Genomic DNA, 72,089 nt, shown 5'->3' with positions numbered 1-72,089 from the left:
CTGTCACTACCTCCGTTTCTTCCCCATCTATTTGCCAGGAATTGAAAGGGCTGGATGCCATGATCTTAGTTTTCTTAATTTTCAGTTTTAAGCCAACTTTTGCACTCTCTTCCTTCACCTGCATCAAGAGGCTCTTTAGTTCCTCTTCGCTTTCTGCCATTAGAGTAGTATCATCTGCATATCTGAGATTGTTGATATCTCTCCCAGCAGTCTTAATTCTAACTTTTGATTCATCTAGCCCCACCTTTCTCATGATGTGCTATATCATGTATGCAGATGATATATATCATATATGCAGATCTTTATATGAATGTACCTTCTAGAAGCTACTTTCCCCAAACAATAACAGAATAAAGACAATATACATGCACACCCACCGCTCTCTCATTCCCACAAGAACACCAAAGGAGAAATTAAAAAGAGGTTAGAGGGAAAGAAGAGCCTTTACTGAGAGAAATTAAAAAAGAGAAAAGGGGAGCAAAACTAGAAGGAGATAAGGTGAGAGGGAGAGGTCAACTGGCCAGGGAGGGAAAGAAAAGATAGTGAAGCCTTGTTTAGGCATTGCAGAAAAGGGATTGAATCCAGCAGTTAAACTATCATTTATTTCAAAGCAATAATGCAGGCTGATCTTCTTAGGGACCCAAGTTTCTCAGCAGGGGGGATCTTGCCCATTTCTTTGTTTACAATATCATCTACTCTATCAGGAAATGTTTCTCCTGTTCACAATTAATTAGATGAGGTCTGACTGCACAGTCAGACTGACTGTCTATATTTAGGAATTTGTATTTATAGTTATCCTTTCAGAAATAGAAAAATAATAAAATCCTGGTATGGGGAAGTTTCATGTAACCTAGCCAGGCCCTTGACTGGTTCTTGAAAGAATCCAGGATCCTGATGTTGTGGTCCATCAGCAGCCTGCAAGCTGGCAATGGACTTGGACAGCGATGAGGCTGAGGAAGAGTGTGATCCAGTCCTGGAGGCTGGAGACGGCCTGGATGAGGGCTCTACATCGGAGGCTGAGTTGGGGCCAGGGCTATCAGGGAGTGAGATGCGGACTCCAGAGCCTCCAGAGACTGACAGTAGTGAGGCAGAGGAACAGGAGGAGCCTGTTCCTAATGCACACATGAGAAGAGCTGCCAGAAGGCAAGAGCAGCTCAAGCAAAGAGGACGACTCAGGAGTAGGACCCCTCCCATAAGGCTTAAAAGACCAGCAACTGTGTTTGGGCTCTTTGCTGGAAAACAATGTTGATAGTTTCATCTTGTTGCATTTGTTTTATATCAGTGTCTTCTGAACTCTTGCCAAGAAAGGCCTTTGGCAGTTTGCCAAATTGGACCAAGGTTGGTGATAGGACTGAGGAATTGTGTTGGGAGGAATTTGCTTTAATTTAGTTGAACTATGCTGAGAATGAAGTAATTCTCAGATGTTCAAATAAAGCTTGTTTGTTTTTACACTGACTGAGTTTCATACTACCTACTTGGGCCTGGGTCACAACACCTGAGATAGCTTTGCCTTCCAGGTATGAAGAGGTTGCAACTCCAAGAATTCCCAGGCAACATGGAAAAAGTATAGTAGTCCTGACATATCTGAAGAACACCAGAGTAGGGAACAATATCTTCACACATGAAGAAAAGTAAAGCTGAGACACAGAGACTTTCCTAATTAGCAATAGTAAGTTGTTCATTGACAAGGTGAAACATATTGCAGAGATCAATGGACCTGTCTGTTCTTCCACTCCTAAGAATTATCTTCAAATAACACTTACAATATTGAATGTAACATGTTAGGACCGTAGCTGTAATGTGAGGTCTATAAGGAATATATTAGCTCTTAATTCTACTTCAGTTGATATCAATCATGCCATCCTAAGATTTCTTAGATAATAACGTGCTCAAGGAAGGGCTGGTAACTTTTGGTTCAATAAAAAAATCACCTTCTTTGTGGATCTTGCTGCATTCTAAGTTCCATTTTAGAAACACATTTTCCCAAAGCGAATAGGAGCTATTTGCGATGATTTACGCAGGGCGGAAGTCGCGTTGGTGGGGAAAATATTGATCAGTACTCTACCAAGTTTTCACAAAGACTGATTCATATCTATCTGGGAAGGGGATTGCATGCTTCACTGTAAAACAGCAAAGCCCATATGAGTGGGCTGCACTAATATGAAAATATAATTTTTCAATTTCATTTCCTGGTCAGGCAAAGTGCCCTGCTCAGAAATGAAACCTGAGACAAAACCCAATAATTTCCTTGTCGCAAGGTGTTAAAAAAACATTAAATGTTTTGTGCACTTATCCTTCAAAAAACCCAGAGTATTTGACGTTTGGCTATTTGAGGTGCCAGCCTGCCAATAGCATAATTCACAAAGGTTTTTAATGAAGTAGGTTCAGGTTGTTATTGCAGAGATATGTTTTAAAACTTATTTCTAGCTTGACAGGGTTGCCCTTTGTGGCATCATTGTAGAAAGCTGCTGTGTTTATCAGTTGTGTCTAATTTACAATTCAGTGTCAATAGTACAATTTTGCCAAAATCTAACAGAAGTATCTAACAACCAACAACATAGTTTGATGTACAGTTTAAATTGTGCCCAAATGTGGAAAGAGAATGATAGTTCTCTATTTACTGAAACGTTCAGAAATTATTGCAAGAGATTTTTCTGGTACTACCTAAAGAAATAAATTTCATGTTCCCCCCCCCCCATGTTATATTTGGGGTTCCCATGTTCAGCTGAAGATTTGTAATACATATGTATATATGTAATTCAAGAACCTACATTATTAACTTCTCTTTAGCTCTTAGGGCTGACTATACAGAGACCTCAGAAAAACAATGGGCAAGGCAGTGAGTGCAATCCCATGAAAAACATAGATTTTATAGAGGGCTCATATAATTTCCTTCAATGAACCAGAATATTCTCATTTGTAATGTCTTCTAAGATTTCTGCAAATATAATTATTTACAGCTTGGTTTTTAAGGAGGATCTGAGTGCTTATAAATATTGCAAAGTAGCAAAAGGAGAAAGTCAGAAATTCATCAGCTTCTGTTTTTCTTTCTTTAAAAAAAGGTCTCTTTTTTGCCTTTTTATTTCACTTTTTTAGTTTCTCAAATTTGTTAAACCTATTTTGTTCCTTTATTTTTTCTTTATTAACATGTATAAATATATATCCATCTACAAATTCTAAGTAACAACATGATGGAGGTTTTAATATCAGGTAACTTACTTTAAGATCAAAACATGTACTTAAAAAATACCTTAATGCATTCTCTTTCTTTATTTTTTTCATTCCATTTCCAATGTTACATTTAATTTTGAAGAAAAAGTCAAAAGATCTTAAATAATCATTGTACATATTGTTCATATAACATTAATATTCAAAACTATAATTAACATTGATAGAATAGCTACTTTTTCTTTCTGTTATCTATGCTCAATACTCTAATGTAAATAACGGAATATTAAGAATCTAAGTATATTATATAAACATAATTGTGGTTAAATAAAATATTGTATCAAAACTGAAAAGTTAATATATATGGCTGGATTTAACAATATGTTAGAGAATTAAGCTAATTTGGATGCACGTTATGATATATTTTTAGTTTCTTTAACAATCACATATTTACTCACTATTCTGTATATTCTTGTGATTTTATTAGCACTGTTATGTTTTTTGGTTGTACATCATATCTTCTGGTTGCGATATTTCACCATAAAATATTTTTTTAAAATAAATGGTTTTCTTTCATCAAATAGGTTAAAATTTCGTCTGTTTACAGAAAAAAAAAGGCAACAAAATTGTCAGATATTTCCTGTAATTGATAATTCCATTTAAAACAAATTTATCTTATAAGACAAATGAAACTTTTGTGCACTTTTTTATAAACAAGAAAATGCTTTGGGTATTGGCACTTATCATTTTAATAGATACATAGCCCATAGAAATAAGCTAGTTTGGCACTTTTCTTCCATTATATGCTACTTTTGTTACAGAAGAGTGTCTAAATAAGCAGACTGATTTGAATACCTAAATAAGTAGAATAACTTAAGGTTGTCACATCAATTCTGTTTGATTTTTATGGTAAGATAGTTACTCAGCAGAATGAAAGTAATGTAGTTTTTGAACCAAAATCCTCTGGAATGCCAAGAGAGCAAATGAGGCCAGGGTTAAGAGTAACGAGTAGCACACCAGGGACAAGAAACATATGGCCTTCAGGTGTTATTCAACTATAGCTCTCAGCATTCCTAATGTTTTGCCCTGTTGGCAAGATTGCTGGGCACTGGAGACTATAAGTTATCTATGCCTAAAGAATGTATTTTTTAAATCTCTTTATTGTTAAAATATTTACTTAATCTTTCTGCTTATAAAAGCACACAGGGAGATTTTAAACAATAAAGCAAGTAGAAAGCACAGGAGAAAATCTCAGACAGTTAAATTCAATTAATGTACCATTAAAAGCTTGGTAAAAGGTTTTTTGGTTTTTACTAAATAGCAAGAGAAGGGATCAAACACATCTCCTTGGAAGAAGCATTCAACATAGGGGAAGACCCCTTCCTGCATAATATAGAATTAAATTTGTGGCAGCAGATGTGTCTCCAAAAGAATACCATGGTCAATGGAAGCAAAAGATACTAAGATGTGACCAAATCAGTCTGAATACCACATCCTGGATGAAAACTCTGTTGAATTAGATCCAGATGTTCACTTTCACTCCAACATCTGAAGTATGGTGGTAAAGTCACCACCTTCGATGTTACTTTATACAAAAGTAAAATATTTGAGAGTGTCCTATAACTAATGAGGTATGTTGGGTTCAGAATGGGCTTTTAATAGAACTCAAGGAGGAACTGACTACCTACCTAGAATGGGGCAAGACCTAGCTTAACCAGTTTAATCAATGAATAAGGAGCATGTGATAATATTTCTCTCTTCATACAGCCCTGTCCTTGAGATCTACAATATGTAAACAGCACAATCAAGTTGCCAATATTACCTCTTTATGACATGCTCCAACACTAGAATCCAGGTGAAGAAACATCTAATTGATTTTCTTCGCAAAGTGTAGTGAAAATTACTCATTGCGAACCTCAGATTATTCTGCTTTCTCTCCTGCAACCATCTAAATAAGAGACAGCACAAAGTTCCAAAAAGCATCCTTGGTCTGTTCTGTGGAGGTGACAGAAGTAAACCTTATTTACTGTATCTACTGCCCCAACAGAATTTTAGATAAGCCTCCACTCTGTGTTTAATCCAGTCTATCCCAGGAGTTTCTTAACTTGTGTTCTAGCTCATTATTTACCCATTTAATTGCTATTAGCTCCGTGATAAACCAAGGGGCCAATTTAGATTTGTTAGGAAAAAGTTAGTGCTTAGGAGTGATAAGGTCAACTCTGAGCCATCTCTGTGTTCCCTAGGTTAGCAAGTTTTCTAACCTGCAGTATTATCAACAAACAGGATAGAAATTACTCTTTCAAAAAGCCAATTTTATTATTATTATTATTTATTAGATTTTTATACCGCCCTTCTCCCGAAGGACTCAGGGCGGTGTACAGCCAAAAATAAAAACAGTAACAAATACAATTAAAATAAACAAATAAAAAACTTATTATAAAATTGGCCAAAAATTTAAAACATATTAAAATTTAAAACCTATTAAAATACATCCCAAAAAATTTAAAATTTAAAATTTAAGCCAACCCCGCGCGAGTAAATAAATACGTCTTCAGCTCACGGCGAAAGGTACGAAGGTCAGGCAATTGGTGCAAGCAGGGGGAAGTTCGTTCCAGAGAGTAGGAGCCCCCACAGAGAAGGCTCTTCCCCTGGGTGCTGCCAGCTGACATTGCTTGGCGGACGGCACCCTGAGAAGTCCCTCTCTGTGTGAGCGTACGGGTCGGTGGGAGGCATGTGGTAACAGCAGGCGGTCCCGTAAGTACCCAGGCCCTAAGCCATGGAGTGCTTTAAAGGTAGTAACCAGCACCTTAAAGTGCACCCGAAAGGCCACAGGCAGCCAGTGCAGTCTGCGCAGGAGTGGTGTTACACGGGCGCCACGTGCGGCTCCCTCTATAACCCGCGCAGCTGCATTCTGGACTAACTGAAGCCTCCGAGTGCACTTCAAGGGGACTCCCATGTAGAGAGCATTGCAATAATCTGTTGTGTCTCGTCCAATCTCACCTCAGCCGGGGTCTTCTTATCTGCTTCCGAACACGGAGGAATGTTCTAGTATGCCTCCCTGCCCTAGCCCTGGCTCCATGCCCAGACAGGCTGAAGAGGAAGAAATACCTCCAGCCCCCAGCTCTGGCTCCATGCCCAGGCAAACGGAGCAACTAGACCCCTCCCCCTCCTCCACAGCATGTGAGCCTGAGGCAGGTCAATTACCAACAGCTGCCGACTGGAGTGACCCTCGCGTCAGAAGACTTGATAGGCGGAGGCAACAGAAGGAAGGGAGGGGCAGGCCTGGATAAGTGCTGAGTCATGGAGCCACACCCCATGGCCTATATAAAGGATCTGCTTTCTGGCATTCTCTGAGTCAGGCAAAGTCTAAACATATCTTGCTGAAGTCACTTTCTGGTCTCCTGCCTGCCCTGAGGACTTTGCTAGAACTTTGGCAGAGCTGCAGAGGCACACCTGATTCGGATTTCCCTGACCCGGCCGTCAGCGGAAGAGTGGGACACGACATAATCCAAGCGAGAGGTAACAAGAGCATGAGTGACTGTGCATAAGGCATCCCGGTCGAGGAAGGGGCGCAACTGGTGTACCAGGCGAACCTGGTGAAAAGCTCTCCTGGAGACAGCCGTCAAATGATCTTCAAACGACAGCCGTCCATCCAGGAGAACACCCAAGTTGTGCACCCTTTCCACTGGGGCCAATGACTCGCCCCCAACAGTCAGCTGGAACTGCAGCTGACTGTACCGGGGTGCCGGCATCCACAGCCACTCCGTCTTGGAGGGATTGAGCTTGAGCCTGTTTCTCCCCATCCAGACCCGTACAGCTTCCAAGCACCGGGACAGCACTTCAACAGCTTCATTGGGGTGGCCTGGGGTGGAAAAGTACAGCTGCGTATCTAGATGTAACTTATCACCTAGACATTTTCCACACAATAGTTTGTAGCAGCCATAGGTCTGAGGAGAGGAGATCTGTCCATATCAATGGACTTTGAGAGCTGCCTCTGATTAGCCAGTCTAGCATGTGCCCTGCTACATGTGTGTCAAATAAAATCTATCATTATGGCATATATGAAATCCTAAATTTAGGTAATCTCTTAACTAGGTACTGTAATCTCAACACAAATACTGAAGTCTTATAGGTTAAGAAGTCTGTCTCGGCTAGTCAATCACAACACAAAGATAATCTTGCCTACAAATCTGTTGTGTACTGTTACACATCTGGATACTAATACTAATAATACTAATCAGCAGACTAATAGTATCCCAACAACTGCCCCAGTTGGTTGGACATAGCAAGAAACACTCAAACTTAGCAAATTGATAATCAGTGAGATAGAATCCCTACAGATCAGTATTTCTGGGACTAGTTTCTCTCAGGACCTCCTTCCCTCTTTAACAGTTTGAAAGATACCCCCAAAGAGCTGTTTTGGACTACATTTATTTATATTAAATATCAAATTTTAAAACACTGTCACTACCATTTCTCACAATTGGATGGTGGGATGTTAATATTGTTAATAATTATGATGTTTACCACTATATGTAGCTAATAGGTCATCCCAGGAAACTTCCTTGTTGTACTTATTTGTTGTCATAATATATACATTTTTGTCTAATGACTGAAACAGAGAACTGGAAAAGCCAAAGAATAACTGTGTCTTATATTGTGTATTAATGAACTATGAATCAGGCAGATATAAAGTCAACACAATTCTTCTGATCCTTATTTCCAAATAAATGTGCATATGACTAGATTGTAAAGTTTTAATAAATTTAAATAAAATGTTATACATAATGAACTCTTTTCCCAGTACAGCAATGGTAACTTACTTCACAGATGATGTAAATCTACACAATTTCCATTTTTAGGCAAAAATCGAAAGCCTGAAATTAGTCATATTATAAGATTATTAAGCAGGATATTGTAATAATATGGCACATTACATATGTAGTAAAATGACACATATGTAGGTTTCTATTAGGAAAATATTAGTAATAAAAGGAAAAACTATGTTTTTAATAACCTGCGCCTTGGTTTCTATTAGCAATTTGTCTCAAATCTGGTTGCTTTCAATTTTTGTCACAACAAGACAAGAATCTCAGCACTTCCATAAGGAAAACATGGGATATATACACTTTCCTTGTGGGTCAAATAAAAATATTCTCCTTAGGCTAGAATGCATATGCCTACGTTTTTAGTTCTTTAACCATACAAAAAATGGTTTTGGGTTGAATATACCTTCATACTTTCATACATCTATTTAGTAATAAAGAAGTACTAAGCATAAAATTATCAGCTTTTTCAAAAAAGCAACCTCATTGAAGGACTTCATTCTAAACTCAATCAGTGAACTTATCTGTAATACATAATAGAGCAGCTATGTATTCTTGCACGAGTTGCGATATACAGAAAACAATTATTGCGAGAAACTGTATTATTGTAAGTTTAGATATATATAATTTACATTACATATTGTTCTATTATTCCAATAAAGCAGAAGGAAGCTGCTCTGCCAAATTTTCAAGATCTACAACATCCTGCACAATCTGAGGATATAAACACCCAACCATTCCCAAGGATTTTCCAACACCAAGAAGCTGCAGGAACCTGGAGTAGGAAATAGGCAAACTGTATTATTTCTTCCTTCTCCATCTCAGGAACAAACACTTTCTCTCCATGTGTGTCTCACACAGAGACACACATGTGTATATGTATGAGAACACTAACAGTAAAGTGATTTGGATAAGTTTCATAAAAATATTGCGTCCATAAAGGCTATAAGAAAAGAAGATAAGGTTTTTGCCCAAGCAAGTGATCTCTTTCTATTCTCTGATACAAATTTCTATTTGTTTGTTTGCATCGCACCTTCGTTAGTTTTACAAATCACTTGTTATGTATCTTTAAATATTTTGGCGGGAAACAAGCACGTTGCTGATTGGTTGAAGCCGCCGGTTAAACAGTATATAAGGAGATGTTTTCCCCCAGCCAGGTTGCTGGGTTCACCCTATATTAAAGAGCTGTTGTCACTACCCTGGTCTCCAGCCTCGTTACTTCCCGAACTTAACACTGGCGACGAAGGTGGGATTTCGAGGCTAAGGAGCACCAGAACCGAGCTGAAGCACAATAGAACCGAACCCAGCAAACCCCGGGCAGAAAACGCGGAGATGGCCAGCTACACTCCGCCCGCACCGTTTGACCCGGCCAGAGAGAAATGGGGAACGTACATGACCCGTTTCGAAAGCTTCCTAGAAGCAAACGAACTGCAAGGAGTTCCAGACAACCGCAAAAGGGCTTATTTCTTGAGCCACTGCGGTCCCGAGGTCATCGACATCGCGGAAGCCCTGGCAGAACCGACGCCGGTACAATCGGTATCGTGGCAAACCCTGCAAACCCTGCTAAAAAACCATTTCGCGCCAACGCCGTCCAAATACGTGCGGCGTTTTGAATTTGGTGAGCGCAGACAGCTAGAGGGCGAATCCCTCAGCAACTACATGGCCGCCCTGAGGAGACCCTCCAAGGACTGTGGGTACCGAGACTTGGACGAGGCGCTGCTAGAGCAACTCATCCGTGGGGTCAGAGACATCCGTTTGCGAAGGCGGCTGCTATCAAAGAGCAACCTAACGCTGGCAAACGCTCTGGACGAAGCCAGAGCCCATGAGATGTCTACCCAAGCGGCGGAGACCCTGCAAAAGCCACTCACACCGAAGGTGAGCACGAAACCGACCCCAGTACACGACGTACGTGAGGAGGCCCAGACCGATTCAGACGGTGAGGATGAGGAAGGGGTTTGTCGTACCGAGAGACGGGGCAAAGAAGACCGGGAGGAATGCGGAAGTTGCGGTGGGCAACACCAGCGCCAACATTGCAAATTTAAGGACGCTACATGTCGGCGATGCGAGAAGAAGGGGCACCTGGCTCAAGTCTGTCGAGCACCTCAACCTTCCCGCCGAAAATTCAAACCAACCAACCAGAGCGCGGGATCGGCAAGGCGACCCGTGATTGGCTCGAACAAGAAAGGCGCGAATTTGAATCGAACGACTGTGATAATAGGCCGCGCCGAAACCAAGGTGGAGAAGAAAATCTTCACCAAACCCAAAATAGAAGGAGTGCCGTGCCGACTAGAAGTAGACACCGGGTCAGCGATCACAATCACATCCCTGTTCGAGGGACCACCTCCGTCCAAGTCGAGTACGGACCACATAAGAAGACCCTACCCATCACAATCGTCGAAGGAACTCTGCCGAGTTTGTTGGGGCTAGACTGGTTCCGCGCGTTGGGCATGGGAGTGACTGGCATCTACCGAAGTGACGTTAACCTTAAAGATGCACTCATGAGTGAATACGAAGATGTGTTCAAGGACTGCCTGGGCAAGTACAAGGGGACCCCTATTTCCTTTAATCTAGACCCCCAGGTAGCCCCTATCCGAATAAAAGCCAGGAGGGTACCCTTCGCTCTGAAACCCAAGATTGATAGGGAGATAGACAAGTTAATAAGGCAGGGGATATTGGTACCAGTCGACCACGCCAAATGGGAGACGCCAATCGTCACCCCTGTAAAACAAGATGGGTCAGTTAGAATCTGCGCTGATTACAAGGCAACGTTAAACAAAGCCTTGCAAAAGAGCGCATACCCAGTTCCTGTGGTGCAACACTTGCTGCACTCGTTGGGACAAGGGCAAGTTTTCGCTAAATTAGATTTAGCACAAGCCTATCAACAGCTACCAGTAGACGTAGCCACAGCAGAAGCTCAAACGATTGTGACGCATAGAGGGGCTTTCAAGTGCACCCGGTTACAGTTTGGGGTGAGTGTGGCACCAGGTCTGTTTCAAAACTTAATGGAGCGACTTCTGCAAGGGCTCCCCGGGGTAGTTCCCTATTTTGATGATGTGTTGGTGTCAGCAGAAAATTTAGAGGAACTGGGGGAGCGGTTGAGAAAAGTTCTGAGCATTTTCCGGTCAGCCGGTCTAAAGCTTAAGGAGAAAAAATGCCAAATAGGGGTAGAATCCGTAGAATTCTTGGGCTACAGAATAGACAAAGAAGGAATTCACCCCACCGAGAGCAAGGTTAAGGCAATCAGAAAGGCTCCAGCGCCCAAAAACAAAACAGAGCTACAGGCTTTCCTGGGTCTAGTAAACTTTTACGCGGTTTTTTAAAAAAATAAGGCAACCGTCGCCGAGCCGCTACATAAGTTGCTGGGAAAGAAGGCTGCTTGGTCTTGGGGGAAGATAGAAGCCAGGGCTTTCGAAGCAGTAAAAAACCTACTCTCGGGCGATAGCTTGCTAATTCAGTACCACAGCAAATTGCCACTGGTTCTGGTTTGTGACGCCTCCCCTTACGGAGTGGGGGCTGTGCTCAGCCACAGGCTCCCAAATGGCACAGAAGCCCCAATAGCATTCTATTCCAGGACGATGTCCTCAACCGAGAGAAACTATAGTCAGTTAGATAAGGAAGCTCTAGCTATAGTGTCAGGGGTAAAGAAGTTTCATGAATATGTTTTTGGCCGGGACTTTGAAATTGTTACGGACCATAGACCACTATTGGGGTTATTGGCTGGCGACCGCCCAACGCCTGTGGCACTTTCGCCCCGTTTGACCAGATGGACTATCTTTATGGCTGCTTACTCCTACAAGCTGCAGCATCGACCAGGAAAAGACTTGGGGCATGCGGACGCATTAAGCAGATGCCCACTACCAGGGACAATCGAGGACCCCACTCCGGGGACACCCGTACTATTAATTGACTCTCTGGACTCTGGCCCGGTCACATCTAAGGAGGTGGCTAGGGCATCCTACCGGGACGTTACCTTAAGGACTGTACTTGGTTGGGTACAAAGAGGGTGGCCCGCTGCGCCGGGCGAGCGTTTCAAGGAATTTGTGAAGAAGCGGGGGGAACTCTCGGCTCAAGGGGGGTGCCTGCTATGGGGCGATCGGGTGGTGATTCCGGAAAAGTTGAGGGAAAAGGTATTGGACCTTCTCCACGAGGGTCACCCAGGGATCGTAAGGATGAAGGGGCTAGCGAGAAGCTATGTTTGGTGGCCATTAATGGACGCAGAAATTGCTGAGAGGGTAGGGAAATGCCTGGCCTGCCAGGAATCCAGACCACTACCCCCAACGGCCCCGGTCAGGGAATGGGAAAAACCCCATTCCAGACCCCAGGAATCCAGACCACTACCCCCAAGGGCCCTGGTCAAGAATCCACATCGATTTTGCCGGCCCCTTCCACGGCCAAACTTTCTTAGTGGTAGTCGACGCTTTCTCTAAATGGTTGGAAATCATTCTCATGAGATCCATGACAGCCGAGGCAGTAATCGCAGCCCTGCGGCACCTATTCTCAACCCACGGGTTGCCCGACACGCTAGTATCCGATAACGGCCCGCAATTCACGGCAACCCAGTTTGAGGAATACTTGGCAGATGAGGGCATCCGGCATGCCTTCTCTGCGCCCTTCCACCCTGCGTCGAATGGCCTTGCAGAGCGTTCCGTACGGAGCGCTAAAGAGGCATTGTCACGACTCAAGCCAGGCGACTGGCAAACAAAGATAGACTTCTTTCTGGCCGTCCAGCATAGAACCCCCAGTACCGCAACAGGCAGAAGCCCGGCCGAGTTATTAATGGGACGGAAACTCCGGTGCCCACTCGACCGTTTAAACCCCCACTACACACCAGAGAGTTACCAGGGGGAACTTGGAAAAACGAGAGAAATGGGCATAGGCGACCGAGTGTGGGCCCGCAACTACGGGGACGGCCCCAGTTGGATAGAAGGGCAAATCATAAAAGTAACCGGTCCCAAGTCATACTTGGTTGAGTTAAAGGACAACCGAGTATGGAGACGCCACATAGACCAAGTCAGGAGACGAATAGCCGACAAATCAGAGCTAAATGAAATAGACCCTGACCACACATTATTTGAACCCACAGCTGATCTCAACCCGGGAGAGGCGCAAGACCTACCGGAGTCCCCGGAGGTCCAGCGACGCCATCAGGTTACCCCAGAGTACAGCAGGGACAACTCTGCAAGTAATCCAAGGCCGGATGGCCAAGAAAAAAAGTCTGCCAGTAATCCAGGGCCGGAGGGCCTAGAGGAAGAGCTGGGAGGAGCAAACAGCCCCTCCGACCAGCTCAACCCACTCCCAAGAACTGAACCGCGCAGGTCAGAAAGAATCAGGAGACGCCCAGGTTATTTGCGTGACTACGTCGAAAAATAACATGTAAATAATATGTAAATAGAGATAAAGTGTTTTCTGGGAGGGGAGGAGTGTTATGTATCTTTAAATATTTTGGCGGGAAACAAGCACGTTGCTGATTGGTTGAAGCCGCCGGTTAAACAGTATATAAGGAGATGTTTTCCCCCAGCCAGGTTGCTGGGTTCACCCTATATTAAAGAGCTGTTGTCACTACCCTGGTCTCCAGCCTCGTTACTTCCCGAACTTAACATCACTCAAGGTGGTAAACATTTCAAGCACACCTTCCTCCTCCTATTTTTTCTTCAACAACAACCCTTTGTGGTGAGACAGGCTGAGAGGGAGTGATTGCCCAAGGTCATCTGGCCCAAGGTCATCTGGCTGGCTTTCACGGCTAAAGCAGGACTTGAACTCACACTCTTTTGCTTTCTAGCCTGGTACCTTAACCATTAGACCAAACTCTTCAATAGAAGATGTTGAAAGCAAAGCTACAGGGAGCAGATGGACAGGGCTGCAATCATCACTGCGGAAAAAAAGCAGATGATTTGAAGATAATTAGCCTGAATATTGGCCCTTGCTTTTGTGGAGAATTTTAATCTCTTTTAAAAAATTCCTAAATACTGTATATATTTTTTCTTTTTCCTTCCCAACATAGCTACCCCTTCCCCTCATGCCACCTCTGCCCATTTTTCTCCTCCCTTTTCATATATTTTTTTTCTGACAGAAAGAGGAGTGTGTGTGGGTATGCTTGCATACTTGTTTTTTCAGTGTATGATTGTACTCTGTGTGTAATAGAATGGTTGCAAATGGAGATCAGAGATCAATTAAATTTATAAATGAGGCATCTTCTTTTATAAGCTATTAATGTAAGTCAGCAGTTATTAAATGGTTGGAGGGGAGCCTTTCCTTATATGTAATGATATGAGAGAATGACTTTGGGAGACAGAAAAGAACAGGGATGAACAATGAACCACAACCAGGGCAACAGGTTGGATCTCAGAAGGCACCTTCCTTAGTTTTGGGGGCTTAAAACCAACAAGGGAGAAATGTACTTTTATTCTTGCAAGATTCTGTTAATGTGACATTGCAATGAAGTTGAATTAGTTCATCTGGGCTGCTACCTGTCTGGACTATCTCACAAGACTAACATGATCTTTTCTGAGATTGTGTAAAACTCATAGACCATATCCTGCTTGTCTGTCTCTGTGTGTCTGTACCTGTGTCTGTGTGCATATCAATCACATGCCCACCTTTATTAGATAGTGGAAAATCACCAGACTGATTTGCAGTTCTAGGTTGAAAAGGTGCAGAAATTGTTCATTGCCTGGGATTTTGCCTATTTTCCCATCCCATTTAGGGAAGTTCTTAAAGTTTGCAGTTGTCTCCCACCCTGGTAAATTTGCAAGCATTCCTTTGGTTAGATATTTAAAGCATGGAAAGTGGATGTAAATAAATGCACTATCCTACTAGGTCAGATCTTAATTTTCATTTACCAATAGGGAATATAAACATGTTTGTTTTATAAGAAGCTATGATTGTGCAGGATTGATAGTGATATAAACCCTTAACTAAAAAATGGTTACATATCCCCTGCAGATCTCCATAAACATTAAAGATCAAGGACAGGGTCATATTTCATAACCTCTCTCTTCACTTTCTTCTGAATATCATAAAATTAAACAAAATAACACAACCAATAAATAAATAAACCTGTCAATCAAAAGATATTGTGGACAAATTCCATACCTTTTTAGATGTTTCTGCAGAGAGAAAAAGAATAGAAGAATAGAAGTAGAAAAACCCAGGGGATGGGGCAGTTTAGAAATAAGAGATGACATTGAGTCCCTATAAAACTCCATGGGTAAATGTTTGCATTTGTGTGTGTGATTAAATAAAACACCACATATACCATTGGTTCCATCTGTACTTTATTAAAAAAAATCCTTGGTCAGTTCCTTTTTATGAGGTTTTCAGTCTTTTTAAGCTTCCACCTTTAAATGAATATGCAACTGGTACCTAGGCTCATCAAAGTTACATTGTTATAAATGTATTAATTTATACTTTTAACAGCAAATTATAATATTTTAATTACCTTTTTCATAGGCTTATATTAGAGAGGAAAGACTCAATTAATCTGTTTTATCCCAATTTTTAATGAACTGAAATTACATTTAAGAGGTTTCTTAATCTCTCTTGAAATATCTATTTTATTTTAATCTCTCTTGAAATAACTATTAGAGTTCCACTTTTTTCCCATATACTTCAAAAGAAAGATATACTGTTGCAACTTTTTATGCCTACCAGATTTGGTGTAGCAGTCATTTTTCTACAAATCTTTGAACTCTCAATTTTCAAAAAATACAGGAAATGAGTGAGTCAGAGCTTAGTAATAAGTGCTTAATATGGTGTCTACATAAGGTGTGTGGGAAGTGGAATGAATATTATAACGCAGGCTAATATAAACTTCAGTTAGTAACAGGCCAAACCACAACATGCACCACTGAAATGTATATGTTGTTCAAGTAAAAAGAAAATCACAGAAATATATGTGAGCACAAAAATGGAAAAGTTGGCAAGCCAAGAAGTTCCTTTCCACTGAAAGTTGTAGCAAAGTATTTCTACTGAATATATCAGTATAAAAATTGCTACGGATAATGAGTTTCTAAACTGTCACAGAAACGTCAAGAGGTAACATATTATCAGGCTACATAACTATTTCCTCTTAAGACCATCCAAACTCCTGATTTATTATTTATATTATTTAGAACAGATAGCCTTTTAAAAGAAATCAGACATATGGCTTCAGACTTTGCTCTAAACAAACATTCTCCTTTATCACTCTGCTTTACAATTCTATTGAACTTAAAAAAAACTAGAAATTATTTTTGTACAAGTAGTTCTCAGATCACAATTGAGCCCAACATTTATGTTGCTAAGCAAGACAATCGTTAAGTGAGTTTTGCCCCATTTTATGGCTATTCTTGCCACAGTTGATAAGTGAATCTCCGTAGCTGTTAGTAATATGATTGTTAAATGAATCTGGCTTTCCCATTGGCTTGGCTTGTCAGGAGGTCATAAAAAGTGTTCACATGACCCCCAGGACACTGCAACTGTCATAAATATGAATCAGTTGCCAAACATGTGAATTTTGATCACATGGCCATGAGGATGCTGCAATGGTCGTAAGTGTGAAAAACGTAAGTTTTATTTCAGTGAAATTGTAACTTCAAATGTTACTAAATGAATTGTTGTAAGTCGAGGACTACCTGTAGTACATGGGCTCCAAACATTCTCCGCACTTCTGCCCCAAAAATCCAAGGCAGAGTTCCTTTTAGAATTGAAGGAATGGTTTTCTCCCATCCGGTAGTAAGCAGTATCTGAAAACTTCAATATAAACCCTAAATAGGACTTAATACATTTTTAAATGCACAGAATCCATTCACCAAATTTCCAAAGAAATACTGTTAACCCCACCTACATATATGATACAGGGCTTACAGGTGAAGGTAGGGAGAGTGATGTTAAGTACCTGTACTGTATAACATGACATCATGATGCAAATAATGACGTTCTTGTGCCAGATGTCATAAGGCAACTACTATGTTGCGCCCTTTGCACAATGATATCATCATCACACACATCATCGTTATTAAACGTCATCACTTGTTATGGATGCCATTATAGGTTCTGATTTGTTGCTGAACAATAGAGGTGTTGGGAGATTTAACTTAGCAACATATGTAAAACTATTTATTCTGTGTCCTATTTTATTTGAAGGATTGTCTGGCATGAGTCTTATTAATCCAATCTACCTCACAGGTTTGGCCCTGTGGAGAACATATGCTGAGGAAGGAGTATTATGTATGTTCATGGCCTTGACTTACTTATAAAATAATAAAGATGAAATAAAAATCGAATAACTAAATAAATAGGAGCCCAGGCTGTGGCATTGCCCACCAACAGTTACCATTTGTTAATAGGGACCTAAGTCCCCTGATCTAGTTTCTTCTCTGTTTTTTAATATTAATGCTTTTGAATTATTTATGTACTTACTTATTTATCAATCAACTAAATACATCTAATTTAAATCTTGCTTTGAATACCTTGACTCACACACCTTGACTAGTTCAATCACTCTCTAAACATCCTTCAGCTTGTGGAGTAAATGCCGCTGCTTTCAGAGCCCAAACAGAATACGCAAGGCTGAAATTGGCATCCATCTGTGTAAAAATCCCAAGTCTGATTCTGCAGCACTGGCAACTGAGTCTGATTTTTTAAAAAAACAAAAAAAGTGGGGGGTGGAATCTGAGTGGGACAATATATTTAGTCAAATAAATAACTTCATTCCCAGAGCAGAATGGATTTTGTCAAAAGCTTTTCTTCATTCTGTCAAAATTGAAAACAGAGTGAGCAGCCCTTTCATTCTGTCAGCACAATGGCATTTGTTCAGGTTTCTTGCTTCATTCTGTGTAAAAATGCAATTGTCAAGCCCCATGCAGTGACCTGCACCTCTCTCAGTAAGCAAAGCAGCAGCCAGGCCCCGCTGATGGCTGGGAAGATAGACTTTTCCTTCTTGATCGGGCAAGTTTGCCAAGGTGCAAACCAGAAGTGTGAGACACTTAAGAAACAGATCTACAGACAAAGTTGTTGGGGTTAACTTTTTTCTTTAGGAATTCTCATTCCACATGGAGAAGCTGGAGCCAAACATGCTGTCTGGGCCTGCTGCTTCCTCACCCCCTTGCTTCCCTGCTTGAGGCAGGAAAGCAGGAAAGAAATGGGGTGTCTTGAAGCAGCAACACCTGACTGAGCACTCTTCCAAGGCGTGCTTGACTCCTAATTGCCTTATAGCGGGGGCCTGTATATTGGGGATGCTGCAGATGAACTGCAGATCTTGAATGAAAGCTGAAGTCACACTAGGTGACTTCAACCCTGCATTCAATGCTATACTACTTGTGAACAAATAAGAGATTAGCTGCAGCTGTGAAAATATACCATACCATTTAGTCATATCAAGTGATTAAATGAAGTTCAACAACCACATCCATTTATCCAAATATCCCCATTGAAAGGAAGAAAATAAAAGCAATAGCAAAATCCAGACAAATGTTTAAGATACAGATAGACTTCAGATGGATGCATGTGAACAATGTCAACTCCACAGTTCAATTGTAATGAGAAACTAAAAGAAAAATAGCGATGGGATAGCTCATTCAGCATCAGAAAGTGAATAATGGTTCATTAGATGCCAATTGATTGATAAAACACCATTTATTGAAAGGTCTAATATGTGTAGCCAAAATTACTTTGTGATGTAATTAAGTAAAAAATTACTTAAGCAAATGCATAATTAATTATGTTCATTCAGCCAACTTGTAAGAATTTTCAAGCATTTAATTGCCATTTGATAATATAGCTATAGCAGGCTAATTAGGTTTCAAATTACGGAATGTGCTAATTGATATTAAATAAGTATGTGAATTGGTAACTAGCTACCCAGTAAATTATAGTTATTTCAGAAAGTGTCAATTAAACACCCAAAGGTCTTTTTCCCGATAGATATTATGTGTGAGCCATTAAGGATGTAGTTTCAGAACCTAAAGGCTGATTTAACTTATTTGCTATCTGAAATTCTAAGTGCATTATAGAAGTCAATACAGTGGAAAGATCACCTTAAGATTCTAACAATAGCTTAGAACTATGCTGGGCTCTTGAATATGATAGCATTTGTTTTACCTTCTCCTGTATGTAGTGTATTTATTTTTTTTTGCACTTACCAAGAAACCATATTTAAAATGACAAGTCACAAGTTCAGATGGATATGTCTTGAGAATGTGGGCTTAGTCAATTTATGAAGAGTATAGCTTACAGTATCTAATAGAAAACATTACACAAGTAGATCTGCAAAAACTGTAATTTACAGTAGACTTCGGCTCTTGTTCCAGCTATTCCATTTAATTCTTCTCCCTAATTTTCTAAGCTTGATTCTATCCACTTATCAACATTCATGACCAATAAACACCTTCTGTCTTCATTGCACTGATATCAAACCACAAAACAAAACATCCTCATCCAATAGTAAGCCTAGCTGATGTTGTATGGTCTCAGAAGCTGAACAATATTAGGCTTAAACAATTCTTAGAATGAGAATCTTCCCAACAACACTGGGAAGATGGAAAAGCTGCATGGAATTTTCTAAAGTATTAAGATTTCTTTCTGATGTGTTTTCCTTCCTCTTGAGCACTGCTGTTTTGAGATTGTTTGCTAAACATTACAAATAAAGAAAATAGTTAGCTATTATTGTACAGTATATAATGCCTTTTTCAAAAGAAATTGCATTCAGAAGAACCCCATAATATACAAAATAAAAAAGATACAAAATTGGTTTTGAGTAGTGAGATGTGGACTGAGTGAATGAAGTTAGACATCTCTGTACCCATTTATGTGATTGCTTCAGAATGATTACCATTCTCAGTTGAAAACATACAATGTAAGATTTATCTGGCTAGCATAGCAGTATATGCACTAAATGCAATATGTTTAAGTCAGTTTTCATTTAGAATTAGCAGAGTTAATATTCTGATATTTTGAATGAATTAGAAGCACTGCATCCTTTGCTTTCAAACTATTACTTTCATGATTAAGATACTACATTCATTTCCAAAGCTCAGTAGCATTAATTTACAATGAATAACTATTAAGTTTAATTTTCTTCAGGACTTAAAGTATATTTTAGGCAGCCCATTAAACCACCACCTAATCTTTATTGAGTCTACAGTTCATAGTATGATTAATTACTTCTAAAAGATGGTCACCAATTTCATACTCATTATACAAACAGGATTTCATAGATTTTTTCCCCAATAGCTGAAAATTGGTGTTGTAAACATTATAAATAGCTGTCCAAGTACTATGTATCATTTACACTGTGTTCTATGTTGACTTTTTTAACATAATAAAAACTGACCTGCTGTATTAAAACTACTTTCTGATTATCAGTGTTTGAGAAATCTCATTTCTCTCTCTTATTTCAAATAACAAACTCTGAAAAATAATCTATCACATTTTCTTTCATTCTACTGCAAAGCATTCAAATATATATTGAGTGACAAACAGTAATTGTAGTCTTTCCACCATGAAATTGACTGCGAACCGGAATGTCCAATGCATAGTTTGAGTAATCTAAGTTTTAGGTTTTTGTATCGTACTATAAAGCTTACAATAGCAAATATTCTAGCTGGATATGATATAAGAACCATTTTTAAGGACATATAGTTTGCTCTTAAGACCACTGTCCATAGGATACATTATAATGATGTGCAATAATTTTTTCCCAAAGGATCAAGGATAAAAAAAGAAAATTAAAACATCCACATATATATGCCAAAAAAACCTACCCATAATCTGGGAAATCAGAGATAGCATTGAATAAAAATACAATAAAAATCATACAGAACCCAATAGTGTTTGTTCAGCTCTCACCTTTTTTTTACTAGATGAAATATTTACATGGAGCTCAAGGAATAGAAGAGAAAACATGTCCCCAAGTGCCCCAGATTATCTGTAATATCAAATATCTTATTGCAATATTTGAAGCAAAAAGCTCCTTCTTTGTCCCATGAGCCTCTACATACCTTTGTGAAGAATGCTGCTGTTTTATTGCTACTTTCTCAGAAAAGACAAAAAAGCAATGAAAGAACCAGAAAAGGATCTTTGTAATTTACAGTGGATTGTAGGCTCCAGAGAAACCATTCAAGAAAGCCCAACTAGATGGTAGCTCTCTCATGCCAAACCATTTTTCATGAGCTTTTTAATTTTTTTAATGTATTCATTTAATTTATATTACTCTACAGGTCACAAGCAACTGATTCTGGGTTGCCTTCTTATTATGATGATAATCTTTACAATTCTTGTGATCTAGCAACCTAGTGATTATTTTATCTTTCATGCTTTCAAATCATGTCCATGATGTTCTTTATAGTACAAAGACAGCAAGCAGTTTAATAGCTGATTTTGGCCTTGATTTCTCTCCAACCACTTACAACATAAAGTATCTCCTATAAAACAAGTAAAGGAGAAAATTTATCATGTCAGATTAAGACATGTTTGATCTGGGAAGCCACAAAAGGGTGTTGAACTCATGGCTAATGGCTTTGTCTTTGAACTGATTCTTCAGTGACCCATCAAGGTGAGATGGGGCTAGAGCTGTCCCATGGGCCCCACACTGGCTTACCTCAGGGCCTCCACAACCAGGCCATCCATGCCCCAACAGCTGCCTCGCCTCGTGTGCACGGCACCAACACACCACTCAGCCTTCTGCTCCGTTGTGGCCTCAAGAAAGCAGAAGTGGGCCGGTGGCCGTGTGGACTCCTGCTGTACATGGCTGTTGGTGCTGCCACCATAAGGGCATGGATGGCCTGGCTGCAGGGGCCCTGACATAAGCCAGTGAAGGGTACATTGGGCAGCTCCACCACCCCGCCTCGTTGCCGTGCACTACAAGCAACCAGACAGAATGAGTGGGTGGCCAGCTGCACAGGCTCTTAAGTAGGAGCTTATTTTGGGGGTAGGACCTATATTAGGCACACATGTAGAAACATGCTAGGGCTTATTTTTGGGATAGGTTTTATTTTGGGTAAATAGGGTTGTAGCTCTAGGTCAGGGATGTCAAACTTGCAGCATCACGGCTGCATCATGTGATGTATCAGGACTTTTTCCCCTTCGCTAAACCGGGCATGGGTGTGGTCAGTGCATGACGCATGTGGCCTGAGGGCTGCAAGTTTGACAGCTCTGCTCTAGGTGAATCATTGTTAAATCCCTGATCTTAAATTTGTCTTTGGCCTCAAAATGGAACTCTTGGCTATTGAATGCTCACTATTACTAAGACCACTTCTACAGTTCTGACTTACCTTTTCCTACCTGTAAGGATCATGTATGGCTTCTAGGAATAATTCCCCTCCTCAGTTCAGTCATCCAAGGGGGAGGAGAGTACAAAACCCCAGAGGCAACCACTGCCTCACTTCCTTCCTCCATCTTCACCATATGGCAATGTTACTCAACTTTGACAACTTTAAGATGATTGGACTTCACTTCCCAGATCTCCCCAGCCTAATCTAACTTAACCCATGATAGCTGGGAATTCTGGGAGTTGAAGTCCACTCATCTAAAGTTGCCAAGGTTGAGAAACAATACCATATGGTATTACTTTTTCCCAATTAGAGAATGGGGAGTGAAGAAGCAAGCAAAGCACTGTTGAGAAAGAGGTGTAAGGTAGGGGCATCCAAATTAAAAGTCCTGAAGGGAGACTCCAGTTGAGGAAGAAAAGCGAGATTTGTCAACTGAAAATAATGTTTTCATAAATAAGAAAGACTAAACTTCTGGTCCAGGTGACCAATCCAGGTTGAATCCTGAAAATAATGTCTTTGTGCAGAGTTTGGATGTTAAAATAACAAAACTGGAGTTCACCCAGCAACCTTTGTATTAAGTCACTCCAAATTTCTAAGTGTCCGAAATAAAAACCATTGGATTTTTTTGTAGTTTAACCCTCGCAGGTTATAGATGGGAATTCTTTTACTTGAGTCCATATTATATGAAAGGATCTCTGGCAGTCCCTTCTTCCACTTTGGACTGGAGCTTGTTGCATCATATTGAAACGGGGCCTTCTGGGATTTGCTCTTCAAAGATAAATGTGTGGAGATAAATCTTCACTAATTTTCTGGGTAAGTCCTAAGATTTCTTTCTTAGGTATACAATATTTGCATAGCTGTGATCTGAGTACTTGATCTTCCTGAGTAGAGTATCCAACAGCTCAATTTAAATTGACAGAGAGAGAGGGAAAAATTGCTGCCACTCTTAACAGCAATACATTTTCAGTTACTAATAACAATGGTTGCCATGGTAACAGCCAGTCCAGCATGAATGTAAGGATTTGCTTTCAGGTCAGTGCTGTATTAGTCAGCACCCTTTCACAACCTCCTTTCTCTCATAACAGAGGCTTCTATCCAATTTACTTGCTACTGCACTTACCATACATCAAGCATGGCTGGAAATTAATTACAATAATGCAAAACTGTTTCAATTTTGCTCTTTATATAATTATTTGGAAAGGCATGTACAATTTCAAAACAAGTCTTTTGTATTATCATCTCCTTCTGCAAAACAATACTCCTCCCACTGTAATCCCAAATACAAAGAATGAAATCTAAATTATGCAAATTGGACATACATTTTCTAGAGATGAAAACTTATCAGAGATGTTGAAAACAGAAACAATACCTCTAAGACTTTGATCTTTCTCCTAAAGTGCTTTGGAGACCCACATTTTTCAAATACAAAATCTTCCCTTGTCCCCATTTGAAATTCTCAGCAGTGCTTAAAGAAATGTTTACAGGATTAAACATTTACAGAATGGGGTTGCTTGGGAACTATTATATGACCTGATCCCTCCAGGACTAGTTGCTAAGTACAATAATCAGAAGAGGAGGGGGCAACACTGATTTTCAATTTGCAGTATTCTAATGCCTAACATGAAATTCAGCTCAGAAATGTTTATCAATTCTGGGGCCCTGCATGATTGTCACCAAGAACCTACCAGTCTATCCTGATTTCTATTTCAGCAACAGCATTACTGTGGTAAATGTCTGGCAGTCAGAAGGCATCGGAGAAGGACAGAGAGAAGAAAAGTTATTACTGTTATTTCATTTTGTATATGATTAACATAATTACTTGAACCACTTCTACGTCCTGACTTGCCCCTTCCTACCTGTAAGGACCATATATAGCTTCTAGGAATAATTTCCCTCCTCAGTTCAGTCATTCAAGAGGGAGGAAGAGAACAAAAAAAACAGAGGGAACCACTGCCTCACTTCCTTCCTCCTTCATCATATGGCAGTGTTTCTCAACCTTGACATCTTTAAGACGGTTGAACTTCCCTTCCCAGACCTACCCAGCCTAACCTCACCTTAACCCATGCTGACTGGGAATTCTGAGAGTTGAAGTCCATTCATTTTGAGGTTGACAAGGTTGAGAACCATTGCCATATGGCATTAGCTTTTCCCAATTAGGGAATGGTTTAACATTATAATTTAAACAAAATAATTATGGGAGTCTAAAAAAAACAAAACCCATGAGAAAGCTTTGTTGTGCCATCTCTCCTTCAACTACATCCAGGCAGAGTTGGGTGGAATGTGGTTTTTGATTTGTTTCCATCTTAAACTAATGATCCAAATGAAGATCAGAAATAAAAAATGAAAGAATCAGGATTTAGAGATGGTAGAGAATATGGCATTAACGAATAAGAAGTGTAGTAGGCATTATATAATGTAATAAATGTTAAAATGTACTATTTGCCTAAATAAGAACAATTCAAAAGAAGGACAATTTTATTTATTTATTTATTTATTTCATCAAGCATGTATGTTATGACAGATACAAGTGTAAACATAACTATAAATACATGTAAAGGATACAAATAAAAGAAAACATTATGACAGGGACGGTAGGCATGGTGGTACGTTTATGCACACTTATGACTTATGACTAAATCTTTTATCCTGGTTAAGGTTTATATGCATTCAGGACTACAAACTCTATCGTAGTAAGAATTTTAGTAAGAGATATTGGCAAATTGACTTGGAAAAGTGTTCAATTTGTACATTGTTTAAATATATAGTTCAAATGATAATACATATATACAGTTAGATATTATATATGTATAGATACTACAATGTATCTATATTTAATTAAGTCATGTTTCTAAAAGGGCCTTGGCAGTTTCCACACTAACTACAATTCCCAGAACTCCTTCGTGAAAAACTGCAAGACACAATTTGCATAAATAGGATCAGAAAGTACTTTTAGATAACTTAGAACAGGGGTCTCCAACCTTGGTCCCTTTAAGACTTGTGGACTTCAACTCCCAGAGTCCCTCAGCCAGCAAAGCTGGGAGTTGAAGTCCACAAGTCTTAAAGGGACCAAGGTTGGAGACCCCTGGCTTAGAATCAGAGTACTGAAAGGAGACATTTCAGGCATTGAATCTAACCACATTTCCCCCAATAATTGGTTCTACATAGTAACTGGTTCAACAGTCAGATTGCTCTTACTGTTAGATTTTCCTAACATTCAGCTTAAAGCTATTGTTCAGCATTCTCTACTCTAGGATGACAGAGAATAGATTTTGATTTTCTTTTGTGTTTCATCCTTTCAGGTATCAGAAGGCCCTAACATAAATATTCCCAATTCCTTTGATCTTTCTTCATTCACTTTAAAGCTTTATCTTTGCTTATTGCTGAACCTGTTCTGTTTCTTAAAATTCTTCCTAGAATAAGAATTAGGGACCTGATAATCAGTTTTCTTTGACCATTGCAGAATAGTATGCAACTATTAGTTCCCATGAATAAAAAATATAGGATTCTGCTAGTGCAGTTAAGATTGAATTTTAATTAAACGCTCTTGCACATCTTTTCCATGTACTATTACAAGTCATTTTATACTATTCCCCTGTGGCATGTTGTTTTAGTGGTTTGGCATGGCTGCCGTTGTACTGGTGTGAGTCGGCAAAAGATGAGAGGAAGCTCAATTCTAGCTTAGAAGGACAGGTAACTGTCATCAATCCTGATGAGATGAGTTGGCTGCTTACCCAGGACACTTGTGGGGAGATATAGACAGCATTCTCATTGGCCCACCCTTGTATATAGATGCAGGGGACTGGAACTCTGGGAAAGTGACACCCATCTCCACAGTTGCTGGAGGGATATGCTGCTAGTCTAACCCAAAATTGGAGAGAGACAGAGAGAAGGAAAGGAGAAAATGGGGGAGGGGGTTACGAGGAAAGAAGACAATGACTACAAAGAATATTGTAAAAGCCAATGGTTGGAAAGAAAAAAGTAGAGAATAAAGTTGTGTAAATATACAAAGCAGGTGTGGGTTCCAGGTTGGAGAGGGAGAAGAAAAATCAATGGAAGATTTCCCTGGTAGAAGAGGTGAAGTCCCAGAAAGATGGTGTCTTCACCTAAAACCCAAGGCAAGAAGGAGGGAGAACATTGGCTACAAATAGAGGATTGGGCTTGTGGGTCTCTGGGAAAGACTCGGCAGAAGATTCCCAACAGAGATTCTTTCCCCAATTGAGGAAATAGAGATAAAGATCATCTGGGTGTATTTAAGCAAAGGAGGAAAGCAGGGCTGAGTACACTCATTCATTAATCCAGCATATTCTTTTCTTTTACAGGTAGTCCTTGATATATGTCCATTCAGTCATATTCATTGAGTATTCAAAGATATGGCAGCGCTGAAAAAATGAATATATGATTCCACCTCTTGGTTCCAGCCATTGTAGCATCCCTGCGGTCATGTGATTGCAATCTAGGCGCTCATGTTACAACATCATGGAGCTCCAGTTTGAAAGAGGAGTCAAGGAGGCCATCTACGTATATTAAAACTGTACAGCTCTCTCTCAACATGGGGGTGAGTGGGGATATGACACTATCTACCTCCTTTTTACAACACAGTCCTCTTAACAGTCTCAAGAAGGTTCCACACCTATTTGCACTCTGATTCAGGTGACTCGGAGAATACAGATAAACCTCCAAGTGGCTTCAATGACTCTTAGAGAGCTGACAACTGACCTTCAGAGTGCTAATGAACAGATAACTGCAAAGAATATAAATTCTTCCAGTCCCCATTCAGTCAGAACTGAAGAAGCTTCTTGGATGAGAAGCAAAATGTTTTCAAGGAAAAAACCAAAAATATCCATATATTTTGGAAAAGCACCTTTGGGATGTAGTGTTTTTACAGTACTCTTTCTTACAACTGCATAACTTCAGTGCAATCTGTGGTTAAAACTGTTAATTCCTAAATTTAATAATTTCATTTCCAGGGAAAGGTTATGGTTAATGATGCAGATAGAAGCTCATTTACTGTTAAATAAAATGAATTTATTCTGCAATCATTAGTACAGGCATCATTTTGTAAATCTAGCTCATTATCTTCTCCATTCACTCTATGATAACTCAAGAGGTAGGATTTATTTCATATCTCTTCATTTTATGCATTACATTTTTTAAAAAAATAATAATTACATAGCATGATACATTATAAAAAAAGAAGCTAATATTGATAAAAATGTTCCAGATTTAATTGCATCATGTTGTACTTGTTCAGATGGCATAGAAGGGGGTCAGAGCTTAGATAACAATTGTCTTTTGACTTCAAATATCCAGTTTGGCATCCCTGTCAGTCATTCATTCTGAACAGATCACTTCAGAAACATACTTCATCACCACACAATTTGGGACACAGTGTATACAGCATGCCAATACCGTTATTAGAATGCATATAATTAGAATGCACCATCATTAACTCTAATTATATTGCAGCAGAATAGTTCTGTTGTCCTAAGAGTTCGAAAGCCTGCAAATGCAAGTAGATTAATAGGTACCACTTTAATGTTCTGTGCACCTTTGGCGTATAGCCATGCTGGCCACATGACCATGGAAAATGTCTTTGGACAATACTGGCTCCATTGGCCAAGAAATGAAGATGAGCACCAGGCCTTAGAATTGGATACAACTGACAGGGAAACCTCTACCTTTAGTTATGTTGTATTACTCTTATTTAATATTTACAGTATGTACTTAAAATAAGTTATATGTTTTTGCATTCTATTACATCAGTCAACATTATCCAACATTTTTATGCTACCGGGGAAAAAACAAAAGAAAAAAAAGAACATTTTAATAGCTATGAACAAACATCAGATGGTTATGTCAGAGGGCAATGCTACTAGGACACAGTAATAGGGAAGGTATTCGATAGCCTTGGCTTCTACTGTGTCAAAAATTTCCTTTTTTTATTGTTCATTTTCTGAAATGGACAGGTTTGTTCAATATACCATGAGGTTTCCCTAGTTCAAGCATTATCTACATACGTTTCAAATTATTGAATATATTTCAGAACCAAATAAATATTAGAATAAAAATAAAATAAAATATTTAGACATAGAACCCCTTTTTCAATGGCAGTATGTGTGTGGGTGTGTTTTATGCAGTAGAGTTACTCTTATGATGACTTAATGTAGCCAAATCTAAGTGGCTTACCAATGTCACTGACTGAGGGAGGGCATATGCTGGCTCTGTTTGTTTGTCTCAATGCTGCTGATTTGTGGCCTGAAGGAGGACCCTAACATCAGTCTATTGTCATGATAAGACCATTATCATTTTTAGACTGTGCCTACCATCAACGTTTGAATGGGGAATGGATCTATTAAACTTGTCTATCTAGAATGATGCTGGCAGAAGCTATGGAGCAATAATAACCAAATATGAGGACACATCTATTTTTAAGCCTATACTATGTCATTAAGAGAGTGGCACACTTCTCAGGTCTCCACGTTTTCTGTGGAATGCAGATCAGCAGGTCTGTTTAGTACAACCTGCTCCATCTTGGATTCTGGGACAGCAGATCATCCTACGAAACTATATTGGCAGTTCACTAACCATTTTGAGGATAAAATTGCTCATATTCACCAGGAGTTGATATCAAGCAACTGTTTGGATCTTGTAATACTTGAAAAAGTTAACAGAAACTAGCTCTGGATTCCTAGATCCCAATCGAACAAACAGGATCTTTATCAATGGAGCATCATCACTGAAGGCCCTCAGAGATTCTCAGATAACTAAATACAGTGTGTTCTTGGTATTATTGGAGAAAGAGAAGTTGAGAGCTTCAGCCTTAAGTTTAGCCCTGCCATCCATTTTATTTAACAGATACACAAAACCATTGGGAGAGATCATTTATCAATTTGGGTTATAGTATCTTCAATATTCTAATGTTAGCTAGTTTTGCATTTCAATCCAGGCCAAACAGGAAATGAAGTGAAAACCTTGGTTCCTGGAAGCTGTCAGAGACTGGATAGGTGAAACAGATCATGGTTGAATCCCAAATGCTACTGCTGGTTCAGAAACCTTCTGGTACCATACATATTCCATCTATAGTTCTTGGTGAGAGAACTATATGCCTTTAAGTTGCTGGTCCACAATCTGGGACTTGTCCAGGGAATTATGACATTTAAAAGAGTAGGTGAAAGCTGTAAGCAGGAGAGCTGGTGGCCATCTTTAGTGGATCTGCCAGTTGTTCATTGTCCTGGATCAGGAAACGCTGGAGACCCTTGTCATATCTCAGCTATTTTATGTGGGGTTTAACTTTATATGGGATTGCTCTTGAGAATTACTTGGAATCTGCAGCTGGCATAGAACATAGTGGTCCACCTTATGTTTCCTCAGTTTAGCAGAATAATATTTGCTTTACAGGAGCTGCATGGGTTGCCATTGTGACTTCAACTTCCATGATCATTTTCTTCAGATAGAATCTACCTGAACTATATGGTTTTGCAGGGAGAGGATTATCTACTTTGAAAGACAATTAATTTGTATTATGTTGTGGCAGAAACCTCTCCACTCCAAATACCTTAACCCCAATTTCCAATTTATGTTCAATAGTAACAGTAACAGAGTTGGAAGGGACCTTGGAAGTCATCTACTGCAACCCATTGCTCACGCAAGAGACCTATACTAGGGATTCGAACCACCGACCTTTCTGATCGATGAGCTCAGTGTCTTAACCACTGAGCCACCTAGGGAGCTGCTAAATGCTGGCTTTGTCCCCAATTTCATTCTTAGTCTGCTTTTCTCTCCTTATATTTTCCTCTCCACCAACTCTTCCCCAAACTGTATAACTACATCTCTTCTTTAATGCAATCACTAACGGGAGCTTTTTTGCATATGGTGCCCTTTTATTACCCCCACACTAAAGAATGCATTAAAAAGCAGCCAAGTATGAAAACAGAGCTTTTAGTGTATTGTGAGTTTCCAGATCTCCAGGATTTGTGTTGTTTTCAGATTTAATGACTAAGGACACTATTGTGTCTATTCCTAGACCTTCCATCGTATTAATGTGTCTATATAACAGTTTCCAACATCCTGGGACATCCCAGAACTACCAAGAAAAAAAATCCCAAGACAAGCCAAATAGAACTTTGAGTCTGTTATAGATCCAAGAGCAATGATCTTTTGTGTACAAAAGCCATGTAATACAAAATATTCTCCTGTAATACAAAATCCTCTACACACCCAGTTATACGCCCCAGATTGTAAAGCTGATTTTATTTTTTTAAGGGGCAGTTGAAACAGAACTGCATTCTTGAAATTCAATATAACTGTACTTAATCCCAGCATAAATAATACTTTAATTTACCCTCTACTTGAGAACCAAACCCAAATTCATTATTAAATCCTAAAATGTATGTCCCTCATTTCCCATTCAGGATTCCTTACTTGAATAAAATGCAACTTTTAGTAACCGATCATGCTAACCATTATGTGTTTATTCTTTAGTGGCACTGGACAATATTGTTATGGCTTGGTAGATTAATCAACATGGGTATACAGAATCCTTTCCAATTTTATAAATCTTAACTCAGTGCCTCCTAAGGTCTAACAAAGGGTACTTGACTGTTTCTGTTAATGTGTGCTTCAGTAGGAACCGATAGCTAAGAAGGCATAAGTCAGTGGTGGTTGGGGCCCACAGGAGCTGATGGGGTGAAGAACAGGTCAGAATCAGAAGAGACAAAGCAGAAGTGCTATCTACAAGGGCTGAAAAGCAATATTTGACACACATTTTTCTGTTCCCACAGCAAGGCAGAGCACAGAAAAGACAACGTGAGACAGTTTCCCCAGAATGTATTAATATGTTCACTTTAAAGTTCTCTGGCAATTAGTGGCTTGTCATGTATTGAATATTAAAGAATGCATCATTTCAATGTAATTTAATATGCACCTGTGACCAGAAGATGAGAAGAAAATCTGCCTTAGATTCTTTTTGATATATTTATTTTCTGTTTTACCTCTGCAATCTTCAGAGTTCCTTCTTCAGTTTGCTTTCTGTGTCCCCTTTCTAGCTCCAGTTCAGTTGGTGAGGGCAAGGAATTTAGAAAGGAAGGAAGGAATGATGAAGAAGGAGAGAGCCATTGTACATTAGCCATTGACTGTATGGCATCATCAGTAAGGAAATGTTGCACCCAGAGCTATTTAAAAAGCTTGTACACTGCTAAAAATGTATTAATTGCAATGTCTAAGTCTAGAATTATTAACAAAAATGTCCAAAATGACAATAATAATTATATCCCACCTTCTGAGGGAGCATTTGCAGATTTGCCAAAGGAAAAAAAAAAACTTTACTTGCTGCCTTGTCCAGCTGTTGAGCGTGGATGTGCCTCTGTGGATATGTATCATTAAGAAATGGTTTGCTATGCAGTTAATTAAGCCTGTGAAATGGTCTGGGATACTTTTGGAAGGGAATGTATAAGTAAAAGAAAAATAATTGTGGTTTTTAATTCCTGATCTCACCCCTTATGTGTCCACTTATATTTTTCTTTTTCTTTTTCTTTTTTCTTTTGGACTTTCCTGCTGTCTTGTTCTATCAAATAGAAATAAAGAAAATATAGAAACCAAATACATACATACATACATACATACATACATACATACATACATACATACATGCCAGTGGTGGGTTGCTACCAGTTTGCCCTAGTTTGGGTAGCAGTGGCGGCTGAGGCTCCGCCTACTCGACCAGACATCATCAAAAACACCCTGCGCATGCACAGAAGCATCATGTGCTCACAAAGTGAGCGCATAAGCGCACGCTCCCAATAGCAAACCAGTAGCGAAGAAAATTGAAACCCACCACCGAAACATACATACAAACATATATGTATGCATAGCATTCATGCCTATTTAATGGCCACTTTTAAGGGGCAAAACGCATACTCATTTTGAAGTATTGTATTAGCAGGATGAGTTGCCAATTTTGGTATAATGTACAGCCATGTAGCATTCCAGCCAGACAACTGCAAATTTGTCATTCATCTGAAACGTGTGAACTCTGGTGTGGTTAGTTTGGAATATTGCACATATGCAACAGGATCCTCTAATTTCAGATAATTCCAGAAAGCATAATATTAGATACTAAGGCAGAAATATTAATAGCAACCTTTTTTATTATTAATAAGAGCCACTCTTTTATCTCTAAAGTAGATTTTCGGAAGTTGAGACTGAAACCAGGAATGAAGCATTTTATGCAAAACACTACACTGAAATGAAGGCTACAATTAATGCATGCTTTGGACTGCGGTTGAAGTATGCACATGGCACAGGGGATAGAATCATAGAATTATAGAGCTAGAAGAGCAGGGGTAGGTTGCTACCGGTTCACCCCAGATTGGGTGAACTAGTAGCGGCAATGGCGGGAAGCTCCGCCCACCTGCCCAGACGCTTCTACGCATGCACAGAAACATTGCATGAGCGAACTGGTAGCAAACTAAATTGAAGCCCACTACTGTAGAAGAGTCTCCTAGACTAGCTTCCCACCCAAGGCAGGATTCCTTGTACCATCCCAGACAAATGGTTGTCCAATCTTGTTTTGAAAACCTCCAGTGATGGAACACCCACAACACCAGGAGGCAAGCTGTTCCATTGATTCTATTGACAGTTCTGTCAGCTTGCCCCTTTTCAAAGGGAACCCTCTGCCCACAATGGAACTTTCCTACCCCTCTGCAATTAAAGACACAGATTTATTGGAGGGGGAGGCAGCTTTTGCAATTTAATATAATATCCAGCCAGAAAAGTTTCATCTAATTTAACTTGACTGATTTCAAAAGGGCTCAGATTTGGACTTCGTTAGCATTTGCATGGTATGGTATGCAGTTTATACATATATTGTGATTTATTTGGTTTTGGCTTAGCATGTTGTGCGAAACTAATCACTATGATTTTCTAACGTGGCTTGCCCTTAGAAATTCATATGAACCGAGGTAAATGAAAATCATTCAATAAACTATGATCAAGTAAACCATGGGTTAATGTTCATTGAGCCCAACAATTGCAGCTTACTTTCAGGTAATACACTTTGCTTTCTGCTGCTTGCTAATGTAGGTTTACCAGAATTGAATAATGCATCTTCTGTTTACTCTCATTTCCATCGTCTTCCATCTCTTCCACTGCTTTGATTGGAAACATTATACCAGCTTGTTATTATTCTATAAATGTCATGCATAGTTTATACATACACAAATAAGTAACATTTGCTTGAACTATCTCTTCTGCGCAAGATTTATATTTAGGTAATATTTTAATTAGATCCTTGGGCAAAGTTCTCTATTGTCTATTGATTCCTCACACTTGGAGCAGTTTCTAACAATGCAAAAGTTAGATGCCAATAGAATCGCTATTTTCAATACAGGCTGATGTGCTGATTATAAATTTTAATGTGACACAGAAGCATATGCAATTCTATATAAATATACCCTTTTTTGCACTTAGCTCTTTATTTGGGATGAGGGTATTAGTCTTACATTGAGATTCCATCAATCTTTCTTGATACTAAATGACTAAAATCAGTGAGGCTTGAATCTGAATAGGTATGTATAAGATTGTCAGATTCTATAGAGCTTCTACTATATTACTCATGAAGGCAGTGATTGATTTCCTTCCTTTCTTCCCAATGTGTAGGTTTGCATCTAGGAGATTCTCATAGGGAACCCTTAAATCCCCAAGTTTTTCCTACTAAGGAGGCAGAGCAGCAATTGGTTGAAGAGGAAGAGATGTTTCCATGTTCTGGCCTGATGCAGCATTTCTCTTCTCAGGCTTCACGGAATTATACAATATAACAGGCAGTCTGTCAACCATGTCTCTGACCCTTGCAGAAAATGCATCCAATAAACTAAACTGCAGGTGATTATTCTCATGGAGAGGATCTATAAAACATAATTACCCCATGGATTAATTCTGATCCTCATTTTGAGCCACTCTCTTCATCTACTATTTGCCATGATATAAACCTTTCTGGCAACTTGCAGACAAGCAGATGTTTGGAGTCTAAATCCAGTCAGCAACATCTGAGACACATGATACTGAGTTTGCATTTCGGCTCTTGTGATTTGCATGGGCCATCTGTGTGTGATGAATGCTTACATGTTCTATCATGGTGATACACAGACATACACACACAGGGAGATCCTTAGTACATTTTGTATAACCCTGATTGCAATTGCTGGAGACTCGACTATTTTATAACTATAATGAGAGCACAATTCTCCCAAAGCAATTAGCATGGGTGGGAAATAGAGTGTTCTGCCCTGCATTCTTTTTTCCTTTTTTTTTTGATTGCATTCGGTTACATAGGAAAATTTCTTACTAGCATAGAAAATCATCTCTTAACTTCTAATAAAGCCAAACAGTTCTGAGATTAAACTTTTGTTTTAGCTACTTCATACAATGTAACATTTTGAAGAGAAATCATAAGAAAAGAAAAACTGATGTATCTTAATGGTAGAACACATATTTGGATTACCAGGTAAAACAGTCTACTATCTTACGGGGTAGGATCCTGTGTTTCTAAATGATGTCAAGTTGAAGACTGCAAAAGCCTCTTGCTTCCCTGAGGACGATATAAATCATTATAGTGGAATTGGATGGGGCATTTTGGGTACCTTTTAAAAGAAATCAGAAATATCTCAGTTTTAACATTCTCCCTAAAGAAGTGACATATAACCTTTTAGATAACCCTTAAGTGCCCTTAAGTGAGATAGAGTTTTAATCACAACAAAATGAACTGTTTTGTTATGTTCCATGATATTAAATAAAATATGCTCTTTCTCTCTCTACTTCCCACCTCTTCTCTCTATAAATATATAAATTTCAAAATCACATCCAGAACTTTATACTTTCTTTTTCCAAAAGAATCTTCACAAATATATGAATATTCAACCAAAATGAGATCACAATAGAGCAAACCCAAGTCATATGTCTAAGTATCTATCCCTTTCATCATTTTACTCTTCCAGCATAAAAAAGTTGACAACCAATTTTTATGTATCAGTTTCTGGGGTATCCAATAATCTTTAAGAAATCTCCTACTGAATTAGTGTTGGTGTAAGATAGTAACAAACATTCTAAATATTCTTTAAGAATTTTAATAACTGGTTTTCCAACTCTTCCAAAATTTTTGCCCTGGGTTAGTACAGAAATTTAAAATTGATATGTCTGGCCTAGTAACTGGTGAGTAGCGGGAGAACCAGGGGTGGGTTCTACTTACCTTTACTATTGGTTTGCATCGAGCCTGCACATATGCAGAAGAGTTTTGATGACATTTGAGTCAGTGGGCGGAGCCACCCACCGGTTTTACTACCAGGTCCGAACCGAGGGCAACCCACCACTGGGGAGAACACATGTACTTTAAGTATTTTTATTATTTCTATTCATGTATTTAATTTATAAAGTTGCCCATCTCATAAACTAGTGACTGTGGGTGGGGTACAGCAAAACTAAAACAATACCTAAAATATTATATTAACAAATATTTAAAAAAATTATAAAAACAGCTAAAAACAAGAATAATAGACAATCGGATTAATAGTAATGTATCTTTGAAAAATAAGCAGGAGAGGAGGACTTGCTTAATGGTATCACCTTGCCAGTGGTTGAGTTATTCAGCCGGTTCTATCCTGTTTGGGCGAACCAGTAGCAAATGTGAGCAGTAGCAAATGTGAGTAGCAGCGGCTGCGGGAGGCTCCACCTACCCACCTGGATGTCATCACATCCCATTTTCGACACTCTGTGCATGCACAAAGGTGTCGTGCGCGTGAAGAGGTGACGCGCGTGCACTCACATTTGCAAACCGGTAGCGAGGGTAAGTCAATACCACCCCTGCACCTTGCCCAGCATCACAGGGACTGCCCTGCTGATAATACATAAAGAGGAACTGGAATAGAATCCAGTGATAGTTTGAGCTCCACCAAAATTGTATGAATTGCTGTGGCTTAATGGATGTGGATATTACAGAAGCCTCCTTCACAAGAAGCTTAGATGGTGGAATGTGCATAGAGTTCCTCTGAATACTCTAGGAAACATAACTATACTGAAGCCAAATAAATGGAAGATTGTTTCACATATTTAAAGCATAGGACCAGCTCGATGTTCCTATTTATAGGCCAGGAACATGATGATCTGCTAGCAAAGATCATGTTTTGGTTTTTAATATTTTAGTTCCATATCATCCCCCTTACAATATTTAGCCAGAGAGATTTACTGTTTCATTAACATACCACAGGATGGACATTTGCTTTTCTGATAGCTGAGTCCAGATTACCTAAGTCTACCAGTATTTATAAAAAGCATGCACCCTTTTTTAATATACTTAAAGGTTGTAAGGTGCTTGATAAATGACTTTGGGCATTGTATCTGACTTTCACAAATGTATTTATTTGTTTATTAATAACATTTATTGGCTGCCCATCTTACCATCAGGTAACTCTGAGTGTCTTACAGTCATAAAATATATATCTACATTAAAACATAAATAAACATTCCATAGAGGGTGAGGATAAGAGACAGAAACTGTTAATTGATCAAAAACATTAAAAAAACATTGTTTTTCTCATAGTTTACTCAAGAGATGGAATCAAATGCAGACTTGAGAATTACGAACAGGTGCAAAGCAGAACATGTGGTTATATCTTAATTAAACACTGAATCAGTAGGCATGGTGATTAATCTGGCCTGTTTCTGCACAAGAAGGTTTTATTGTTCAAGAGCCCATCAGTTTCTAATAAAAATGTGTGCCCTGTAGCAAATAAATGATATCTATCTTTAAATATTATTTAACTGTATATTAAACAAAGTGGTCAGTTTAGAATTGTCCAACATGTCTTTCAACATTAATACTGAATTTAAGTGTAAATGCATTTATAAATGGACCAAATATGTTTTAATGAGCTGAATTATTTTCCTGCATTAGACAATCATTTTGCAAAAATTTGAATACCCATTAAAAATTACCTGTGATTATCTCAAATTGTAAGGTTATAATCAAAATAAGGGTCAATGTTCTAGTTATTTCCCAGCATTTCCAAATATGTCTTGTAGCATTTACATCTGAATACAGAATTTTGTCTCCTCTAATTTTTTATTTTTGCTGCCTTATACTATGTTGTAGCTCTGCAAGATCAAATTAGGTATAGTACTTTATAAATGTAGTATGGCTTAAATTCATTAAAATGTCATATAAAAATCAATATTCAATTATACATTTCAATCCTGGTAAATCGGATGGTATGCCATGGATACTGAAAATATATGAATTTGCTACACAGTTTTGTTGTCAGTACAGTTTTTATTTATCTCCAAAGTTAAAGTACAAAAGAGAAAAAAGGAAACAAACGAAACAAATATCAACTATAAACAGAGCAACCAAACAATAGTAATAAAAATGTGTGTACAAAAATAATAAATGACAAATATATTGTATCATTAACATTAAACATAAAATGTCCAACCTAGTTGAATACTGAAAAATATATTTGAAATGTGTGGTACATCAGGGGCAGGTTCCAAGTCCTGTCATTACCGGTTCGCTCATGCACACAGGTGGGCTTATGCGTGTGCGCATCACTTCTGTGCATGCACAGAAGTGTCTGGGCGGGTAGACAGAGCCTCCCACCACCACCGCTACTGGTTTGCCAGACCTGGTGCACACTGGTAGCAACCCACCACCAAGTAATTATAAACTTTCCCATCTATATTTAATTAAAATACTATATTGGAATTTGCTACACAATTCTTATATTCCGCTGAGTTTTTACTTCAAACACAAATGCAACTTTCACTGTTTGGTATTCTCTTACATGGAACCATCTCCAAAACTTCAATTGTATAGAGTTGTCAGAAAACTAAAGTGTGTCTCCCAAGATTCCTTCTTTTCTACTATATTGCTTTCTGTGGATTTGGATTCATACCACTGAACTATCATAGATTCTTGCAATGAATATGGACCAGTGTGAATTCACTGCCTTTTATACTTTTAGAAATGAAATCAAAGCAAAAAATAACTCCACTTCAATTATTAAAAATACACACATAGACACACGTAGAAAGAGCACAACTTCCTCCTGACAAAAGAGCCAATTAGTTTGAGAAAAACGAGTTCCTATCAAAAGCCATGAAACTTAGAGACTTAGTGGGAAAACCATTGATGGACTTCTGCTTGCTTAACAATTTGCTGTTTCCAGGAAGAAATCAGGTGGGCTGGCTTCCAGAAATAGCCCTGTTAAGGAATGAAAGTATGTACAACATTTTAGGAAACGCCTCAGTTGTAATTGTCTTTGAGAACTCTCCTCTGTAATGGATTTGGAACAGCTAATAGGCCCTCAGTCATGTGCAAGTGCATTTAGGATTAAATTGATTTAAGTCTGCAAAGTAAATCTGCTAACAATGATAACTAAATAATGGCAAGGAAACAAAGATCACTTCTTACTAAATATATCTGAAATCACTACTTGCTATGAATTAATTTCTAATCCTCAATTTTAATTTTTAGATTTCATAGCATTGTACTTGGCTTTGCAGAGCAGGTTTACTCGGAAGTGGTCTATGTTCAGTCTGACTTACTTCTCTCTCTAATGTGTATGTGCATCAATTCTATTAAGATTATCAAATAAGAATTTTGCCACATGCATTTTATATTGCTATCTATCTATTAATCCTTTACAATAATGGAAACTACTCCCTCTCATTTTTCCATTGTGTATGCTGCTGCAAATTTATTCTAATCATTGTTATATCAAAGTAAAATGTTCTTCATATATTTAACCTTACTTCAATTTGAAAACAACTTTTCCGTAGCAACACATTATGAACAGAATTATCTTCCACAAATGATTTGCTTATTGAATTAAATTCTCAGATCTGTAAACTTCTGCTTTCTTCTATATTATTCATGGTTTATTCAATAACACTCAAGGACAATAATTAGAAAGTTATATAATAGAGATGATTCCTTTGCATAAATACTTATGAGATTCTCTGATCTAGTCCCTGTTACTCCAAACTCACTTTGACAGGCCTTGAAGTTACAGAGAATTAGGAGAATCTCTTCAGATTTTCCATAGATCCCAATGGAGAATGTATTGGGATCCAGATGTTATTGAACCACTTCAATAACTTCATCACTGAATTTGCTCCATTTGTGAAAGGTAAAGTAAAACTGAAGCAGAAGGTAGGACAAATTCCATTCAGGAGGAAGAAAAGGCACATTGTGATATACTGTACATAGCTACTCTACTCTCTTTTCCCTTTAAAAAGGGCTCTAAGCATGTTGTTCATTGGCTTATCATTCAGATGAGCTTTCTAATCAATAGAAGAGTGAAGAATGAGAGCCCTTGTGCTGCCACTGCATTGGCATTGGCATGTTTAAAAGAAAAGCAACAGAGAAAGTAGACCTATTGGCCATTAACAGAATAAGATGAGATCCTCTTCCCCAGCCTTCTGGACTCTCTGTAAAATCCCTTTTCTCCCATCCAATAAAAATAGCAATAGGACTCAGACTTATATACAGCTTCACAGGGCTTAGCAGCCCTCTCTAAGCAGTTTACAGAGTCAGCATATTGCCCCCAACAATCTGGGTCCTCAGTTTACCCACCTTGAAAGGATGGAAGATTGAGTCAACCTTGAGCCTGGTGGGATTTGAACTGCCAAATTGCAGGCAGCTGGCAGAAGTAGCCTGCAGTACTGCATTCTAACCAGTGGTGGGTTTCAAAAATTTTTACTACCAGTTCTGTGAGTGTGGCTTGGTGGACATGGCATGGCTTGGTGGGCGTGGCAGGGGAAGGATGCTCTAAAATCTCCATTCCCACCCCACTCCAGGGGAAGGATATTGCAAAATCTCCATTCCCACCCCACTCTGGAGCCACCCAGAGGTGGTATTTACCGGTTCTCCAAACTACTCAAAATTTCTACTACCAGTTCTCCGAACTACTCAAAATTTCCACTACCGGTTCTCCGAACTACTCAAAATTTCCACTACCGCTTCTCTGAACTACTCAAAATTTCCACTACCTGTTCTCCGAAATACTCAAAATTTCCACTACCAGTTCTCCGAACTACTCAAAATTTCCACTATTGGTTCTCTGAACTACTCAAAATTTCCGCTACCAGTTCTCCAGAACTGGTCAGAATCTGCTGAAACCCACCTCTGATTCTAACCACTGCACCACCAAGGCTCACTGTATAAATATAAATGGCCTGATTCAGCCTGGCATTAGTGAACAATCCAGAGTCTAAATTGATGAATGTTTAATGGAGAATGAATAAGGAAATTTCAGTCCACTGTAGAATGGTGGCATGGAAGAGGTATCTCTACATTGCTTTTAAGAGTAGAAAACATAAAAAGTTATTTCACGGTGATTTCTGGGTACCTTGAAATCATAAAGACCAGTTCCGGTTTGCCCTTCCCATACTATTTGCAAGGGATGGATCATAACCTTTTTTTATCCAGAAAGAAAGAAGATTCACTACAGAATACAGAAACGGAACTAATATGTGAACTGATTCAGTCAGTGGTTGCATGCAATCCAATACTAAAACAACTAGTATCTGCATCTTCAGTCAAATCAGGATATAAAAAAGGCATTTATTTGTTTATAGGCCATTGAAAGACTTGAAAGACCAGAGTTAGGGAAAGATGGTTATGGGGGGAAAAATCTATATGTGGTTACCAGAAATTAAAAATGACTTGATGGTATACAGTCAATTAATTTGTATGCACAGTTCCAAGAAAGATAAAGAAGGGTTTTAACCTTGACAGTAAGAATTCTTGGCAGTTTAGGAGGAAAAAAAAATCTATTCTGGAAGATTAACTCTTTTAAAATTCTTTTCCAAAACTACTTAGGAACACACAATTTAAGGAAACTAAAAGTTACACTTAGAGTTTGAACAGCAGGTTGGGAATCACTCTCACAGTAGATGCAAAGAGAAGGAAATAAGAAGTACCAGAACAAAAGCTAAATTTTATTTAATCAATACTTAAATGTAATTCTAATCAAATAATTATTCCTCATTCAATTATTTAGTAATTCCCCTCTCTGCAGTTAAAAACATTCAGCTAATTGATAATTGTCGTGAGAGCTCTGTAACCATATCAAAGACTGTGTATTACAAGTGGCCTTGAGGCTTCAGGTGGTACACCCTTGACCTAGAAAGAAAATGTCATGTAAACAAGAGGCGTACAGGATAAATCCGTTATCTAGAGTCGCACATTTTTTTTGTCTTTGTTGCAGTTAACAAAGCACTAAGAAAAAGAATGACTCCTACTTTGGGAACTTGATGTCTACCTAGGAGTTGGAAAGTTGCTCTGATTATATGTTCTTTCTTGAAAGAAATGCAGGTAGCCTTCATTGTGTCAACATTTAAAAAATCAAAAAACAAGCCTGTTCACTTAGGAGATAGTGATATAATACTGCCCCAAGAAAAAAATGATTTTACTTAGATGCCTGTTGTCTATGCATTCGTGGGCATATTTTTTTGTGAGTTGTAATTATTTTTTAGAGATACTATTGTTCAGTGCTAATGAACTGTATTTTTACTGATCTGTACAAAAATTACTGTACAAAAAATCAGCAAAATACACACACACACACACATACATACATACCAACCGGTGGTGAAATCCATTTTTTTTTACTACTGGTTCTGTAGGCGTGGCTTGGTGGGTGTGTTGTGGCTTGGTGGGTATGGCAGAGGAAGGATACTGTAAAATCTCCATTCCCACCCCACTAAGGGGCCAGCCAGAGGTGGTATTTGCCGGTTCTCCGAACTACTCAAAATTTCCACTACCGGTTCTCCGAACTGCTCAAAATTTCCACTATCGGTTCTCCAGAACATGTCAGTACCTGCTGGATTTCACCCCTGATACATACATACATACTGTCAACTTGCAAAGCATTCCTGACCTGCTCTCAAGTTGCCATAGGCAGGGGGATGGGGAATATAACATTGCAGCTGCATTGAGGAACTTGCACTTCAGTCAAAACAAAGCACATTCCAGCCGGCCATGTCAAGGTCATATCCACGCAGACCAGTGGTGGGATTCAGCCAGTTCGCACGACTTCGGGAGAACCGGTTGTTAATTTTCTGAGCAGTTTGGTGAACTGGTTGTTGGAAGAAATAATTAGGACAGAGAACCAGTTGTTAAATTATTTGAATCCCACCACTGACGCAGACCCACAGTGGCTGCAGGGAGGGACCTCTACAACCAGTGAAATTGCTTCGTTGGAGAATGTGATTGATGACACACCTTGAGGGGAGGGGGAAACAGGGTTAGAGCGGGGGCATGAATTAAGTGAGGTCAGAGTTGGCTTCACTTGGTCCTTGCCAACATAAAGCTCCTAATAAATAACTGGATTTCTTTTGAAGCTTGGCTTGAGGCTCATGATTTAATTAGGGCATCGGTTGGAACCCTGACAGATATATACATACATACATACATACATACATACATACATACATACATACATACATACATACAATAATAACTACAGAATCTATTTGTCAGTACCAGAATCAGAAAAGTAACTCTTCCAAATACATGGTTTTATTTCATATTCTTTCACAATCTACAATCCCACAAAAGCCTAAGGTTAGGTGGTGCCTCCAAAACTTTCCAAAAATTGCTGCCAAAATATAATTTTAAAATGACAAATATATTGGGAATCCTTTTAGGCATGGGAAATGATCATATGGAATTATATTCATAACCTATATAGATACAATTCTACTATTCCCTTTTGCTATTCCCTCAGTGAAATCTCAGTAAGTAAGAAATAATCAGTCAAAGAAAATTAAAAGAATAAGAATTAAAAGAACAAGGAAAGGAAATATAGCTAAATGTAGTTTATAAGAAAATCATTTGTTGCAAGCCTCTATACTTTTCTACCCCATACAAGCCATCTTGATTCTAATACATCAACACATTTGTTCTTACATTTTGCTTTAGCAACTTCTACTTTTTTTTCCTTTGGAGGATTTCATAGACTTCATCCCATAACATCTACCTTGGCTTTCCCTCTCCTCTTAATTTACAGGCAGTTAACAATCATAATTGGGACAAGAAACTCCATCACTAAGCAATATGGTTATAAAGCAAATAATCACATGACTGTGCCAACTTGTGTTGGCAGTTCCGGCAGTTCTAGTTGTAGTTGTTAAGCAAATCATGTATGGTCATTAAGCGTAACTTTACATGACCCTTCCTGCCAAGTTTCTCCTTTCCCTTTGCTTTTGGAAGCTGTTAGTGAAGGCAAAATTGCTACAAAATGGCAATTACATGACTGAGGCAAACTGCAACCAGCGTAATTGTGCACCAGTTGCCAAGCATCTGAATTACAATCACACAGCAATAGCACTTAGACTTATATACCACTTCATAGTGCTTTACAGTCCTTTCTAAACAGTTTTACACAGTCAACATATTGCCCCCAACAATCTGGGTCCTCATTTTGCCAACCTCAGAAGGATGGATGGCTGAGTCAACCTTGAGCCAGCCAGAATCGAACTCCTGGAGTGAGCAGTGATGTAGCCTGCAGTATTGCATTCTAATCACGGCGCCATCATAGTTTTAGGGATGCTGCAGTAGCTGCAACTTCGAGGACCAGCCATTAGTCTCATTCTTCAGCATGATTGTAATTTTGAATAGTCACTGCAAAAGTGGTGTCTAAGCAAAAACGACTTCTATTTTATTCTTTAACTATTTGTTTTGCAATTCAATTTGATCTCCCTGAATGACTAAAGCATCTTCATTTATTTTTTCAGTACTGGTCCACTCACTTTCAATATTTAGTCCACCTTCATATAGCATCCATGCATTCTTAATCCTTTTTACTTCATCCAAATTCTTTTTAAGAACTGTATTCCTACCATATTCAGCTTCCTATCATGTTTCTCCTGACATACTCAATTCTCAAGTCCATATAACAAAGTGGTCAGACCCATGCTCTTACAAACAGTTATTTTCACTTCTGTTGACCAAATTTCATTTCTCACAATAGAGACATTATTGCAGTCAGCAACCAACCTCCAATTTCGCATTTCTGCCACACATCCAATAATTCAACCCTTTCATTTTGGCATATGTTTTCTCTGAATCAACAAATATACAGCAAACTTTCTCACATTCAGATATTTCTCAGTGGCCGGCTGAAAAGCAAATATCTAGCCTGCACACACCCCTGCATAGCATAAAATCACATTGCACATAAATTGTGCTCATTGTCATCTCTCGTACTATTTCAGTTACAATTCTGCCAAGCACCTTCTCAGGCACACTTAACAACTAATCTGATAGTTTGCTCATATGGTTTTGCTACCTTTCCGTTGTATACTGGAACAGTGATGGCATTCTTTATATCATCAGGTATGCACACATATTCGAGCTTGTTGATCGAAAGATCGGCAGCTCAGCGGTTCGAATCCCTAGTGCTGCTGTGTAACGGGGTGGGCTCCTGTTACTTGTCTCAGCTTCTGCCAACCTAGCAGTTTCGAAACCACATAAAAATGCAGGTAGAAAAAATAGGGACCACCTTGGTAGGAAGGTAACAGCATTCTGGTCACCTTTGGCATTGAATCATGCCGGCCACATGACCATGGAGACGTCTTCGGACAGCGCTGGCTCTTCGGCTTTGAAACAGAGGTGAGCACCGCCTCCTAGAGTCGGCAATGACTAGCACGTATGTGCGAGGGGAACCTTCACCTTTACCTTATGCACACATATTATACCAGGCATACTACCACTACATAAGCAAACCACATTCATATTTCTATAGTTACACCATTCACACCTACAGTTCAAAAAAAAACCCACAAAAATTTGTATTTTTCTTTTTTTCAGTGTTTTTGAGACAGTGTCATTCATATCACTCATTTCAATTGTCCCAAAGGTGCTTTTTCAAAAGGCAACTGGACTTTTGTTTTTCCTTGAAGACATTTCACTTCTCATCCAAGAAGCTTCTTCAAAAAAATTGTCAGTCAGAACTGAAGAAGCTTCTTGGATGAGAAGTGAAATGGCTTCAAAGAAAAACAAAGTCCAGTTGCTTTTTGAAAAAGCACCTTTGGGACAACCATAATCCAGATGACTGAGAATCTCCACAGACATTCATTTCAGTTCTATTCTTTGACATATAACTCTCCTTCCCATACAACTGTTTTAAATAGCACTTCCATGTTTCTCACCCTCCAATGTCAACAGAAATCATTTCACCATTTCACTTTTATTCTAAATTCCATTCAATCTATTTGAGCTCCTGGTTTAATCTTATTTATCCATTTAATTTATTCAGCAATTTCTCTTCTCTTTTAATCTTAACTATTCTGTCCTCCCTTTGGCTACCTTCTTCACAACTATTTCTTTCTCAGCCCATTATTCAACATTTTCCTCTTATGTGAGTCAAGGTTGACTCAGCCTTCCATCCTTCCAAGGTAGGTAAAATGAGGACTCAGATTGTCGGGGAGCAATATGCTGACTCTGTAAAACCGCTTAGAGATGGCTTTAAAGCACTGTGATGTGGTATATAAGTCTAAGAGCTATTGCTACTGCTATTTTTATTTTTTTCTAGGAATCATTCTCTCACGTTTTTCTAATTCACAGTTTCTTTGACTTCAACATACTGTCAAGCATCATTTTTCATTCTTCTCATTACTGCAACTCCATACATTTCTGAGACTCTCCAAAAAATTATATTGTTTTCCATCCTCTTTTCTCGTATCTATTTTCCATTCCTTTTGTTGGGAGGTTAATCTGTCTTGTAATACTTATTCATTCAGAACTTTCCATTTTTCTTCCTGCAATTATTCTATTGTTACTCTTTCATTTTAGCCCTTGACTTACAACAATTCATTTAGTAACTGTTAGAAGTTACAACATCACTGGAAAAAAGTGGCTTATGACCATTTTTCACACTTACGACCATTACAGCATCCCCATGGTCTTGTGATCAAAGTATTTATGACATATCTATGACAGCTGCTGTGTCCTGGGGTTGTGTGATCACTTTTTGAAATCTTCTGACAAACAAAGTCAATGGGGAAGCCAGATTCACTTAACAATTGTGTTACTAATTTAACAACTGCAGTCATTCACTTAACAACCATGGCAAGAAAGGTCATAAAATGGGGGAAGGTGCATTTAACATCTGTCTTGCTTAGCAACAGAAATTTTGAGTTCAGTTGTGATCATAAGTCAAATATTACCTGTATTTACTTCTTTCCTTTTCTTTCGTGTTTATTTTTCTTAGGATATATTGTTTACACTATCAAAAAAACCACTGATTTGTTTGACATTTAGAACAAATATTACCACTGTATCCTTCACTAATCCCTTTAATATTTCAGTCTATAAATTTGTATAGACTGTTTTTGATTTATCTTCACTTCTTTTCCATGAGGATGAATGACTAGAGATAGAATTAAACCACTTATTCAGAACAGACTTTCTGAGTTGATTCTTACTATTCTTGAGTCTTTGTATGGTTCAATCACTTTTTTGGAGTCTCTTATTTCTATCCATCCATTCATGTCACCTAACATGAATATTTTTCCCCCTCTGGATTGCCTTCATTCAGCATATTGCACATTTCCCCCAAAAACTCATCTCTGATTCTTCCATTATCATCATTCACTGGAGCATATATGCAGCTGTCATTAAAGCACTGATTTCTGCTTTCATTTGCACCCATAGCAACCTAGATGACTGAAATTCATCCTTCCTTTTTTATTTTTTGTTTCAAAATGTGCATTTAAAGAAAACGGCCATAGAAAAAAGCAAAATAAAAGTCATCGGAAAAAGGAAAAAAAGGAATAAAAAAGCACAAAGATGTTATATTAATTATAGAGACTAGCACATTTTTGAAACATAAAATTAAACCTTGATCACAGAAAATATTACTGGTTAACTATGTTAACAGAGAGCTACTTTACAGGTAAATAGCAAACATATAAGACTGTAAATCTGGAGTTGCATTCTTTTATTATAAATTATTTTTTTAAAAAAAAACAACTTCCTTATATTTAGCTTTAGCCCTGTCTTTTATAATGAAGCCCACACTTTCATCTTTCTATGTGTATTCATTAACTCTGCCCCACAAGTTCAGATGACCTTAATTTGCTACCCCCTTGCTTTTTGTTTCACAGACAGCTCTAATAGTTTTCATTGCATTTGTTTAGTCATGATTTTTATTTTTTATGTCTCTTAAGATTCCAAGTTACAATCATAGTTTATGCCACAGTCAGGAGCAGATTGCTATTGACTTCCATTGCTTTATCCACTGTCATGGCTTTCAGATATTGCTTTTCGTATATACAGAAAATATAGATTAAATAATAAACTTCACTCATATCACGTTACATGTAGAAATCCACGGAATTGGTAAGTACAGTTGTAGTAGTTTGGGCATAATTTGGCAAGTATTTAATTAATTTAATATTATTTTAGTATTTTATATGTTCCAGTCTTCATCCTTATCTTTTTGGTTACTCCCTCTTCTTTGGGGGGAAAAAACCCCTTACTAAATAAAAATATGTCTGCCATTTAGGTCAAAGAGCAACTCTGAACATAAAACCACAAACTTCCATTTCTGTAAAAACATTGTCACTGATTAGCAAACTGTCTTCGAACTGGCAATAAAAGTAGCCAAAATATCATTCCACAACAATAATAAAGATAACGATATTGAACACCCCAGAGCTTTCAAAGCCATCCTCAAAAATTCAGTGGAATGTAAATACTTTGAATTGTTTTCTAAGGGGACAACACAGAGAGAGCGGGTGGCCTCTACTGGGAGAATAAATGTCACAAGGCCCTGCTTAATGAAGAATTCCATTCTATAAAGATGTTGTGCAACTTTCATTTCAACATATTCATCTCTTTATATGATTTAAACAATCTGAAAAATACAACAGAGAGGGACTTTACTCAAGATTTAAATAAACTGGTTACCAGATTAAAAAACTAGAATAACAAATGTAATCAATGCTGTACGTCAAACACAATTGTGGAATGTATTTGGAGAACTTCAGAATCATGCTATGCTTTGCTTTCAAAGTAATAATCGATATGTCAAAATGTATCATTCCTACAAATAAATATACTAAATCATAAATTTCCTCTCTGTTACATGGTTTATATTATATGTAGAAGCAACTTTATTAAAGTTATTAAAAATCAAAACTTTGCAAAGGTTTTATACCCCCACCCCACACATAAACACAAATAGACAGACATGCACACCATTTCCTGCATTTAAAGATATTTCTTTATGCTTTCCTTATATCACACAAAGCAAATATCCTGCATTTAAGGAAGTTTCAACGATACTCAGAACTTTTACTTTTTATTGATCATTGGAAAGAAATAAAATAAAGGGGCCCAGGAGTAATATCTATTCATTTGTCTATCGCTCAGCAGTATAACCCTCTGAAAATAGAACTGAACCAAATGTGGTACTGGGGAAACAGCTGGCATTAGAAGAATTGTTAGTGAAGACGGACCAAATCAGGCCAGGGATTGGGGGGTGGGGGGAAACCAGAAAGAATTCACTGCGGGACAGGCAGTTGGTCAGCAAGTAGCAATATTGCTGACACCTTCCTTCTAAGTCCCTCCTGGTCATGTGACCTAAAGCATAGTTAATATAAAGGGGATGGAAACAATCTTTATCATACCTGTTTTTTATCCTGTTATGTTGCTGAAAAACTTGCTGAATGCATTTTGGGCAACAAACATACATATGTATGCTATTCTTTTTTATTTCCTGCTATATGCTGAAGGTGAACCACAAAAAAGCAACATATTTTAAACATATATCTTCTATGCTTTAACCAAGATGCATGTATCTTCCAAAATATATTTTTTTATTTCCCTTTGGTCTGTTACTGTCAGAAGACTGACATTTTGTAGCACTAACTAAATTTACATGGAGTTAGAGATGCTGGGGATTTTCCCCCTATGAATTTGTTGCAGATAATAATGGGCCTTTTTTTCCCTCCTTTTTCTCAATTTTCTCTAGTGTGTACTCTCTTATTTTTTTCTGAAAGAGGAATGGAGCTTTTCTGATACACTGAATATTTAAAGACTAAGAATTTGCAAGACGAAGCAAAGACTGCCTCCTGCGATAAGAGGAATTATTGTTGTGAAGAATTCCTTTAAGATTCAATCTTAATCATTTTGCTATTGAAATGGAAGAATAAAGTAATATGAGGTTTGAATAGACTTGATTAAAAAGAATAATTATTTTTGCTTGGGTGAGTTAAATATATAAATTCATGGTGAGTTTCCATTTGCTTAGCATTCGCCTATTAGAACAGTTCCACTTTTCCAGTAATTAGGAGACTGGCTTTTAATAAAGAAGAGACTCTTTTGTCTTCCAAGGTCCTTCTTTCTTCTCTTATTCTTGATGACTGATGGTAAATCCTCACTGATGTCAGGCTCCAAAAGTTCCAAATGTCAGGTTCCAAATTTCAATAACAGAAGTCATGTTGGCTGAGCTTGTAGTTTATCACAGTAAGCTCCTAGGAAGTATGGCTCTTCAGACCTCAGTCTTCATGGGTAGTGGTTTATGAGCCATGGTGGCACAGTGGTTAGAATGCAGTACTGCAGGCTACTTCTGCTGACTGCCGATTGCCAGCAGTTCCACAGTTTGAATCTCACCAGGCTCAAGGTTGACTCAATCTTCCATCCTTCCGAGGTCGATAAAATGAGGAGCTAGATTGCTGGGGGCAATATGCTGACTCTGTAAACTGCTTAGAGAGGGCCGCAAAGCACTGTGAAGCTGTATATAAGTCTAAATCCTATTGCTATTTTTATTGGATGGGAGAAAAGGGATTTTACAGAGTCCAGAAGGCTGGGGAAGAGGATCTCATCTTATTCTGTTAGTGGCCAATAGCTCTACTTTCTCTGTTGCTTTTCTTTTAAACATGCCAATGCCAATGCAGTGGCAGCACAAGGGCTCTCATTCTTCACTCTTTTCTTGATTAGAGAGGGCTGCAAAGCACTGTGAAGTGGTATATAAGTCTAAGTGCTAATGCTATTACCAGGAACAACTAACTTGACCTGACTTCAGCCTTTGTTTCAGTGCTATGCCAAAAAATTATTCTGCATTTATGGTAGAAATGGTTTTAGCCATTTATTCTGCCTTTCATTCATTTCAAACATTTCCATTCAGGGCAGTGCATATAATTTGCTTTTCATTTGTGTTTTTCCCAGCAGAACAATTCAATTAAATTCCCAAGACAGGGTGCAGTGTAATTATGAGGTAGCCAAAAGTTGTGCTTGAATGTGTTGTCTTGCATCATGCAATGATTAGTTCACTGGTTGCAACCTTGCCAGCTTGTGGTGTCAACCCCTGCAGACACCACTGTGGCTGCTCAAATAAGGGAAAGTCTTCTCATGGATTTTTCCCAGATCACAAAACAGGAGCAGCCAGAGAGGTTGAAAAATATGAAGAGATACCAAACAGGAAATGAAATCCTCAAGAATATTCTCCCCAAACATGATACAATAAAGTACAATGAAATAAATTCTAAAACAACATCAAAAGAAATTCTACAACCCTCTAAAATGACGTTTTCCCAAGAGAAGCTGTATAAACTGAGAAATAAACCAAGAGTATAAGAATTCAAAATATCATGTGCTGGGAAGACCCCAAAGATGAAAACCTATTGTCCAGCTACATGAAAAAAAACTGGAAAAATCAATGAATTTCAAAAGATAACAACTGCATTTTGCATTATGTATTGGTTCAGATTGGATAGTTTAACCAAATGAAAACCAGATTTGTCCTTTTAGCTCTGTATGATACGCAGATGTTTCATTCTCCCAATTCATCTAACGCTGTTATTTCAACATAGATTGATGATAGATAGATAGATAGATAGATAGATAGATAGATAGATAGATAGATAGATAGATAGATAGATAGATGATAGATGATAGATAGATGATGGATGGACAGATGGACGGACAGACAGATGGATGGATGGGTGGATAGATAGATAGATAGATAGATAGATAGATAGATAGATAGATAGATAGATAGATAGATAGATAGATAGATAGATGATAGATAGATGATGGATGGACAGACGGATGGATGGATGGATGGGTGGGTGGATAGATAGATGATAGATAGATAGATAGATAGATAGATAGATAGATAGATAGATAGATAGATAGATAGATAGATCTTATGCTGAAGACATTATATATACAATATAATTAACATTTTATAAAAATCGCTTTTATAATATGTGAAATGAAATGCCTTTTCTTTTTCCTTTCTTTTTGTTGTTCTTTCTTTCTTGCTGTTTTTCTTTTCATCATTCCTTTTCTTTCCTTCTTCCTTTCTTATTTTGAACAAAATGGCTGTCATTATGGGCATAGCTAATCCCCACAGCCTGACTGATCAGAAGGCAAACCATTGAGACTGCTTTCCTCTAGGTCCTTACCACCGCCCCAGTTCTCTTGACATCTTAATTTATTTTTTCATTTTTTCTGGGTCAGTGGATACAACCAGAGGACTGAACCACAGCCAACCCTGTTTTTCCACTTTTTATAAATGCAAGCAAATCTGTGTGGGAGACATTCTTGGAAAGAAAGATATTCTGGAAGCTTGAATACACTGCATTTTAATCCTTTTCCCTACATTAACAGGTTAAGAGAACTAATAATACACACGTCTTCTGAGTCCCCACAAAGTGATGCTGAGATGCAGAATATTCCATGGATAAATCATGATAAAGACTATTTCATTCAGAACAACATGCTGACTGGGGAATTCTGGGAGTTGAAGTCCACACATCTTAAAGTTGCCAACTTTGGAAAAACACTGATTTAGATGTTTTACTATAGGATCTGAATTAGCTTTGCTTCTGCTTGCTTCAGCATATGGATTAGTTCATGTCCATACTGAGGAAAAGTCAACTGAGAGCACAAATAATATTTACCACCTTACTACTCTGAGAAAGGAAAATAAAAGTAATAATATATAATTTAGCAATTAGCTACCTTTGATATTGTATACCAGTTTCTAAATTCTAAGCCTTTTGTTTCAATCTGATCCCACATCTATATAAAGTAGCCTTACCCAATTTAGAGGATAGCAGTAGAGAAGCCTTCTCTGGGTTGTGTGAATAGGCACATATGCATGGGCACATTCTTCTTATGTTATACTGAGAATTGTTCTACCCCAACTTCTGGCCAGAATATGGCCAGTGATAACAAATGAAAAATATTTATTTCAGAGAGTCTGCCCAAAATGGTTTCAGAGGCTGAAAGTGCTCGCTACCAAACTCCTGTCTTATCATCAGAAAACTCCCAGGAGGCTTTGAGTTGAAACTAGAGATCTACTCTTGACAGAAAATCTCGCAAGTGGATGTTTCCTGCATTTGCTGCTTAGCTTTTAGCAGTGGTGGGATTCAAGCAATTTAACAACAGGTTCTCTGCCCTAATTATTTCTTCCAACAACCAGTTTGCCAAACTGTTCACAAAGTTAACAACCGGTTCTCCCGAAGTGATGCGAACTGGCTGAATCCCACCACTGGCTTTTAGCCTTGCTTTCCACGAAAACTAGCCTTTAAGAGTGGCTGATGAAATAACAAAATGGTTGATAACGTCTCTTTTAACTGTGATTCCCTGACAAAATAATTGTAAAAAAAAAAAATTAGCTGCAGCATGGAACCTTATGGTTGCAGCCAAAGTATCCTCAGGTACATTTATATCCACAGATACCATAGTGCCAATTGCAAGGATAGTGGGGTCCCCTAATAAGTCCCCTGTTTACTTACCTCTAACACTACGCAGATACATCACCACCTTTAAAAAAAACTAGCTTCTGTACAACAGCAAAAACTTCTTTATTTTAATGGAAATTCTCCTCCATTAAAAAGTTTAATATTTTATCCATGATAGAAAAATAAAACATACAAGTTGTCATTTCTCAGTTCAGTTTTTATAGCAAATTGGCATAAGAAATATAAATAGATTCATAGAAACTCTCTCAAACACAGAGATAATATTTGAATGATCAAGTAATTCCATGACTGAAGTCAAGCAGTGCATCAGCTACTATCACTAGGGTCAAAGACTCCTTTTTTTGGCTTTGCAAAACAACATAGCAGTGATAACAGTACCATCACAAAAGTGTTAGTTAGAATTCAGTGGTACTCATCTAACACATTTCAAAGTCTTAGTGGATTGTTTTAAATGTTCTAAACTGATAGAATTTTTGAGTGGCTTATTCCAATGCAAGCTTGGAAACCTATCTCCATTGGATCAATATGCCCTCCTTTGCACTTTACTTCCAAGTATATGTACAAAGAACTTCAGTCTCCATGTACAAGCTGCTTGGCATCTAAATAGAAGTTCCCAGTCAGATTAAAATATGACAAGATAACGGGGTTACTGTCACCAACGAGACTACTTTCTTGTGACTCAAATATTCTGCATTTTTCTCTAATGTTCTAGGGGTAAAGTCCTCCGTCTCACTACCGTCTTTAATATTAAGGAACATTGTCCTTACAAACTTAATACCTTACGTAGGACAATCTTAGCTGGATCCCAAAATGAAGCAATAAAAAGAAATGCTGTCCTGATTGAGTACTGAGTAGACCTATCTGTATGTGTCTCCTTGTTGTATACATTATACCTTCAAGCTCAATTGTGTATGACATGCCTTAGCTTAGTGCTGCAGGCAGAAAACCATGAACCCAAGAGAGCTGTGTGCATTGCACAGAAGGAACAGATTATAGCCTCCCTCCTGTCTTTCCCTCTTGCCTAGGTATTGTATATGTTGTGACAGGCTTTGACTAGGGGCCAGGATGGTCAAAGATTTCATTCACTTCAAATTTTGAAACAAACTCATCCTATTTGCACTTTCCAGTTTAATACATGGATCTGAATACAGTTCCCTTTTGAATAATATATATCTCCAAATTTGGAAGTATAGTTCTCAACTCAAAGCAAAAAGTACAAAAATCTACTCTTTTAGGATACATCTCAGAAAACGTGGTATGCTTTCAACTGGAATTTCTAATGTGCTGTTGTTGTTTGTGTTGGTAACACTGAATACCATCCAATGGCCTCAAATATATATATCAACTTTATAATCATTAACATATTAATTTGCGCATTAAATATATTCATATGTTGATGATTTAGGTAAGGTATTCATCTGGAAGGGGAGTTAGTTTTCACAGAACCTGAACACAGAGATTTCAATTTGGATTTACCTTGTCCTCATACAATCCTAAAATAACAACAGCGAAATGGACATAGAAGCCTATAAAAATTAGGATAGCCTCAAATATTTGCTGACAGTGTCATCCCATGTGAGGACCCATCAGGATATTTTTCTCCTATTGTCAACATTTGAAACCAGAACTTCATGCATCATGATCTTCCTCAGCTTTGAGCACCTTTTTTATTCCAGAGGTATGTATCAAGTGAGGAGCAGTCATGTGGAGCCATAATTTCTACTTTGTCATAATTTCATCTAGATGTCAACTAACAATGAGATTGTCACTGCTCGTCAGTGGAGTTCTTATTGAATGAAATTTATTACTTGGAACCTTGACATTGATATGCAATCTGGTATCCAAGATATACTTTGTAATTTCCTTTCTTTAGCTAGTGTAGAAATTATAATCCAAGGAACTTGAAGGCACTACATTTCTTACGTGGGTTAACTGATATTTTCTATAAGAAATTTGCCTACTGAGGAAATCTTGTCCATTCAGTTGATTTGCTTTGTTTAAATTTGGGAAACAATGTATTTTGCAAACAATGACAATAATGGTGAGTGATTGCTGACCATAATAGTTCTCCCTGTTTGTAATCAACAATGCCCCATCTCTCCTTGAGACCTGTTCTTTGCCAGCTTGGGCAAAAGCTAGCTGTAGTTTGTCTAGACCAGTGATGGCTAACATTTTCTGAACTGAGTGCCTAAAGCATGCATGTGGGCATGCAAATGTGTACACATGCATCCAAAATGCAATCCATGTAAGGCCCTAAACATACACCCCACACTCATGCATGCACGCACGGCCTCCCATGCATATAACCTGCCCCCCATGCATTCATGTGTGCCCCCCCACATGCACCCTACCCTCTGCGCATGCATGCACACATCCCCGCATGTGTCCCATCCCCCACGCATGTGTGACAGAGACCCAAAGACCAGCTGGCCGGCAGGAGGTGGTGTGCATGCATGGCAGAGCTGAGCTGAGCTGGGCCGATGGCTCGCATGCCCACAAAGGGGGTGCTGCAAGCCACTCTGGCATGCATGCCATAGGTTTGCCATCACTGGTCTAGACCCATTGACATATGCCCAATACTTCTCTGTGCTCAATTAGCACTGAGGGTGGATTACTTCTTTCCTATTCATACTCACAAAAAAGGGAGGGTCATTTACTATGTTCATCTTTTTGACTTTGGCAAATCAGGTCAACTCATCAATGGACCATAATGCTTGGGCTATCTGGAATAATAGTGATAACATCCTTGCCTTCTACCTTTTCAAAAGTGTGCATTTTTTAATTATTCTGGTGACAGTAGCAAATGCAGCAAGAATTTTCTCAATATAAAAACTGATCAAAAATTATTTGAGACCAAAGTGTCTCAAGAAACAGCTATCCAGGCTTACCATAGTGAATGAATATGAGATACCTCATTTTGTTAGTTTTGTGAATTCAGATATAAAAATGAATGTGTTGCCATGTTTGTTTCCTAATGAGAATCTAATGAGACTGTTTGCATTTCTCTGGCTGATTTCACCTTGGTTGCCATTGTCTCAGTGAAACTGTAGATCTGTGACAAGTTAATATTCATGGACAAACATCACTTGGTTTCCCAAATTTTTTCTGCAAATAAAAATTTTTTTACATTATAATTTTGGGATCGATACCAATCTTCATGATTTACCTTCATACTAAGAGCTGTATTTACTGTATGCCCCTGCTTGGTGTCAATATCATTAATATCCTTTTGTATCAAGTAAAAAGTTCTACACTTAACTGGAGCTTTAGATTTTCCATTTTTATTTTAGATGTATGATTGTAACATTATGCCTTTGAGCTAAAATATGGAATAAAAATACAACAACAACATTAACAAATATGACAATTACCAAATGGTTGGATCCATGGATCGCTTACAATTAATAAATGTGTTAATATTATAAGGAGATGTAGGACTGTTGTTTTAAGAACAAAATATTGTAACTATCTAAAACATTTGAAAAAGACTTAAGACTACTACAGTTCTTTGAATTATTCCTCTCTTCATATAATAAATTTAATTCTATTGACAGCACAATCCTATATATGTAGTAAGCTCAATCGATCCCAAATAAATGTGTATAGGACTATACCCCCTGGCTTTAATCCTTTATGCACTTATCTAAGAAGAAATAAATTTAAAGTATCATTTTAAATGGAAAATATTCTCCATTCCTGCCATACACTGAATGAACAGAAAATTGGAGCTACACTGTTATGTTAGTTGGTTCTTCCCACTGATGCCCAATAGGACATACTCTTGAGAATTGTCTATTTTACATTTGTTGGAAAAAGATCTCTGTGCAAAAAGTTTACAGGTGTGATATGCATCTCTGCCTAATCAGGTTTCTTTTTTTTTTTATGTCAAAACTCTCTGTAGAGGGCATAGACATGGTGTGCCGAGAACACTGCTATTCTGTATGGTGCTGCTATAACCTCTAATAAACCTGCTTGTGTCAACTACCCTCAAGCAAATACTCATGGGCTTAGTACATATCTGTATTCTACCCTGATAACTAGTTCATACATTTTCCACTTTCATTACCTTAACCCAGAGTATGATCTTAACTCAGTTAAAGTCCTAAATCTTCTAGATCATTTCTCATCAACTGGAAGACCTATGGGAATTGTCTTATTATGAAGAAATAGAAAATCCAGTTTGACCTCTATTTGCAATTTCTTTCTCTTGAGCCTGAAAAAGATGGAGAACTTCTACCAGGACCTGGAGGTACAAATAACTGATGTAGGCTCAGCACTGCTGTCTACATTTCAGAACAGATTGGACACTAAAGTGTATTCAAGAATCAGAACCTCACTCTTAAAGTAACTCTATATCAAGTTTTAAGACAAATTGTCTAGAATTATAAACCAGCTATACAAATCCAATTGCAGCTAAGAATAATGACTTACGTTTGGTCTAGCTAATATTGTACTTGGAAAAATTATAATATTTAATAATGAATAATTGAATAAACCATGGTTAGATGAGATTAGACAATATCCTAAGTCATAAAAAGCAAACATTTTGGCTTAGCATGGTAAATAAATCCAATCTTTGATAACTTGACTCTTGAAAGTCTAATCTTTGTGATTTTGGAACATCAGACTATCCCTTACTAATCTACTGGTCACTGCATGTATATGTAATCTTGGCATCAAAACTTCAATCTGCTCTAATAACTCTGTTTTTGGATTCTGATTTCACATATCAGTGAAACACTACAGTCTTATGATTTTTGGATTGTCTCTAACTTCTGTGTAATGTTTCTCACCCTGACAATTCATCCTTGGAGCAATTATTGGCATCACAGAAGGAATTTAGGATACAGTTTTTAGAATAAAATTATCAGTGGAGGAACAAAATGGATACGCCAATCCTAAATGCACAAAGAGATTAATTTTCTGACTATCACACTGTCTGAAGTTTTACATTGACTAATTAGTATAAAAGAGGAAATAATTAATCAACTGAATAAGCTGATTATTTTTGTGATTCAATAATCAAGAACTGCCATTCACTATTTTAAAAAAAATCTTCCTTGGGACTTTTCTCAGGCACGTTTCTGCAAATAAATTTTCAGAATAAACAAGTCTTCCCATTATTTGCAAACTGATTAAAATTTGTTAGATTAAAACTAGTTAATAATACCGGTAAGTAATCAACAAAAGCTTTACATGATTAAGATATTGAAAAATGATTGTAGCTCCCTTTATTTCAATCAAATTTATTTGTAGATAAGAAAGCTAAGATTTATAAACTTAATAGCTGATCCTCTGTTAATTGTCACCAAGTCTGCACTCTGCCCGCAAACCACATGCAGTGAGCCACATAAATTGTGTCTTCCCCATGTAAATCAATGCAGTTGGATTTGTGACAGACTGAAAGCAGCAACCACATAATGACCTATTTGTGTTCCTTGGCTTTTGCCTGTGATGAAACTTCTTTCTTCAACCTTTAATGCTTGACCTCATATATTTATTCAGGCATCAAATTCCCAGTGTACTAAAGCAGGGGCATCTCCTTTACAAGCACAGCCATAACAAGCAATTTTGCACTCTGGGCACACCTCAATGCTCAGGAAATTGTTTTCTAGCAAGAGAGGTTGTGGCGGGGAGCACAGCAGGCCTAATTTACGTGTCTACTCTACTTGACTGCACTCCGGGTAACAGCGCATGTTGTCTATCAAGGTATGTTATGAGTTACATAACAGCTAATACTAATTCCAAGATTAAAGATGAAAGAATCTGCCAAATGCAACCAATTAAAATGAAACACTTGCCATTATTTATCAAGCTGTCCTAAACAAAGTTCAATAATTGGTTTATTTAGCCAAGTATAGTCTATCCAGCTGGGAGATATTCTTTAAATTTCACAGTTTACTACAAGTTGCATTAATACTATTTCTTGTAGCCACGATAAACTCTTTGTCTTTTAATCCTAAACATAACCCTTTCCTTCCCAGCCATAACAACAATGAAAATTTATCTTGCCACAATGTAACTTGCAATGGCTATAGAAAGGGGAAAACTCATTTGCTGGTTTTCTATCACTAATTGTAGGATGGGACCTAATTGTTTTAATGTATATGAAGCATTTAAAGTAAGGGGTTGCACCATGAAATAAAAGGAGACTATTGCATCATGAGGCCCATGATGTAAAGCAGAAAGCAACTATCAGGAGTGAAGGATATGCTACGGGAAACCGCAAACTTAATCAAAATCACTAGCGAATCAGAGTCATTTTCGCCAAAGTGGCATCTAAGCCTAGCACACAAGTAAATAAATCCATAGGAAAGCAGTTTTGCTTTCATCCTTCCCAAGGATTTGGATGAAGAATGAGTTGGGATGGGAAACATATAGTGTGAAAATATTTCTTACAGTTATTTCTCAGGATGATCATGGTTTGTGTTACTCTTCAAATACCATTTTCATTCTATGTCATTCTGGGCATTCACTATACAACCGTATAAATGCTTAAAATATAGCGGAGGGATTAATTAAAATGTTATAGTTTCCATCCTGAATGAAGTATATGAAGTGGATTGTCCAAAGCAGTTAAATACTTAGTTATGGTCAAGCTGACAACCTGGTTTTACTGATCAAGCACTTACCAAGGTGAATGTCCAAGTCTGTTTGGCTCTGTAGTTTAGCCAAGGCCAGTGAGGGTCTGCCCTCTATTGAGGCCTTTTGCAATTTTACTTTTTTCTGCCAAGGAGCCACTCATAAAATAATGAGGGTAATTTATTATGATATCACTCTTCAGAATAATATATATTTATATAGTCTTGAAGGTTTACCCTTTTCCAACTGAATATCTTCCATCAAAAACACTTTCTGCAGAAATAAAATAAAAAGATTTGCATGAAAGAAGCTGCGTAAATCCTTTGTATAAATACATTGGCTTAGGCTGCAATCCTAAATACACATCACTGAATTCGGAGGGAGTTTAATTTGAATAAACATACGTATGCTGATCTATAGAATATCTTAATGGATCATTACCTTGTGGAGATGAAGAGAACTGCACATTCCTATTATGCTGTGAACTTTAATGTCGAGATCGTACTGTTCCAGAAGACCAACCCATGAAAAGCAGCTAATGGATAAGGTATGAAATTAAATACAATTCAATAGAGAAGGAAATGGCAATCCAATCCAGAATTCTGCCAAGAAAACAAAACAGACATTCAAGACAAAGGCAGTGTCAATATGACACCAGAAGATAATACCAGGTTTGCTATTCAGCAGGTTCTAACAGGTTCTGGAGAACCGGTAGCGGAAATTTTGAGTAGTTCAGAGTAGGGGTCTCCAACCTTGGCAACTTTAAGCCTGGAGGACTTCTTTTTTTTTTTTAGTAAAAAAGTTTTATTTCCATTTTCCAACAACCTATTCAATATACAGTCTCTTATTCAACATTAGTCATTAACTTTCATTTGTTACTTATTCGGACCTGCCCAGCTACCACTTCCTTCCTTAACAAACCTTTCCTCCTCCCTTCTCTACTTTCTTCTACTTTCTTCATCCTTCCTCTCCTTCGCTTTTCTACATCCTCTCCTCCTTCCCTACTCTTCTCTTCCACCCTTTCTAACCCTCTCTCTTTCCCCTTTCTTCTTCCTCTCCTTTCCCCATTTTCTACCTCTCTCTTTCCTACCTACTTTCTTCCTTCACTCTCCTCTCCTTTCCATTCCTTCTGAAATGGCAGCTGAGCAGCCCGATTTCATTTCAAATTATTTCTATTTCTTAATTACATATCTTCAATCATTCCTTTACATTGATCCTTCATCTCCCCTCTCCCCTTCCCTCCCTCCCCTCCCACCCCGAGACTTCCCAGAACAAAGTACAGGGTATAAGATTAACAATCATAAATTAAAATACAACATAAGTCATAATCCATAGTCACTCCTCTCTCTAAGACCTTAACTCCCTTCCAGAAACAAAAAGTACATTCTTCTTCCAGTCCATTATATATCAGTCCATTCCACTCCTAAAATCTTCAGAATCTTCCAATTAAATTAGTATTTCCAGTTCATCAATAAAATACATAGTTTTAATATCCAATCTTCATCAATTAACACCAAATATATATCAATCCATTCCACTCCTGAAGTCTTCAGAATCTTATAGTTTTTAATATCCAATCTTCATTGATCAAGACCAAGACGATATTCCATCTTCCAGTATTCATCAGAAATTCTATTATAATATACCTTTCTTCCTTAAACAGTCTCCCAAACATAATTCTTTTTTCTAGCTTAAATTCTTAAATATTTATCCTATCTCCAATAATAAACAATATTCTATCTTCTCATATCTTTAATATCACTTACATAAATCAAATAACATTGCTAATATTAATATTTCTTCAATTTACCTTACATCTGTCAAATAACATTATTAAAATTATAACTTATATCCAAAATATATCAATTATAACAATTAAATTCTATTTAACCAAATACCAACATTACATCCATAAATTTTTCTATCTGTCCTCCAAAAGTTAAACAATATTCCATCTTCCCATTCCTTTATACCTCACATATATCAAATAGTAACACCTTATACCCAAAATAAGTCAGTTGTAAAAATTAAACCCTATATATATATATTTTTAAAAAAATACCATCAAAATCACATCTTAAGCATTCTCCTTCCCCTTGTCTTCTATCTTACACATTTTCCACCATCTGCTCACCAATCAGCTTAACATCTAACAATAAAGAATTTCCAATCTTTAATATATTGGTGTAAAAATCTCTTGTTTAAAAACTTATTAAGAAAAGATAAGCCTCCAAAAGTTCCTATAAAAAAAATAATAATTCCATATTTGAAGTGAAGTTTCCAAGATTTTAGTAGTTAGTTCTGTTTGCTTAAGAGCCATTCTTAAACTGTAAAATCTACCAAAAAGGGGGGGGGAAATTCAATAAACTTTTCTTCTTAAACATTGTGATAAAGAAAAAGGTAAAAAGAAAAAAAAATCATTAACAGTTCTTATTCATTCCATTTAAAAAGTAGCTTGTTATGTTCTTCTCTTCCTTTGTCCTTTTATAGTTTCACTTTCCTTTGTATATTGCAAACGCCATTTTAAATCCACTCAAGTTGAAAGTTAGTTCAAAGGAAAGCTATTTAAGAGCTGAAGTTAAGATTTATTACTTGCAAATTCTTGCTAGCCCTCCTACTTTGTTCTGCCTGTGTTGAGTTCTCTTTAAAAATAAATCTTGGCACGGAGATGGTCGCGGCTTCTCATTCTGTATAAACAGAAGCACCCTGGGCACGGAGCTTCGTCAGGCTAAAGGGGAGCTCTCACCCTTCGATCCCCTGGTTAAATTCCAGGGGCTCCCAGGGAGCTCTACCCAAACCTGACCACTCTTCCCTCCCCCTTCTCCCGGAGGAGAGAATTCCAAACCGTTTGACAGCCCATTTATGTTGTCAGGGATGGTTTGACGAAACCCAGGGCAGATGATCCCAAAGGAACGTCCATGAAGCCTGCGTTGCCAGCGGAAGTCTCAAGCCTGGAGGACTTCAACTCCCAGAATTCCCCAACCAGCTTTGCTGGCTGGGAAATTCTGGGAGTTGAAGTCCTCCAAGCTTAAAGTTGCCAAGGTTGGAGACCCCTGGTTCAGAGAACCGGCAAGTACCACCTCTGGCTGGCTCCAGGGAGGGGTGGGAATGGAGATTTTGCAAAATCCTTCCCCCAGGAATTGGGAGGGTTTGGGGATTTTGCAGTATCCTTCCCCTGCCATGCCCACCAAGCTACGCCCACAGAACTGGTAGTAGAAAAAAAATTGAATTCCACTACTGGATACTACCCAGTTTGAAAGATATCTAATAACCCAGATATGGGTAGCCCTGATGCTTATGATGTGACTGGATTAAAGTCCAACTGCTGATATGCTCAAAGACAAGAAGAAACTTCTGTGATATTTTAGTGATATGTATGCCATTTATATGGAATGCCTAGATAAGGAAAAATTAAACTGTTAATTGGAAACACAAATAATTAAAGTTTAGATAGGTTTGACATGTATATCAAAGGCGAGGGCACCTAGAGAAGATCTTAAGCTTTAGAAAAATTGAAGACAATTGAAAAGGGGGCCAAAAGACCAGGTGGGTAGATGTTATCTCTGATGACATCAACATGAGCTCACAAAAAGCAGTTACAGACAGACAAATCTGTGAAATTATGTCCATTGGATTGCAGAACAATTGAACAGCAACAACATGGAATATATGTTGCTTTGAGGTACTTTTGGTTAATAGAATTTTTATTGGCCAAGTGTGATTGGACACACAAGGAATTTGTCTTGGTACATATGTTCTCTGTGTATATAAAAGAAAATATACCTTCATCAAGGTGCAACACTTACAACACTTAATGATAGTCATAGGATACAAATTTAACACTTATTGATACCAGACTTAATGATAGTCATACAGTACAAATAAGCAATCAGGAAACAATATCAGTATAAATCATAAGGATACAAGCAACAAAATTACAGTAATTTCGCACAAGTCTGGTATGATAGATGTTTTCTAAATGATGATGTAGTTTCTTTTGATTTTGCTGAATGATGACAAAAACCACCCACTGTTAAACATACAACATCATCATTGAGAGTTGTGAATGTAATCTATCTTGAGCCATGGTGGTGCAGTGGTTAGAATACAGTATTGCAGGCTAATTCTACCGACTGCCAAGAGTTCGTTCCTCACCAGCTCAAAATTGACTTAGCCTTCCATCCTTCCGAGGTGGGTAAAATGAAGACCAAGATCGTTGGGGGCAATATGCTGACTCTGTAAACCGCTTAAAGAGGACTATAAAGCACTGTTAAGTCTAAATGCTATTGCTATTGTGCAAATGCTATTTTACACTTGAATGGAGAAATGCTGTTTCAGCTCAGTACATGCTGTTTCAGAATCTACAGCATATGCTTTGTTGTGCTTTAAGGGTTAATCTGAACTCTCATTGCTAGGGATTCTTGTCTCACCCACCTTCTGAGCTCTCACTGGTACAAAGCACTGGTATGTTGGGAAGATGAATGTATGCAATATTGCTGAATTGTTCACAGGACTTGAGATGCTAACTTCTACCTCAACTGGGAAACAAGACATTTTCCTACCTGTTTTAACAATTGAGCTCCCCATCATAGCTTCCTCTTAAAATACCTCTGGGTTGTTGTTGTTGTTGTTGTTGTTGTTGTTGTTGTTGTTGTTGTTGTTTTGTAGAACAACAGAGAACATCCAAAATACAGGTCTCCTGCATGAGCAAACGATTGGACTAGATGACCTCCAAGGTCCCTTCCAACTCTGTTACCATTACTGTTACATGTATAGAAATGTAAATGTAGCTGGGTAGAGGTAGGAAATTGCTTTTTGTGAAGTTATGGAGAAGATGCTTGCTTAACCAAGGATCCAGTGGAATCTGAGAGGTCAGAAAGGGTCACTCAGCCATTAATCAAGAAATGATAGCAAGTGAGCACTGACTTGTGGAGAGTTTTCCATGCTCAGCAAGCAGCAAGAAAAGCAAGTACTTACTGGCTGGCAGTTCTCTGCAATCTCTGGATCCCCAAAATGTAGATACAGTATTTGTTTACTGATTGACCTGATTAACATAGTGCCTCATTCCAATTAATATAATGCCTCATTACAGTACTCATAGCAACTTTTGTGCATGCATAGTTCTGCAAATACTCAAAGCATCCCAATTAAATTTTAGATTTGTTTTGGAAATAGCAATAGCACTTAGACTTATATACTGCTTTACAGTGCTTTACAGCCCTCTCTAAGCAGTTTACAGAGTCAGCATGTTGCTCCCAACAATTTGGGTCCTCATTTTACCCACCTCGGAAGGATGGAAGGCTGAGTCAACCTTGAGCCTGGTGAGATTTGAACTGACAAATTGCCAAATTGCAGGCAGCCGGCAGGCAGCAGAAGTAGCCTGCGCTCTAACCACTGCACCACCGAGCTAAATAATTTAGAGACAGAGCAGTTGGATAACTGGGAGATGTCACAGTTTTAGCCTGCCTTGAATATCATTTATGCTAAGTCTGAGCACTTGTTTAAATCAGAGATGCCCTTGTGATTTTTTTTTTCCACTAAATTCTGGGCAGAGAAATTGGGGAGGAGGGGAATATTTTAAATTCTTTCAAGTGAATGAGAAATTCTCCAACAATTTATCCAGGGAAAGACTTTTTTTTAGAAGTATAGGTAGCACGTTACTGAAAAGCCTTCTGGGAAGAGTTCAGTCCCCTTGCAATTTAGCTGAGAATATTTCACTCTAGTATTAATTCAAAAAGTATTATAAGTATTATTGTTGTAATGTTGTGCTTGCAGAAGGAATTCAGTCATACAACACAGGCTGTTTTCTTCCTGCTACAGATACAGTTCACTCCACTAAATACACTTTTTAAGAGTATCCCCAATTATCAGGAACAGTTTTTCAGTGGCATGACATGGTTAAGGGGTAAGGGTGGGGGCTAGGGAATTATGTGGATGCTACAATTAACCAGGAATGAGGTTAGAATGTCTTAATTTAAACCAACTATTTCTATTTTATTTATTTATTTTTCAATCATCTATAAGATAACAGGTAAAAGTATATACATAATTTGAATACATGAAAAGAGTAAGTAAAAAGGAATATTAGGACAGGGACGGTAGGCAGCAGGTGTACTTATGTATCTCTTAGGAGTGGCGTGAGGTCAACAGTAGACAGTTTAAGCTTAAAGTTTTGGGGGCTTGGGGAAGAAACTACAGAGTCAGGTAGTGCATTCCAGGCATTGACAACTCTGTTACTGAAGTCATATTTTTTGCAATCAAGTTTGGAGCAGTTTACCTTGAGTTTGTATCTATTATTTTCTTTTGTATTGTTGTGGTTGAAGCTGAAGTAGTCATTGACAGGAGGACATTGTGGTACATAATTTTATGTACTATGCTTAGGTCGGACTGAAGTCGGCGTAGTTCTAAGTTGTCTAAGCCCAAAATTTGGAGTCTGGTGGCATAAGGTATTTTATTGCGAGCAGAGGAGTGGAGGACTCTTCTTGTGAACCCAAGTGTTCTGGGTTAAATTAATCTCATCCAGTTAGCTGTATCATTCAAATAAGGAGAAAGGAATAAACAGAGATTTAGCCTTTTCCTCCTGCAACTCTACCAACATAGAGTTTTATAAATTCCCTCTCTCTTTCTTTGTTCATTTTTTTCCCCTTTTATCATGGTGGGAGCACAGACCAGTCAAACTACTCTGATTTGTTGTAGTTACTACTGCTATTCTAAAACTACTTGGAGGATGAATGGTTTGTGCAGTTCCGATTGGGATTTGTATATAATATTTTTAGTTTGGTTTGTAACTATACTGCATTTTGTGAAAACCTTAAAGCATTTGCAAACTAGCTTTGTTGTGGGAATGATAATTTATTAAGACCCAAGCCCTAAATGAAAGTGGGACCCACCCCTAAACAGACAGACAGACACACACACACACACACACACACACACACACACACACACACACACAAACACCTCAATGTAAATCCATCCCTAACACAAAATGCCAGGAAGTGAAGCCCAGTACATCTCTTCAATTACTATTGTTCTGATTTCCTCTTAGCTACAGGATAATAAGTAGCTTTCAGAGAAGCATTAAGCAGATTTGCCCTCCAGGGTTTGCATTCCAGGAGAGTGACAGTTATTTTCATAAACAGAAGGGGGGAGGAGAACCCTACACAATCCACTAAAAAAAAAATAGACAGACGCTGGTTAGCCGAACTGCTTATTATGTTAGAATCGTGATCCAGACAGGAAAATACCTAGTTTTTAATGTCTTCAAATGTCAAATGCATTATGATTTAAATCAGTGTGCAACATATCCGGCTTTATTATAGGCAACAAATTTGCACACACACTCAACATACTACAGTATAGTTATTGCCGATGCCTTTAGGATTTCAAAAGCTTCGACTCTAGATAGAGAGCACAAATCTACTTTGTTCGTTAAAGCTCATCATTAATCAGAGAATAAATAGATAAATAAATAAACAGGCATGAAACCTGACTTAACAAAACAAAAATACAAAACACAGCTTTCTATAGACTTTATGTAAATATAATGTGACAGTGCAGTTTATTTTATTCTCTCCTATGACAGTTAATTCCAGACCAGAAAAACTGTCAAAAATGTTTAGTTCTGCTTGGGTTGAGTTAATTACAAGCCCTAAGGCTGCACTGACTTTTTCCCGGCTAATGGCACTGTGCTACAGGTAAAAATCCATTTGCAAGAATGTTTTCATAGCTACAGATCTAATTTACTGAATATCAAATATTTATGCCATTGCAATTAAAGTGACAGCATTCTAGCCTTTTCCCCCTCACCCTCAATCATGCAAGCTTGAGCTTTTTAATAGAATTTATTACACAGTAAATATTTGGTGAAAAGTTCTTCTATAACCTAGAACATGAAATCTTTGAATATTTCATTCATTTTACTTCCTTCTTTTGCTTTTACCTCCCATCAACATGGGAAAATTTTAAACTTCTATCCAGTACCTGTTATAATAGTCTTCTGGTCCTGACACTGCTGGCACATTAGAAGCTGTTTTATCGCTACAGCCATTATGGCAATTAGAGATACAGAAGGGCACTGAGAAGAGGCTAAAATGTCAAACAGCATTTAGTAATTCAGAAGAGGAGGAGGGAGAAATAAATACTAACAATGAGCGTGCCTTGGTTCTGTAGGAACGAGTCACAAAGTTTGAACACTAGACAATTCATCTGTTTAGCCCAATCCAACAAATGTGCACGCAGGCTTCAGTTTTTGGACATACAACAGCATATGAATGGGATCCTATGGTATAAATGTGGACAGAACTGGCTGGGGATAAATAGTCCCCAAACTTATAGCAATAGAGCAGAGCAGGATTCATTTCTGAACTGACAACTCTCCAGGTGTGAACTTGCTAAGAAAAAGTTTGACAAAAAAACACCTGGAGCTCACTGATAAAGTATATGCTGTGTATCTTGGGGAGTCCCAGATTCAAACCCCTATTTGAATATTTTTTAAAAGGTTTGTCTAATAAAATGGAGTTGATATAGTTCAAAGACCTGGAAAGATTGCTGACACTAATGGGCATATTTTATAGAATTGTACTTAATCAGTAAAGACTTTATCTTAACTGTTTTATATTATCTTGAAATTTGCTTTTTATGGTTCAAGGATAAAGAAATCTTTGAAGAAAATTTCTCATGGTACACTGAAATATAAATTGTCCAACACACTTTAACAATATATGTTATGCCCATCTAGATGATTGTACTGGTTTAATAAACCATAGTTAAGCATGCGTTGCAAATACTATTACCACACTTCTGAACAGAAAATATTTTTATTTCTATAGATTCTTGGGTCATTTCTCTTTCTTAAAATACATAGAGTTAATTACTTTTTCAAAAAGTATAGTAAAGAAAGTTATCTTGTTAAAAATTCAAATTTGAAAAATCTGAATCATTAAGACACACTAAAAAAACTATCAATTCATTTTATCTCATTTAATATTATTTATAATGTCCTGAAAAATAATTCAGGGATGTTTTATTACAATATATGTATGAAAATGTTATGAGGAAGGTAGAAGGTAAATGTGCTGAAGAATCCTCTTTGAGGGTGATGGAGAGTTCAGAAATGTGAAAAATAAAAAATAATTCTCAACAGAACCAAAGTAGCAGATGCAATTAATCAGTTGACTCAAATGAGGCCCTACCTCTTTTACATTACCCATATTCCACAGTCACACACACTATTTTAATGCCATTGAAACCCTTCCCCAAATCCCTGCAGATATCCTGAAAGTTGTAAAGAAAATATTTGGATAAACCTTATGGGACAGACTCTTAAGAAAATCATTTCATCTTGAACTAATGGGTGACAAAAGATCTGAACTTCATTTCTCCCAGCTTGAAATGAGATTCAGAGGCATCTGAAGGCAAGAATAGAATAGAATAGAATAGAATAGAATAGAATAGAATAGAATAGAATAGAATAGAATAGAATAGAATAGAATTTAATTTATTAGCCAAGTGTGATTGGACACACAAGGAATTTGTTTTGGTGCATATGCTCTCAGTGTACATAAAAGAAAAAGAAAAAAAATACCTTCATCAAAGGTACAACATTTACAACACAAATGATGGTCATAGGTTGCAATTTAACCCTTAATGAGTATAAATAAGTGTAAAGATCTAGAAAATTCACAGTTTTGGAATTCAAGCCCCCCCCCCTTTTTTTTTTTTACCTGTGCTAAGGCATGTACAGAGCCATGGTGATGCACTGGTTAGAATGTGGTACTGCAGACTACTTCTGCTGACTGCCAGCTGCCAGAAGTTTGGTAGTTTGGGATTTTGGACTTTGAAAGCTACAAACCAGTTTGTCCCCCTGAGAAGCAAGATGATGGGAAGAGTTTTAGCAGCCTATTAAGAAATCACATTTGGCATCAAAAGCTCAAGAAAAAAATAGCAATAGACTTATATACCACTTCATAGTGCTTTATAGACCTCTCTAAGGGGTTTACAGAGTCAGCATATTGCCCCCAACAATCTGGGTCCTTATTTTACAGACCTCAGAAGGATGGAAGGCTGAGTCAATCTTGAGCCGGTCAGGATTGTACTGAACTATCCAAATTATTCATATGTTAGAATAATAAACTAGTTGTTTTAGAGGTGTCTACAGGGAATGAGTCAAAAAATCAAGAATGTGGCCACAATCATGCATTTGAAACATTTGGACACACATAAAAATGGAGAGACTCATATAATTGTGGCAATCAATCCTGGTGTTTTTGGCCTTCTGGTTACTGACACTTCTGAGTTGTTTTTCCCAAATTGACTTGGATTAGCTTCAGTATACTGCTTTCTCCAGGATGAATGGCTAGCTAACTGAAGGGAACCATACTGGAGGAAAATTTGCCTGGAAAAGTATTATGCCATGGTTAATCAGCTATTAAAGGACTCACTGGCTCCCAAGTCTACTTAGACCTATAGTTTTGGAAAGCTAAGATGGCCATGTCGAAGTGCCATGTAAGGGTAAACATCGTTAGAACAATTCTTTACATGTATTTAATTGCTTCAGTTTTACAGACTGGGAAAAGGAGAACTGCTAACTTGCTCGAGTGTTATTGTTATATACACAACAATGTGAAATCACAGTGGCTAGTTCTTTAGCTGGTGTTTGCCTTCTTATGCATTATGTACTTCCCAAGAACCTAGGATGTTGTAAAGTATCAGTGTAGTATATGTGTGAATCCAAGCAGTGTGGCCTTTTGTACTGGACAGATGGAAATATTGTCAGTGTGCAGATTTTCTAAGTGCCATCCAAGACTTTTTGGCATGACACCCGGCGTGCTGATAACCACTGGGACCACAATGGCCAGTTTATGTCATGTAATATTAAGAGTGGGGAGAGTCAAGTTCTCTTAAGCATGTAATTGGCTGATGACCTTGGTCCCATCATATTCTTTTAACTCCAAAATAGACAGGCTGAAAAACAAATCCTATATCACATCACGTACTGACAAGTATGTTGCGACAACTAAGTGCAATGCAGATAAAACAGATCCCGTAACTAAGTGGAGCAAAATGCTGGGAAGAAAAAAAATATTCACAAAAATAAATGGAGGAGGGTACTAGATAGAGAATATTGATCTAAACAAGGCAATTGTAAGCCGAAACCTGAGAGAAAACAGAAGCAATTACACCCCATCAGCATAAACTGGCTGAATACCTAACTCATGGAAGGAGGCAGCCACTCATCACATAAAAGTGAGATTATCAATATCCAAAATAATTACGAGTGAAATTGAAGCCAAAAGTCAGAGAAATATTAAGGGCAGGAAGGGGGGCATATATTGAGCAGAAATTCAAAACTACCATAGAAGTAAAAGTAGAGCTAGCAAGAGGTAACATAAATCTAAAACCAGGGGTGAAATGCTACCGGTTTGCTCTGGTTTGGGTGAACCAGTAGTGATAAAAACTACTGGTTCGGGCGAACCGGTAGTAAAAAAAAAAATTCCGACAGTCACAGCTGTGCTGCGTGATCATCAGAACCTTTTTTTAACTTTTTAAAGCATTTTTTACTACCTATAAATGCTTTAAAAAAGTAAAAAAAAAAAGGTTCCGACAATCGTACGGCACAGCTGATTGTCAATCAGGTGTGCCACGCAATCATCAAAATCTTTTTTTACTTTTTTAAAGCATTTTTTTACTACTGGTTCGGACGAATAGAAAAGAAGTTGGCCACGCCCACCCAGTCACATGACCCCCAGCAAGCCACACCCAGCAAGCCATGCCCACCGAACGAGTAGCAAAAAAAATTGCATTTCACCACTGCCTAAAACCTATGTTGATAATTATTCCATCGTCTTCATTCTATTTCTTATAAAAATATGTCAGTTGACAGGCACATACCATGCTCATTCCCCAGGATGTCAGTATTTTTGTATCTCCATTCAATATATTATATATGAATTCTGTGAGGTCAACAGATGTTGCATTGTAACCTGTTCTCTACAGATTTCTTAGTGTTGGGAGCCTTTCCGATATTATCTCAAGTTGGACTTCTATAAAACAACTTAGGATAATGGAACATTGACACTTGCTCCCAGGCTGACACAAACATTTCCAGTACAGTTCCAATGGAGCAGCAGAGTCACCCTGTGGCAATGGATAATAATAAAGGAGCACTGTGTACAAATCTCCAGGCAAGCAGAAAACTTTTAAAGCTGGACTTCACAGGGGACAATGACATTTCAAGATGTATAATAAAACTAAGTTCTCTTCCTTTTTTAAAAGACAAACAATAGCAGTATTATAGAAATGGCAACTTGAAGAGGTGTCCCATTGATTTATTTTCAATGATGAGTAAAAAAAAACATAATGGGATTCCTCTGCCACCAAAATAGCCTGCAGTTTATCTCCTTCTTTGATCACTCTCCTTTCCACCTGAGTTATATCACTCTCTGAAATACTGGACTGGTTAGGAAATAAAACAAGACCAAAAAAATGTTTAAAA

The 72,089-nt window shown here is 38.0% G+C and overlaps 1 long non-coding RNA gene across 1 annotated transcript; it reads right to left on the bottom strand.

Annotated features, from left to right (window-relative positions):
- Nucleotides 1-37,607: 37,607 nt before the first annotated feature.
- Nucleotides 37,608-67,639, bottom strand: LOC131195689 (uncharacterized). The gene is made up of 5 exons (XR_009154528.1): nucleotides 67,577-67,639; nucleotides 65,871-66,120; nucleotides 60,035-60,195; nucleotides 59,644-59,866; nucleotides 37,608-38,486 (listed from the first exon to the last, which is right to left on the bottom strand). It is a non-coding gene; the product is annotated as an uncharacterized LOC131195689 (long non-coding RNA).
- Nucleotides 67,640-72,089: the final 4,450 nt, after the last annotated feature.

The sequence above is a fragment of the Ahaetulla prasina genome, chromosome 3 (genome assembly GCF_028640845.1).
Source record: "Ahaetulla prasina isolate Xishuangbanna chromosome 3, ASM2864084v1, whole genome shotgun sequence".
Lineage (NCBI taxonomy): Eukaryota > Metazoa > Chordata > Lepidosauria > Squamata > Colubridae > Ahaetulla > Ahaetulla prasina.
Note: the sequence above shows the minus strand (reverse complement) of the source record. Positions and strands in the feature narration are given on the sequence as shown.